General features: G+C 31.6%; 7 protein-coding genes, 1 long non-coding RNA gene and 1 pseudogene across 13 annotated transcripts in view; 6 read left to right on the top strand and 3 right to left on the bottom strand.

The window, feature by feature from the left end:
- Positions 1-1,435: 1,435 nt before the first annotated feature.
- Positions 1,436-4,221, top strand: LOC18107066 (metacaspase-1). Of its 3 annotated transcripts, XM_024588831.2 has the most exons (6): positions 2,127-2,276; positions 2,362-2,501; positions 2,607-2,937; positions 3,056-3,167; positions 3,357-3,545; positions 3,955-4,221. In XM_024588831.2, exons 2-6 carry the CDS (start codon positions 2,456-2,458, stop codon positions 4,015-4,017), a joined length of 741 nt encoding a protein of 246 aa, XP_024444599.2. In that variant the 5' UTR covers positions 2,127-2,276; positions 2,362-2,455; the 3' UTR covers positions 4,018-4,221. The 3 variants fall into 3 exon arrangements, with proteins under 3 accessions (XP_024444598.2, XP_024444597.2, XP_024444599.2); XM_024588830.2 differs by having other exon boundaries at positions 1,436-2,501; positions 3,357-3,444; XM_024588829.2 differs by having other exon boundaries at positions 1,483-2,501.
- Positions 4,222-14,491: 10,270 nt separating this feature from the next.
- On the bottom strand, positions 14,492-15,321 carry LOC127904519 (uncharacterized). Its single transcript, XR_008057798.1, has 2 exons — positions 15,216-15,321; positions 14,492-15,125 (listed from the first exon to the last, which is right to left on the bottom strand). It is a non-coding gene; the product is annotated as an uncharacterized LOC127904519 (long non-coding RNA).
- Positions 15,119-23,466, top strand: LOC7461277 (metacaspase-1). 2 transcript variants are annotated; one of them, XM_024589313.2, is made up of 6 exons: positions 15,119-15,286; positions 21,407-21,863; positions 22,104-22,434; positions 22,541-22,661; positions 22,829-23,029; positions 23,161-23,466. In XM_024589313.2, exons 1-6 carry the CDS (start codon positions 15,173-15,175, stop codon positions 23,218-23,220), a joined length of 1,284 nt encoding a protein of 427 aa, XP_024445081.2. In that variant the 5' UTR covers positions 15,119-15,172; the 3' UTR covers positions 23,221-23,466. The 2 variants fall into 2 exon arrangements, with proteins under 2 accessions (XP_024445081.2, XP_024445082.2); XM_024589314.2 differs by lacking the exon at positions 23,161-23,466 and having other exon boundaries at positions 22,815-22,961.
- LOC7461278 (uncharacterized) lies at positions 22,700-26,161 on the bottom strand. Of its 3 annotated transcripts, none has more exons than XR_008057796.1 (4): positions 25,265-26,161; positions 24,192-24,543; positions 23,719-23,887; positions 22,700-22,990 (listed from the first exon to the last, which is right to left on the bottom strand). XR_008057796.1 is itself a non-coding variant. In XM_024589315.2 (2 exons), the coding sequence occupies exons 1-2, from the start codon at positions 26,076-26,078 to the stop codon at positions 24,197-24,199; spliced, it is 1,161 nt and encodes a 386-aa protein (XP_024445083.2). In that variant the 5' UTR covers positions 26,079-26,161; the 3' UTR covers positions 24,098-24,196. The 3 variants fall into 3 exon arrangements, 1 of the variants encoding a protein (XP_024445083.2); XR_008057797.1 differs by having other exon boundaries at positions 22,700-23,015; XM_024589315.2 differs by lacking the exons at positions 22,700-22,990; positions 23,719-23,887 and having other exon boundaries at positions 24,098-24,543.
- A 2,319-nt stretch (positions 26,162-28,480) lies between these two features.
- Positions 28,481-30,730, bottom strand: LOC18107067 (uncharacterized; annotated as a pseudogene).
- Positions 30,731-37,098: 6,368 nt separating this feature from the next.
- LOC7496623 (F-box/LRR-repeat protein 14) lies at positions 37,099-39,612 on the top strand. Its single transcript, XM_002323729.4, has 2 exons — positions 37,099-37,271; positions 37,876-39,612. The coding sequence occupies exon 2, from the start codon at positions 37,925-37,927 to the stop codon at positions 39,326-39,328; it is 1,404 nt and encodes a 467-aa protein (XP_002323765.2). The 5' UTR covers positions 37,099-37,271; positions 37,876-37,924; the 3' UTR covers positions 39,329-39,612.
- Positions 39,613-45,070: 5,458 nt separating this feature from the next.
- Positions 45,071-47,897, top strand: LOC7461279 (acetylornithine aminotransferase, mitochondrial). The gene is made up of 3 exons (XM_002323730.4): positions 45,071-45,757; positions 46,234-46,668; positions 47,157-47,897. Exons 1-3 carry the CDS (start codon positions 45,368-45,370, stop codon positions 47,688-47,690), a joined length of 1,359 nt encoding a protein of 452 aa, XP_002323766.3. The 5' UTR covers positions 45,071-45,367; the 3' UTR covers positions 47,691-47,897.
- Positions 47,898-50,328: 2,431 nt separating this feature from the next.
- Positions 50,329-52,893, top strand: LOC18107068 (SNF1-related protein kinase regulatory subunit gamma-1-like). Its single transcript, XM_052448305.1, has 6 exons — positions 50,329-50,495; positions 50,973-51,150; positions 51,242-51,684; positions 51,849-52,115; positions 52,199-52,371; positions 52,454-52,893. Exons 2-6 carry the CDS (start codon positions 50,982-50,984, stop codon positions 52,731-52,733), a joined length of 1,332 nt encoding a protein of 443 aa, XP_052304265.1. The 5' UTR covers positions 50,329-50,495; positions 50,973-50,981; the 3' UTR covers positions 52,734-52,893.
- An 18,563-nt stretch (positions 52,894-71,456) lies between these two features.
- LOC7461281 (ethylene-responsive transcription factor ERF084) overlaps positions 71,457-71,654 on the top strand; it is a 1,193-nt gene continuing 995 nt past the window's right edge. Inside the window, exon 1 of the mRNA XM_002323732.4 lies at positions 71,457-71,654. This exon is cut by the window's right edge and continues 995 nt beyond it. Coding sequence (XP_002323768.4) covers positions 71,495-71,654 — 160 coding nt within the window. The 5' untranslated portion in view covers positions 71,457-71,494.

A 71,654-nucleotide genomic window follows, 5' to 3' on the forward strand; every position in this document is an offset into this window, starting at 1 on the left:
AAAGCTTTTCTCACCCTAATAGTCCTGCACAGAATAAGCATGAGAGATGCATTTATTTCTCATTCGAATTGGCGGAAATGGTCCTAGTTTTGAAAAGGTATAAACATGTACAATTTTTTATCTAGGACAAATCTGGATTCCTTCTTTGCTAGGGTAGTTGAAGAAGGTAAGCATTAAGACTTTAAGGTTTCGAAAATAAAACATGGGCTGTTGTTTAAAAAAAAAACTGTTCTGCAGCTTAGTACTCTACAAAAAAATTGAGGAAATAGAGCAATAGAGTACCAGACAGTGAAATCAAAGTTTCATAAGGAAATGGTAGTACAGGAAGGCTTTCCACATATTTGTAGAAAGAAGTTCTTCTCATACTTATCAATTTAGTTTTTGATGCAAATTTTACATCCAAACATGAAAATTAAAAAGATGAGGCAAATCATTTTTACAGGAGCTCACAAGTGAAAACTCGATGTAGTCGGGTTTGCGATAACGAGTGATTTTGAGCAGTTGGGTGTGGGTCTATCATAAATAGATAAGGATCCACCCCATATTACTAATATAGATGGTCTAACAAATATATTTATAGAATAGTAAGATAGATTTAGGCTGAGGAAGAGAACTAATCACACCAGATAGAATAACAACTTAAAAATATCATAATTTTCCAGTCGACTGTTGAATCACACTTAAATTTTAACGAGTTTTTATAGGCTATTTTTCTTAAAGTAGAATGGAATTACTACCATAATTATAGAATTTTTAGATTTTAAAAATCTCACCCTGAGATCCTGTTTCTAACTGTTTTTATGAATTTTAGATTTCATACTTTATTTTGATTTTGATAGGATTTTTAACTTATTTAAGGGTATATAAACCTTCTAAGAAGGTAGAATTCAGTATTATTATTATTTTAGAGAGCATAAACCTATAAATTTAAAGTTTATATCTGTAACTTTTTTTTCTAATAAAAAATTTTTATTTTTTATTTGTTATTGTATTTAGTTTTTGTATGTATTAAAATAAAAAAAAAAAAAAACAAAAAACCTCTACCAAATTAAAGTAATCATAACATTCAACCAATTTGAAAGTCGGATCATTGTTCTAGATACTTCAGAATAGGACAGTTGGTATGTAGTTGTTGACTTTCCGCCATGGAAAGCATATATTTGGATCTTAGATTATAAGTTAAGAAATACCCTTTTGATACGATTAATCTTTCGGCAAAAAGATGTTTACATGGCTGCCTCTTCTTCTATGGTGGAGTAGGAATCAACCATGATAAAGCAATATTCAAGTCACCTTTCATAGGCCTCGAATAAAGTTAACTGCATCTAGTTCCTTCTCCTTTATGAGGTGGCATGTTAAAGAAATGAATCAGGTAACAGGAAGACATACTGATAAGAATTGTAGGGATTGGACTTCTGGGTTTGAATGTGTTCATAGACAAATAGCATATTTATCTTTATACGTTTAGGATAACCAGCATGACTCTTGGCATCCTCGACAAGAAAAGTCTTTGATTCTTAGCCTAGTATGTAAGAAATTCATGAAGTGAGTGGACTCTTCGGACCAACTTATAAGACATTAATTTCTCAGAAAGGAATTCAATTTTCCTAAAAAAACAATGGAAAGAAAGACTGGGTTTCATGAATTTTATTGCAACCTATTATTATTATCAGGTTTCTGCTACTACTAAGAGCTCTCAGAAAATCTAATAAGCTGTGCTTTTCATATTATGTGATTTTGTCTATTCACAATCTGATATATTTCTCGGGAGTATCAAATCTTAGTAATGATTATGCTCACACAGTTTAACATGCTAAATCACATCCACTGCTTTCTTATATCCAATTCTTTATAAGTTGATAATGTTCTTATACCCCAATCAGGATAATATGTCTCTGTTAATTGACAGAAATTAAAGATAAGTAGACACTTTTGTAATGAATGTACCTAAATATAGGTGAAAAACATCCAGAATATTGATAAGGTAGAGCCTCCACTTCTTTATGCTTTCATGTCATGAAATTTCCTTTTAAGGTTATCCACACGTAGCCTCCTGACTCAGAGTTATCAGAAGATGATGGATACTAGAAGCCAGTGCTATAGATGCGGGCAACGGTTCTCAGTACCACCAAATACTGCAACAATTATGTGCCCCAGTTGTAAGTTTGAAACTAAAACCCAGTCATTTGAACGATTGAAGAGCCAAGATGGAGGTCAGATTTCCTTCAGAAGTTTCATTGAAACAGCAAGGACTAAGTTATCTCGCAGTGGCACTGGTAGCTCAAAATCTAACAAGTCATTGAATTGTAAACCCTCCACTTTGCTTTTCTCCGAATCTTTATCTGGCTTAAGACCATGCAGGAAGCGTGCACTACTTATCGGAGTGACTTATAAGAACTCGAAGCAAAAGCTCAAGGGAACTATCATTGATGTGAAGGGTTTCAGAGGTTTGTTGATGGATACTTTTACGTTCCCGGAAGAGGACATTCGTGTTCTCACAGGTATTGTAGCTGCTCTATTTTTTTATTTAACTTTTATTTTTGTTCTGGTTATGATTTGGTGTGGAAATTTATATGCTCCAATAACGAAAACCAAACTTAAAATAGAGGAGGAGCCGGAGCCAGATTTTGTCCCAACAAAGAAGAATATACAGAATTCCTTCAAATGGCTCGTGGAGGACTGCATGGCTGGTGATTCCTTGGTGTTCTACTTCTCAGGACACGGCGTAAGACAATTTGATTTTGATAGCGATGAGAGCGATGGGTTCGATGAAACTATCTGCCCTGTTGATTTTGTGGAAGTAGGCACGATCACAGATGATGAAATTAAGTCTGCCATTGTTAGGCCGCTCAAAAAGGGTGTTACGCTTAACGCAATTGTGGATGCTTGTCATAGTGGAACTGTTCTTGATCTGCCATATGTGTATAACAGAAAAGCGTAAGTATCTCCGTTATCTTTGACTACTTTAAATGGTAACATAATAATACCTGAGGCAAATGAGTGCCTTCATAAATATGACATAGAATTTTGAAAAAAGAAATGTGGATTGAAACAGGAAAAAATGGGAAATCAGCAAGCGTCTATCTGAAGATGAGAAACATACAGATCGTGGACTGGCAATTTCAATCGCTGCATGTGAAGATAGACAAGTTGCTGCAGATACTTCTGTAAGAGATTCTTTTACCTTACGTTACTTGTGTCTTTTCTTGTTAATGGATACTGAGGTGGAATTGATCCCACCTACTCTATATTTCAATATCTTAGATACGATCTACATGATTATTCAACAATTTTCAGTTGAAGTCAAGATTCCAGAAATTGTTTAGTGCTCAATCCTGACATTTATGAATATGCAGTCTTGCATTGGAAAGTCATCGATAAATGGTGGTGCCATGACCAGCGTTTTGATACAAATTGTGAAGAAGAACCCTACAATAACATATGGTAAACTGCTAGACTCCATTCATGAGGACATTGAAAAGGCTAACAAAGAAGGATGTCTTCCTGGGATCTTAAAAAGAATGTTAAATAACTTTTTATCACAGGTCAGTAGTCTTATTTATATATATTTATCCTCCATTTTGCACAAGAAATGTTTTCATGAACATGGTAAACAGCGAGAAACAACATGCAAATAATAGCCTCTTTTCTTTCTATTTAAATCATAAGAGGTATTCTTTACACCGCTATTTAAAAATAAATAAATTATGCTAAATGTTCATTTCAAGAAGGTATGAATCTAGAAAGTGGATACAAATTACCTCTCCACCAACCCTCAAAATTATACTAGTTATAAACCTTTTGATTTAGCTTACCATGTAAAAATTTCTCATACAGGTATAACATTGAAATTTATCATTTCTCATTAAAAAGATTATCTTAAAATAATATCACTATCGTATTGTTCCATGTTTGAACTTTTTTTTTCTTTTTTGTGATTCAATATTTGTGCAGAAGCCTCAACTTTCTGCTTCCAAGGAGTTCAACGTTAACAGCAGATTTCTTATTTTGCAATAATACGCCACAGATATATATAGACACACACATACATGTATGTATATATTTTATGGCCGAAGCCTGAAGATCATTTTGTACCAAGCGCCCTCGGATCAAGTGTAGTAGAGGACAAGGAAAAGTAGTCATGGGCGTGTTAATGGGTTTGATGATTAATCATAATATGGGATGAAGTTTAACTGTCTCCCTTAGTATTTTGGTTTTCAATCAAGCCCCTGGAGTTTGATAAATATTTCAACGTGAGATTTCAACTCTGTTCGGTTAAAAAAGGGTGTTAATACAGCTTAAACAGGATAGCTGCGTAGCTAAAGATAATTGAAACACCTATAAAACTACAAACTTGTTTGTTTTTATATTTTAAAAAAAATAAAAAAATTAATTTTTTTTTTAAAATTAATATTATTTTTATATTTTTATATTATTTTAATACATTAATATCAAAAATATTATTTAAAAAATATTATTTTAATATTTATTCAGGTAAAATACATTTTAAAAAGCAACTACAACCATATTCTCAAATATTATCTGAATATATGATACATGAACGAAGCTATATATGAGGATTCCAGCTGTTAATTTCTTCAACGGATTTCAAATATAGATAACTTTAAAAACAAATTCTATAATCTATGAGGACTGTATGAGAAATGGTAAGCAGCCGAAAACATTTATCATCCATTAAAAAAAAAATTAAACGACTTTATATAAACAGTGTTGAATATACGGTTGAACAAGATTATGTCACCGTGAAAATGTCCTTGCTTACCCATGAAATTTACAGACGGTAATGATAGATAAGATAAACGCTAGGATTGTGGTAATAATAAGCGGCTTGGAGTATAGAATTATTATTTAAAGTGTTTTTTATATTAAAATATATTAAAATAATATTTTTTTTATTTTAAAAAAATTATTTTTAAAATCAGTGAATCAAAACATCTAAAATATATAAAAATTTAATTTTTAATTAAAAAAATTTAACACTTTTTAAAAAACGGGATAGCTAACATTTCTAAACGCCCAAAATATCCAAAGCATTAATTGTGTTTTTGGTTTTTTTACTCCCAAAATTACTCTTACCCAAGAAAATCATAACGGCTGCACACTTATTAAACTACGCATGGCCTAGCGGGAGCCGACCTGCTAGGCCATGTCTAACTTTTTTTTTAATATATATATAAAAAAAAAAAAAAAAACAAATCCTTGAAATCTGACACAACAAGAAAATAACTATGGAATATTAGTGTCCAAAAAATAAAATTCACCCATTATTTTTTACTTTTCACTTTATCGGTAAATAAATTGCTAATAAAATATTTTATTGCCTATTTCATCAATAAAACTTTTGAACTATTCTATAATTTTCTGATGAAATGATGCCTGTATTACTGATGAAATCACCCACAAACAAAAAAACTTTCATTGGTGATTCTACTTGAAGTTAAGTAATTTATTATTATTATTATTATTATTATTATTATTATTATAGTTATGATTTTTGTTAATTAAAAAAATAACAAAAATCACAATAAAACCAAAAACTATCAATTATATTGAACATGAAGATTTTATTAATTTCAATATTCATTCAAAAAATAGTTTTACAATAATAAATATATCATTACATAGATGAAGGTGGAGGTGAAGGGATGATAAGTGCAAAATATACATATGTTTTTATTCTTTTATACTATGCTTTTAATGTGTTTTAAGCTTATTGGAAGTTATTTTTATGAGTTTGGCATGCTTAAGAGACTTTGTGAATTAATTGCTAAAAGATACGAATTTCTGCATTTTATGTTTCGGACCTTACTTCTTGTGATAGGTTTTTCACCGAGTTATAATTTCAGAATGTGAACGTGGACTGAATCACCGTTAAAGAACACATATCAAGCTTTCCAAGAAGGTATTATGGGCAAAAATCCAAGTTTGTTTAGACCTCTAATCAAACCTACAAAATCGGGCTAAAATCCTACTTGCAGCAGGATTCTCTATTTTTACACTACAGATTCAAATAGGCATATTTTGAGTCTCAGATATCAAAATCATACAATTCAAAAGCAAAACATCATCTACACATCTAGGACTACAACTTTTATAAAGGATGTCAGGTTAGATAAAATCTTTTTGAAGGCAAAACTCTAGACGCTAGCTGAAAGACAAGATTGGTCTCTTGATCTGATAAGGAAACTAACTATGTCGAGCATTCCACTACAGCTGAGAGTCTGACATAGAAATGGTGGGCCTTAGGATCCAAAAAAAGTGTTAATCAAGTCTCTAACATTGCATGAATGAAATAATATAGTTGGAATGGCTAGATGTTGCAAGAAACCAAGTCAAATATTACAAAGTTTAAGTTATAACAAAGTCTAAATTATAACAAAGTTGTGATAGCAGCAAAGTCAGTTTTCAACACAAATTCTGAGAGATTTAACCAACTTTAATGACCAAATAAAGAAGAAGGAATTAAGTAACATTAAGGACTCCTAATCAGGAGAATAATCCTAATGAAAGACATCAACTTAGGTAGGGAGTAAACGGAGCAAATTACGGCAAAAACAGCTCTTCCTCTTCTTCTCTACAGCATTATTTTCTCTCTGTTTTTGTTAATTTTCCAGTAACTATGAACTAAACTTTAGCTTTCGGTTCAGAAGAGTTTTGTTCCATTATTGTTTTAGATTGTGAGAAGGGATGTTTATAACTTTATTTCTAGACATTCAAGTACTTATTTTGCCTGAATTTGGTACATAAGTTATTGTTTTCATTCAAGCTTTTTGAATGGTTTTTGTGGTAAGCATGCTTTTTTTATGAATTTTCAATCCGTAATTGTTAATTTGTATCAAGAAGGAAGCAAAATAAACGAATTTGTCTGATTTAACTTTCAGGTTAAAAGAATAAGACAAGTAAAAATTGTTAAGCTTTTTAACGATAGCTTGGAGTACTTGATCATTTTTTTCATTCTTAAAGCTTTCTTCATTGAATATAAAAATTGCTTTTCAATCTTTAATTTGATTGACATCAATCAATTAATTAGGAGCTTTTTATAATAAATTTTATCTTTTTTTATCTTCCTTGCTTAAAGGAATTTTTGTATTTGTTTGAATTAAAAGAATATTTATTTTACTTTGATAATCAATTTAATTCATTGAATGGACAAATCCCTTTTGAACTGAGCATATAACTCTGAATTATCTTGTACATTTTCTTTTCAGAATTTGAATTTTCCTTAAATTTTTTATTAAATCCTCAATCTTTATTTCAGTTTCTTGTAAGAAGAATTAGAACAATTTCTCTTGGGTTCGACCTGGCTTTCACTACAGTGCTACAAAAATCAAGTCTTTAAAAAGAGAGAAAAGATAGAATTAATTGTGGTTGTTTCGATAGCAACCATGGGGGGAAATCCTAAGCCAAAAGAACCGGAATGAGGACCGGGATAATGTAAAGCCATATTTTCCATCATTTTCACCCAGTTCTCTATTTTCTTCTTCTAATCTGGCTTTTATTTCTTCTTCTAATTTGGTTAGTTGCTCCTCAACCTGTTTTAGGACCCTCGCTTTAAATTTTGACGTTGAATGGCTTGTACCTTACTATTGTGTGCCTAGAGTTGAAGTAGTACTATGGCCTGACCTAATTTCTTTAGTTAATGTAATAGATATCACAGAAACCCGATTTCTATCTGATCCATTAGTTGTTTTAGCTTCCAAGCACAACTGAGAATTGCAAAGAGGATGGGTGTTCATGTTTTTCAACCATTGTAATGTTATATGTTTTCTACAAAAACAAGTCATTTATAATTAAAAGAATTATAAAAATTACAAGAATTTAAAAAAAAAACTTACAACGAATATTTCCCTTCTAATATAAACTCCATCATCATTTCCTCTTATTCGCCTTCCTTATTATATGAATTTCTTTATATAACTCCATCAAAATAGACTCATTCCCAAATTGTTGTTCCTACAAAATAAATAAGTTGTAAAAAAATCTAAAAAATAAACAATAAATTAAAAATTGAAGAAAAAATAATTTAAAAATTCTTATAAGGCGTTTTGCATGGTTGACAAAAGAAAGTGATCAACTAGTGTGCTTACTTACAGAACCATGTGTTTCTTTGTTTTGATTATATTACCTAGATTATGGGCATGTTTTAAAATATTCCAACACCATAAATTCTTGAAACTTTTACTAATTATCCTCTATGACGTGATTCGGTCTATACTTTTTCTATACCAAGATGTCATCAAAATCAGCTATTTTTTGCATACTAATGAGCATCATACCATAAATCACACAACCTGATATAAAGAAAATTGTTAAGCATACATAAGATTAGGAAATTTGAAATTACAATTTTAAACATAAAATTTATTAAATGCTTGATGCTTACCTAATTGCATTGTGGTTTTTCCACACTTTCCTTTCTCACCAAAATTAGTTTTTTGAGATTTAATATATATATATATATATATATATATATATATATATATATATATATATATATCTTACCTTAAACATTCCTCACCAAGCATATATCATATTTATCTATTCAGGATGATCTTAAAGCTAACTCCATTGAAACAATAGTTTCTTGAACGATGATTTCATCACACTTTTGACAAAAGGCACAACTTTATCATTTGTAAACCTAAAAATAAATTCATACAAAGTTAGTCATTTTCATTTAATTTAAATCTAATCAAAATAATAACTTCAGTACATAACTTATATAGAGTGGTTTCCCTTCCATTCTACAATAATTTTATTAAGAAATGGCTCCGTTGAAGAAGGAATTCCATTTTTGCTACCCAAAATGGATGAGCGTCGATTGGTATCGTGTACATTAGTGGCTCTTCATGATCGGCACCTAAAATTAATAGCTCGATCACTAACATCACCAATACTGCTATTGGTTGAACTACTAATTGTCCTAATAACTTTATTTCACCCACTTCATCCTAACACCATGAAGTATGATATTTCCTTTCATTTAAAGCTTTAGATGGAGGCATAACTATGGTTGCTTGATAATTGTTATTATATGTGAATTCCACCAACAATAGTTGGTCTTTCCAGCTTCCTCCAAACACTAATACATATGATCTCAATAATTCTTCCAATATTTGTATAGTCATCACTGACTGAGCCAAGAAGTCTTCTAACATCTATATATGTGAATTTCATTCCTAGAGCTCGTTGTATACACGACTATAATCAATAAGTAAATTAATAGTCTTTGTTAGAAATAATAGATATTGGGACTCCATGAAGTCTAACTACATCATTAATAAATAATTTGGCTAATTTATCCACCAGGTCTGTCATTTTCATCAACAAAAACAAAGCAGACTCGATCAACCGATCAACAATCACCCAAATTGCATCACTCATCTTTTGCCCTTTGGAGGTCCTGATACAAAATTTATTGTAATGTCTTTCAACTTTCTAGAATCGAAAAAGGTTGCAATCATCTCGTTTGCTTATAGTGTTCTACCTTTATTTGTTGACAAACAACACACCTTGCTACAAATTCTACCATCTCTCTCTTTATATTCGATCACCAGTAAAAATTCTGTAATTTATGTTTGATATTAACGGATGAATTAATACTCGGTAATTGAGCGGATGAATTAGTACCGGTAATTGGGCGGATGAGTTAATGCCCAATAATTGGGCGGATGAATTAGTACCGGTAATTAGGCGGATGAATTAGTACCGGTAATTGAGTGAGTGAATTAATGCCCAGTAATTGGGCGGATAAATTATTACCGGTAATTGGGCGAGTGAATCAATGTCTGGTAATTTAACGGATGAATTAGTACCGGTATTTGGGCGAATAAATTAGTACCGGTAATTGGGCGAGTGAATTAATGCCCGGTAATTTAACGGATAAATTAGTACCGGTAATTGAGTGAGTGAATTAATGCCCGGTAATTGGGTGAATAAATTAGTACCAGTTAGTACCGGTAATTGAGTGAGTGAATTAATGCCCGGTAATTTGGCGAATAAATTAGCACCGGTAATTGGGCGAGTGAATCAATGCCCGGTAATTTAGCGGATGAAGTAGTATCGGTAATTTAGCGGATTAATTAGTACCAATAATTTTACGGATGAACTAGTACCGGTAATTAAGCGGATGAATTAGTACCGGTAATTGAGCGGATGAATTAGTACCAGTAATTGTAGTGTCCCTAATGAGGGAGCAATACCCCGTGAAACGGCTAAGATTGGAATTTAATTGGATGAATATGGAGGTGTAAGATATTAATGATTCATAATAAAATATATAGAAAAAATATATATATTTATATGGGTATAGTGAAATGATACATTGCATTTATTGATAATTATGTTGATAAAATATTAATCTTATTTTCAAGACTCTCGCAACAGTAGAATAGATCCTGCTTGAATATATGCTACTTTTTGTGTATTTATTTTGATTAACATGTATTTTGAGAATTATGAACGATGTAAATGAGTTTGAATGAACCTTTATATTTGTAGAACAAAACTTTTATATGTAATTAATGTGTATGCCATACTTAAGAATATCTTTATGTTAAATTAAGTATTTGTATTCTATCATGATTGTTCATATGATTAGAAATGTAGGAATGATAAAATAATGGGGGTGTTACATTCATAATATAAGTTTTTAATGTTTTTTTATGTAAGTTAAGTAAACCTTAGAATTGTTTAATTTATTTTGTTTTTAATTATTTTATTATTGATTGCATCTTGATTACTGGACAATACCTGTTTTTTTTTGTGATGCGTTGTTTGGGAAAGCGGTCCAAGATGATTGGATCATGATTATGATATGAGTTGTGTCAGGAATGAAGATGTCGATAACTTGGTATAGTCCCGTTACAAGGGAAACTTTGTCGAATTTTTAGAAGAAAAAAAATTACACCGCATAAAATTTTACACTTTTAAATAATTATGTTTTTTTTTTTTTGGGTTGTGACAAGTAGTTAGGTGAACCTAAAAACAATATGCATGTTGGGATTTGGTTGTGCATTATCGATGCCCTTATGATAGAATTTGAATATATTTGTTGTCGATATATGTCCAAGTCTCGGCTAGGAAGTGTTACAAAAGAGAAAAACATAGTGTAAATCTTATGCGTAGTCTAGGGAGAAAGCAAAGCCAGAGTTGACTCGAATTATTGCTGACGATTTCTGAATCGGTAGTGACTTATAAATCGTCAACAACTCAATTTTCGTTAACGTTTTCGGTATCAACAATAGGATATGTGCGCTGATGAATTCAGCATCAGCCATGGAACTGGATAGCGCTAATGATTCTGAGTCGACAGCGCCAATGAATCCAGCATCGGTCGTAGAATTGGATCGCGATGAAGATTTCTCGGTCAACAACGACTTAGTTTTCGTCAATGATTTTCAAGTCCAACAATAGATTATACGCGCTGATGATTTTTGTGTTAACCGTAGTACTAAACCACGTCAACGATTTCTGAGTCAACAATAGACTAAGTGCACTGACGATTTCATGCATTAGTCGTAGCACTAAATTGCGCTGATGAGTCTGTGTCACCAGTGAACCTGCTTCACTGACGATTCTGTGTTCCAGCGAACCAGTTTTTGCTGAAAAGTTTGTGTCCCAACAACTAGTTTCGCTGACGATTCTGTGTTCCAATAAACCAGTTTTTGCTAACGAGTTTGCGTTACCAGCGAACCAATTTTGCTGATGATTTTGTGTTCCAACGAACCAATTTTGCTGATGATTTTGTGTTCCAACAAACCAGTTTTCACTGATGAGTTTGCGTCACCAGCGAATTAGTTTCGCTGATGATTCTGTGTTCCAATGAACCAATTTTCGCTAGCATGTTTGCATCACTAGCGAACTAGTTTTCACTAACGAGTTTACGTCACCAGCGAATCAGTTTCGTTGATGATTTTGTGTTCTGGTGAATTAGTTTTCGCTGATGAGTTTGCTCACAAGTGAACCAGTTTTCACTAATGATTTTCTGCGGCAGACTTACATATCAGAATTCTGTGTTCAATGATTATATCAATTGCATTTTGAAATATGTATGATGGTAAGTCATGTAATTGTCGAATGTAAATGTGCTAATTTATGACTATGTGATGTATCAGGTGGTGTGACGGGGATCGAACAAGGATACCCCGTAAAAGGAACATGTAGGTGGGTTCCACTTTCTTCTCACATAATGTTAAATTCTGAAATGTTTTCATTACGAATGATATAATACTGCATTATAATGAATACCAAGCCGTCTGAATTGATTGTTTGTGTTTGATGATTAGCTTAGGCTAATGACATCCTAAATGGATGGTCGGGATGGATTGATGATTAGCTCCAGCTAATGGCATCCTAAGTGGATGGTCGGGATGCTTTGATGATTAGTTTTGACTAATGGCATTCTAAGTGGATGGCCAAGATGAATTAATGATTAGCTCCGGCTAATTAATGACATCCTAAATGGATGGCCAGTTATGTGTAATGATTAGCTTCGGCTAATGGCATCCGAGGTGGATGGCCGGTTGTGTTTGATGACTAGCTTTGGCTAGTGGCCTTTAATATGGATGGCCGGTTATGTTTGAAGGTTAGCTTCGGCTTATGACATCCATAGTGGATGGCCAGATTTGAAAGTTATATTTTAGTTTCGGAAATTGATGTGTTCATGCATACCAAATTATGTATGTATCAAGTATATGAAAGAACTATGATTATTACACTATAAACGAGAAGTAACGATAATGTTTCCTTTTAACTATTTATTTTCTTATCATAAATTGTTTATAATTCTTGTAAATATTTGTACATCAGCAGGGACGTCACACCAACGAAATGCCTAGGAATTCCATTTTACGGGACCATACTTTTGCAAAGAACCATGTAGTCGCATGCTAGATTACGATGTATTTTGTATGAATTTTGTATGAACAAATGTATTAAATGTGTAAATTGTCGCTCAACACTTTTATTTAAACTCGTAATGATAGTATTATTAGAATAGGAATGAAAACTTATGAATATGTATATATAATATAATGTAGACTTGTGAATATGTAAATATGATGTTATGAGTACATGTAATAACCACTCTATATGAATTGTTGATTTACATTACTCTACGTGGATTGTGCCTTGTTAATGAGTAGGGCCAATTTATCAAATTCTGGAATGATATTGTGATGAATGTCAAGAACCTAACCCAAAAAAAAATTGTTGTTGTTTTTTACTACAAAAAGGCGAGCTACGACATATATGATGAAACTTTGTATTCTTACACTTTACACACAGACATCTAATTTTTCCTTAACTAATATGTTATGGAATAGAAAGTATGAAATTAATATAATCCTCAACCACTTGAAGATAATCTTGCATATACAACTCTTTGAATGAATCTCGATACATCCAAGAATAATCATCCATTACTTATCAAACCTATATAGAATAATATCGATTTTATCAATTCTGCCAAAAATCAATTTCCCCTTAGTTTTTAACTTAACAATAAAATTAACAAAAAATGATTGGTACATATTAAAATAGCTTATCTTTATTCAATTATAACACATTTAAGTTACAAAATCAAACTTGATATCATCAAATAACAACAAAATTCAATTTCCTTCAAATCCTAAATAAACCCTAACATACAAGTCATACATTAATACATCAAATTTATTTAGGGAAAAGTTGTAAAACACTTAAATATCCAAGCAAACTATAAATACTAGAAAAATATTCAATAAATTAACCTAGAACATAAATGGGTTACATATAAAATAGATGGGTTTGCTTACTTTGTGTATTGAAGCATCATAAAAAAAATCCAATGATGGATGCCAACACTACTAATAGATATGGATCTATGTTAGCAAGTTGGGGAGGCTAAATTTGTGAGAAAATGGAGTGGGGGCTACTAGTACATTTTATTTTACTTTTTGTAAGAAGAAGAAAAATGGAGGGAGGGAATTTTCAACTTTTAACTTATTTACATTTATTGATTGAATAATTCCATCAATAATTTTGTTGATAAATAATGACGTGTCAACATTTCGATGAAATTACTAACTAATTTTTTTTAGTCCGTCAGCAATTCTGTCAGAAATTACCAATGGAACATGTCATAACCTAATTTTTGAACAAATAATAAAAATTAAATATAGTTGACAATGGAGTTAAGACAACACAAGATTTGAAGTTTAGGGATATAATTATGAAATTTGAGGGGTAATTGATCAATTTTGAAAGAATTAAAAGTTAAAGATTTAATGAAAGGCCAAATTGAACAATCCATAAATTAAGGACTGTTTTGTAAACAGTGTTATAATTTAGGGATTTAATTGAAATTAATCCAAAAGGGAAAAATTAAAAGAATTAATTAAGGACCAAATTGAACAATCCAAGAATTAAGGACTGTTTTGTAAACAGTATTATAATTTAGGGATTTAATTGAAATTAATCCAAAAGGGCAAAATTAAAAGAAAATTTTAATTGCTTAGAGGTCCAATTGCCGAATTTCCAAAGAAGCAGGGGTCAAAATGAAAATGTGTCTTTTGGCCGAAACGTCGTCGTTGCTGGTGGAACAGTCGTGTGATCTTCTTCATCCCGATTTAACCGGAGACCTGAAAATCTGCAACAGATCCAATCATGGACCACGTCTCTTGCCCATGATCTCGTTCGTGGAAGATAACAGTCCTGCAAAGGTAGGACTGGTTAGAGGCAAGCTGCTGGGTCTCTATAAAAGGGGAAGAAAAACCCAAAGTAGAGGACGAAGAAAACTCAAGTAAAACCCAGAGGAAAAACCCAGAAAACAGAGAGGGACGAACAGGCCAAGAACCGAGGGGTGAAAGACGAAAACAGGGAGGGGCAGAACTGAAGCTAAACCCAGACAAAAAACCCAAAAACAGAGCAAATCACAGAAAAGAAACAGAGCATAAACCCAAAAAATATATATACACAGAGAAGGAGAGAAAGGCAGAGGAGAGTCACAGATCAGCCCTGCCATTGTCTTCGTCCCTGCAAGAAAAAAAAGAAAACCAGTGATGAACAACCCAGAACACTGAGAAGAGGAGAGAAAATCAGAGGAAAAACCATTGTCTTCGTTCCTGCAGAAAAAGAACAACCCAGAAATCAGTCAAAATAAATCCAGCAGATGGTGGGCACAAGAGCAAAAGGGAAAGTAGAAGGAGGTATACAGCAGACGAAAGTCACCACCAGCGTTCCAGCCAGAGCTTCGCCATCGTCTCCGTCGCCTCTAACAAAGCAGGTACGCGACTTCTTCCTCTTGCATTTGTTTTAGAGTGTGTTCGGTATTGCGGTAGCTGTTGTGGTTGTGGTTTGAAAAAAGTTGTTTTATAAAAAGTATTTTTAGTTGATGTTGGTATGAAAAAATAGGTGTTTGGTTAAAATTATGGTTGAAATTGAGGTTCAAGAAAAAGTAGTTTAATGTGTTTGGTTAAGAATGCTTTTGAAATTGAGGTTATAAAATAATTTTAAAAAATATATATTAATATTGATGGTTTTTAATTTAAATATTGTAGATTTAACTATTACTATTATATCATGAGTTCCATTAAATTTTTTAAGAGCGCAACAACATAGGTAAAATATAATCAGAAATAAAATTGGTATTGCGATCAAATTCTGCAAATATTAAGTCATCAAGCGAGCTCCGTCTAATTTATGTAGTGTCATTGAATAATGTTTAACACTATTTTTTCGAATAAAACACAATTAAAAATAAAAAATATATTTTTTATTTTGTTAGATCGGACCCGGTTCAATGTATTTTTAGCGATGAACCGGACCGGTCCGGCCGGAACAGTGGAGCATGCTCCACTGTCCATGGAAAAAACCCATGAACAGTAGAGCATGCTCCACTGTTCATGGAAGAAAACCATGAACAATGGAGCATGCTCCACTGTTCATTAAAGGAAACCCATGAACAATGGAGCATGCTCCACTGTTCATTAAAGGAAACCCATGAACAGTGGAGCTAGCTCCACTGTTCATGAGTTTTCCAGCTCAAGAAGCAGCAAATTGCTGCTTCTTGCAAACTTGTGGTCGTGCCACAATTAACGGTAGGCCCCACCAGTAGAAATCTGTTGTGGGAGCATTACCAAACGGGTGAGTTGTTGTGGTTGCTTCAAACGCAGAAGCAACCACGCAACCAAACACCCTCTTAGTTAATTGGCATTTACACTGTGCAAGTGAATTTTAATTCACTTGCACAGTGTAGCAACACGCGTGCGTTAGCGCACGCGTGTTGCTTAGCCCAGCCAGGCCACTGGCTTGGGCCAGTGGCCGGGCTGGGCTGAGCTAGGCCCAGCCCCAAAAAAATAGAAAAATAAAAATAAAATAAAAATAAAAAAGGTAGAAAAAAATATAAAAAATATAAAAAATGTGTATGCATGAATAAAAATAATGTAATTTATTGGTTTATTCACTGACGCCAGAGTCAGGAATAAAAATACCGGTTTAAATTTATATTATTTTTATTCGTTATTAGAAAAAATAAAAAAATAAAAAATATGTATGCATGAATAAAAATAATGTAAATTTATTGGTTTATTCACTGACGTCAGAGTCAGGAATAAAAATACCGGTTTAAATTTATATTATTTTTATTCGTTATATTTATTTTATTTAGCTAGAAAAATAAAAAATATGTGCATGCTTAAAAATAAATTTATTTTTATTTATTTATTCACTGGCGCTAGAGTAGGGAATAAAAAAATATTGATCTAATTTATTTTATAGCTACGTAATATTTACCAACGCCAGAGTTGGAGATATTCGTAGTTGAATATTCACTGACACCAGAGTCAAGAATATTATAAACAAATTATCATAGCGTAAACTAATAAACATTTAGCAATTTAAGACAAAACCAGCAATGCAGTCTGCCTCCGGCAGAATGTTTAAGGGGTGATAATATCTTCTCTTTTACGTAACCAGTCTCATACCATAGAATCTCTGTTGGCCAGTTAGGGTTTCTAATGACCATAATATTAGGTGACGACTTCTTAAACAAGACCGTTCTCCATCAAAGAATAGGATGCCAGAAATCCATTCTTTCCATGATATACTTTTATTTTTAAGGTCGTCGCGATGTCGGGTGCGACAAAACATATTCCATCACTATTTCCATTGAAAAGTAGCAATGAAATATTATATATTATTTGTCATTTTTTTAGTAGTGAGGTCAACCTGCCTAGTCCTTGACTCGAGGCTTGAGCTTGGTCATGAGTCAAACCATGTTTAATAACTTTGAACCCAAGCATAAAATCATGTTTCATGTGCTAATAATTTTCCTAATATCATATATATAAAATAAGACTTAGCTTATCACTAGAAAGATTGCCCATGTTGCATCAAGAACTATATATTATTTGTCATTTTTTTTAGTAGTGAGGTCAACCTGCCTAGTCCTTGACTCGAGGCTTGAGCTTGGTCATGAGTCAAACCATGTTTAATAACTTTGAACCCAAGCATAAAATCATGTTTCATGTGCTAATAATTTTCCTAATATCATATATATAAAATAAGACTTAGCTTATCACTAGAAAGATTGCCCATGTTGCATCAATAACTACCTTTTAACACGCAAGAGAAGTTTCATCAAGCTAGTCGTTGAAAATGCAGATAAAAAAATATATGCAAAGTTGTTAATGCATTTTCTAATAGTAAAAGAATATAAAAACCAAAATTAAAGGGCACTCATCTAAAAAAATTAGAACAACATATGAGATTGACTCGGGTCAACTTATGCCATGGATTCTATTAGGTTTTTAACAACTTTTTTAAAGACTTATTTTTATTTAACCATATGATAACAAAGATGTTTATAAAATCAATCACTAACCTAATGTTAGGATATATGAGACTATGATAACCTTATAGAAAGCAAGTTGAAATAAATTACGAGGTTCAGTTCTCAATCAACAAAATGTTCAAAGATGAAGTTAAACAAAAAAGTCAATAACAAAAACCCAATGTTAAATGATGAAATTGAAAAAAAAATTAAAAAACAAAGAAAAAAATAACCTTGTTTAAACATTTTAAGAAACTTTCGCTAAGTTAGAGGGGACAAATCATCAACCCTAACCTTATGTGGAAGGATCATATTATATATATATATATATACCCATAAAAAAAAGGAGCAAATGAACAAGTAATAATAATAATAAAAAGTTAGGTGAGGTGTGCAGACCTTAAAATAAAAAAATAAAAAACCCAAGCTAGGGGCTTGAGCTTTTTTTTTTTTAAGGGGCAGACAACATGTCGCGTACTTGTCTGGAATCTGACTGCTATAGAGGTAGTTGGAAAACCGAGGGAGTTTTTTTTGTCTTGAAATTCATTTTCAACCTATTTTCACTTTAGTTAATTGAAATTTTTTAATGGCTAATTCTATATTCAATTGAGTTTTTATTTTTCATGTCAATAATTTTATTATTTGGATTGTCAATCTTCAACTATTAAATATGGAAACACCTCTAAATATCCAAAAAAAAAAAAACAATTTATAAACCCTGGAAATCCAAAATAACAACCTAAAAATAAAAACTCAAACCAGTGAAAAACTCTCTCTCCATCGTGATCTACGTTTTGAAGTCATATGGAAGCCCATAAATACCTCAATGGTACTCTTCTCGTCAAGAGAAATACTTTGACGCCAAGTTTTTCAATTTTCTCAATCGGAATTGGACTAATAGACCCTTTTTTTAACTGTTTTTTTTCCAACTTTGTCTCTCTCTTCTGTCTTCTCTCTTAAGCTTAGGGACCAAAATATGAAAAAAATAAAATCTTGGACCAACATGTAAAAACATTATAAAAAAGGGTTTAAAAATATTGAAAACAAATGAAAGAAAGTAAATCTAGGGACCAATAATGCTAAAAATGCCCTAGCTACAGTAACCCCAAGAAAAAAGAGAATGGAATCTGCTCTAATGTCCATTTAAGTCCTTACAGTTTTAATTATATTTAATTAATGAAATTGATTTTGGTAAATTGAGCAATAATTTAATCTTGTGAGAAACCTTTTAAAAAAATATTGTGAGAAACTCTTGAGAATCTAACCTCAAATCAATTAAAGTTTGACGGATAATTTTTTTAAAAAAAAAAAGTGATTTCAAAAAGAAAAACAAAAAAAAAACATTATTGTGACCCACAGTGTGCAATGAAAATGGCATGAACATTAGGTTATTTTTATTTTTATTTTTATTTTAATGTTACTTTTGTCCTCCAAGCAAAAATGTCAAAACTTGTGCCATGCTCGAACATATAAATAACATATATATTCCATTCTTGATGAAGAAGTGGTTCAAAATCCTAAATCTAAAAGCAATTTTCTTAATATTCCCTTCTTTTTTTATATTATTTATCTTTCATCACCATTGTTAACGTGGTCTGCTCATGAATTCTGAAGGTGGAGTAGGAATCTCCTCTTCTTCGTCTTCGTCTTCTTTTTGAAAAATTAATAAAAGTGTTGGAATCAAACAAAAGCAATTTTGAGGAAAAATAAATAAATAAATATACAAAAGTCATCTGGTTCTGATCCCTACTGTTATACGATGGTTGTATCGCAGAAGTAAGAAATATCAAACTATCAAATAAACACGCACGTGTAAATTACCTGGTTCTTTGATTTTTATTTATTCCAATTTAATTAATTATTTATTCAACTAAATCATGTTTATTAAATTTCAAATCAGTATATATATATATATAAAAAAAAAACTGGCCTTTTACTTAATATAATTATGCATGGTACTTTAAAATTTAGATAAATTTCTTTCAGAAATATTGGTTAATTTGCATCATCTAGCTATATGAATATATAACTAAATTTGTTGTATCAAGATTAAAATTTAAATAGAAAAAAAAATTATAAAACTCCGAAATAATTTGTACAGATTATATATGTACAAGTGGATTTATTCACTATATATTGTAATAACACAAATAATAATTATGGTCATGCAAAGCTAAAACTATTATAATTATACCTAAAAAAATACTTTTATATTTTTATTTGTTCACGAATATAATAAGATAGATAAAATAAATCATATTGAAACTTTGGTGATCTAAAAGGAGAACAATAATTGCAAAAATAAAATAAGATATGAAGTATATCACATATTTATTTATTTATTATTAATGTGGATATCCAGACTAGTTTGCGCGCACCTCGATTAATCTCACGGACCCTGAAGTTAACGATCATGTAAACCTTCAGTGGCCCTGAGATTTGTAGAACTCGAACTGATGACCTCTAAAAAACAAACTCAAGATCTAACCAATTGAGTTGCAACTCTCATGGTTATATCACATATTTATTAATTTATTTTATTTTATTTTATTTTATTTATCAAGTTTCCAACCAAAATCATATGACTCAGAACTTGCAATCGGTAGGTCCATCAAACAATGAGGCCCACTATTTGTCTTAATCTTTAAATTACATGGTTGGTTTTTCGTTTTTTTTTTTCATGGTCTACCATTGTAGTGATACTTGCTTTTAAAATTATTTGTACTTGAAAAGCTATCAAATTATTGTTTTTTTATATAAATTTAATGTTAAAAATAAAAATATATATCATGTGTTTCGCAGTAAGAAAAATATCGTGTTTTTCTATATTAGAGACTGCCATAACATAAATGATATTATAAATTAGGATATATTTTTTTATAAATAAGATTAATCATATTATATAAATATGTTACTGAAAACATTAATGACAGCATTGGAATATAAATTTTTCAAGGTAGACAAGTCTTTTCTTTATCGATAAATGAGATAGAGACACGTTACCTTTTAAACTAATAACGATACTCGAACATAAAACTTCTAAATTCGATGAATTCTTTGTAAGTCACCAAAGTTAACATGTTGGAGACTTGATTAGGATAAACTAGGAGAAGAAAAATGTACAATTAGATGTTGGATGGTCCAGCAATTAGACTGCAAATCATTATTGCAGGATTGGAGAATCTAAGGTTCAAATTCCACCATTCCCAGAATACTCTTGAAAGCTTGTCAGAAAAAAAGTAGAATTGACAGATATATGATAGCTACAGTAGGTGGTTGCTTGTAATTGAGCATGCCAGCAAATCCAAATTTGAGTTAAATCTTCAAATGGCAGCCCAAGATCTTGTCCAAGTTATGGCCTAGCTAGCTGATTTGGCATCAAATTAGCTATACAGAATCTACTACACCCACTACAAGTACTAATCGAATCTGGTTCTCGAGGGCTGCCACATGTGATCAAACAAAGCTAGATTTGACTTAACAATGCCATATATCTAGGACATGGTAGCCTCTAGCTATTTTGTTCAAGTGCAAAAATCCTCTTCTTATTGCCTTCATTTCCCACCCTCTCAGCCTCAGGGAAAGGAAATGGCAATAGAAAAATGTAGCCGGTGTGGTGTGCAACTAGTTGTGCCCCCAGACGCTCAAGCGATTCGATGTGCTGTGTGTCAAGCCGTCACCAGGGTTCATTCCTACTACCCTCTGGCTCAAGCCCGCGAGTCAGCTAGCAGGATTACTTCTGGTCTTATTAGCATGGTTTCTGGCAACATTACCACCATGACTAGTTCGGTTAGTAGCAGTAGCTATCCTGTGCCGGGTTATGGTGGTTATTATGCTCAGCCACCAATTAGGCCCGTACTGCAGTTGCCTCTTCCTTCAATGCATGGGAGGAAACGGGCTCTGCTTTGTGGAGTAAGCTATCGAGGCAAGAGTTATAAGATCAAAGGAAGTATTAATGATGTTAAGTGCATGAGATATTTTCTTGTCGAGAAGTTTGGGTTTCCCAATGACTCCATACTCATGCTCACAGGTAATTGTACTTTCATTGATAATAACCAACCATGTTTTATGTCTGTTTTTCTTGTGATTTCTTCTTAACGTCTTGAGATCATGAAATTATCAAGTCATTCAACTGGCTCAGAGATATGGAAATTGAGACCTGATAATGAGATTTGGCCCGTCACTGTATATCTAATTAGCAGTACTGGCTGGAAATTGGCGATACATTCTTTCTTTGGGCTATAACCATGTAAGGTAAATCTACTTGCAGAAGATGAGACAAACCCATTACAGATACCAACAAAAGAGAACATAAGGCTGGCTTTAAGGTGGCTTGTTCAAGGCTGCCAGCCAGGGGACTCGTTAGTGTTTCACTTCTCTGGCCATGGTTCAAAGCAACTTGATTATGACATGGATGAGGTTGATGGGTTTGATGAAACTTTATGCCCCCTTGACTATGAAACTCAAGGGATGATAGTTGATGATGAAATCAATGAGACCATTGTAAGGCCATTGCCACAAGGAGTCACACTTCATGCCATTATTGATGCCTGCTATAGTCAAACTATGCTTGATCTTCCATTTGTGTGCAGGATGAATAGGTAATTAAAAGTAGTAAATTTTGCACCTTTCAGTCCTACAGCATAGCATAGTTTCAGGATGAGTGGAAGAACCATTTTATTTTATTTTACATTTTGCTTCTGACAGGGAAGGATACTATACATGGGAGGACCAAACTCTTTCACCATATGCTTGTAAAGGCACGAGTGGAGGGCTGGCACTTTGTATCAGTGCTTGCGATGATAATCAAACCAGTGTTGATACGACAGTGAGTTAATCCCCCATTTACTTGGTTGTCAGAAGAAATAATTTAGAAAATATTCCTAATCCTGTTGTGGTTAAGCTCCAATGCAAATTGAACAAGACAAGAACTTGTAGGTTTGAACATATCACACCATATTTTGTTTACACTTTAGTGTAGTTTCAATTTTGCAGGCATTGGCAGGCAATGTTTCGACTGGTGCCTTGACGTATTGCTTCATCCAAGCAGTGCAAAATGAACCTGGATTAACATATGGACGCCTGCTTAATTCTATGCGCCAGGTGATTCGTGGGGCGAAAACTGGTGGATTACGCCTAAATGGTCCCATCGCATCCCTAGTAAATAAAGCTCTGTTCAACACTGAGATAACACAGGTATATGCTAACTTTACTATCAGGAATTTTTGCCATCATTTTGAATTGAAATAAAACATCAATGGTAAATCCAAGATAGGAACGATCTTAGCCTAATCCTGTTAACTCTTTTGCTTGTTAATTAATTTCAGGAGCCTCAGCTTTCCTCGTCCGAGACATTTGACATCTACGCGAAGCAGTTTATACTGTAAATTGAATTGGGTCACAGTTGCTATCCAGTCTTGCAATGGAAATTGTTATATATTAAATGAATGATTATTCATCCATCATAATCTGTCAAAAACACTATACTGTGATACTCACAGTTTGTACAGCTTCAAGGAGCATGGTTTAGACCAATAGATATTAGAGAACATCCTCTTCATCTCTGTAAATTACATGGCTTGAATTTGTGGTAATTGTAATTTCAATAAATTTGATGTTTTCTCAGTTCAAAATCGTTTTTTTTTTTCCTATTGTTTACACAAGCAAGTGACCTAAGAAAAAATTGCATGTTCGCATTTGTAACTGCGTTTGAGTGTAATTTAATTATGTATTTTTACATGAAAAAAATATTAAATTAATATATTTTCAGTGTTTTTTAATGGTTTTAATGTGATAATATAAAAATTAAAAAAAAAATCAAAAAAATATTTTAATACATTTACATAAGACAAGTTTAATATACTAATTAATCATTTGCAGCATACCTGAAGAGTGCCATTCCAAGGATGAAGATGGGCCATATTTGTACATGTTTGCCTCAAATAGTGGAATGCAGAAGAAAAATCCTTAGGAACTGGGAAAGTCATGCAAATAGTAGACGTACGTCTATTTTTAAGCCGCAAACATCCCTTTCACGTTGAAAGACGATACTGTCTGATCATAGATTCATAGCCCACAATTCAGAAAGAAATAGATAGCCGAGCCATAGTATATTATTGATGCTTAATCATCAATCATTCATGGTCAATTTCTTCTTGAGATCGTATTGGAGGCAGACAAATTTGACTATTCCCAGATGACTATTTTTTTCTTATGCTTGTTTAACAGCTATTTTGATGGAGGCTGGTCTAGCAGGGAACCAGATTTGTACTAAATAATACTGCAAATAATTTTATTCATCTGTACAATATTTGTTAATTTTACACAGACGAAAATCTAAATAATATTACCTGCTTACCAATTTCAATTGAGAAGTAAGAGCTGACGAGAAGCAGTGCACCATCTAGCATAAGAGGCACGGAGGTTAGGCCAGTCAGAAGATGGAGTATATGTGAAGTGGTGCAGCCACAAAGACAAGACCTGCTCCTGCTCTTCTTCGTGCTCCAGCATGTCTATCATCTCTTCCAACACTATCTCTAGCTCAGCCCTTTCCCTCATGCTGAGGACAGGTGCATCAGTGCCATTGCTTGCTCTGCATAGCAATGGCAGCCAGGACAATAGCATCTTCATCTTTGTTTGTCGCTGTGGCTCCCTCTGGCCTTCTCCTGCTTCATCAAGTCCCAATTCTCTGGCTTGTTTCAACAGGAAGGCTGAACAAAATTTTAAGCAGTCAAGACATTACTGATTTATGGAAAAAAAAAAAAGAATTATACAAATTAAACACTATGAGAATTAACAAGCTAATTTCTTTTCTTGAATATCATTTGCAGCTTGCAAACTAAATTATTTGAGCTTGTAGCAAAATGAAGGCAAGTAATCATGGTGATTCTTTGGGGTCTATGACCCTCACATCATCTCTTGTTTTTTCTGGACAGATTTCTTTATTTAATATTGGACAAGAAACAAGCAAGAAAATTCAAATAAAAACAAACCCGCATCTTCAAAATGAGATTCTACGTACCACTATTATTAAAAACTTTTGGATTAACTCACCAACTCATAAACCGAGTTTTATATTGAGTTAACTCTTAAATCAGGATTAATAATTTTGAACTCGCTGGTATTATTGATTATAATTTAATTGTTGACCGATTAAAAAACGTGTCCGTTGCAATTAATTATTATTAAAACTGTAAGTGAGACGTGCGTAAGAATGTTTTTCCTTGAATTGCAGCATTCTACGTACGCAACTCAATTTCTAAGAAACACAGCACACCGTTATATTTTATTATATTTAATATAAAAAAATCATATTTTATAGAAAGGATTATTATATTTTTAAAACAAGAATTATTATATTTAAATAAATAAATTAGTTTAGTAAATTAAAACAATGATTGTACAACTACGGCCTGAAAAAAATTAACTTACCTGAGACTTTCACCAACGAACCTTGTAGGCGAGCCTCTGCTGAGAGAGCAAGCCTAGCCAAGTTTGAAGCCGAAGCCCACCTCCGAACAGCTTCCTCCCCACATCCACAAGCTGACAATTTCTGACCCAACCAAAGCAGCTCAGCCGCCAACTTCTCCTCGGACCGGTCCACTCCTTCTCTACCTCTACCAGACCGGGCCCAACTCCCATCCCCAACAGCCCTAGCAGCCTTTAAAATCTGGTTCAAGCGACGCTTAACCGGTCCAGTCCTTGAGCCGCCATTTTCACTCCCGTCATGCGCTATCTCCATCATGGCGGCTTCAAGCTGGCTAAGTGTCCTTGAAAAAGCCGCTGATAAAACCCCACGGTTGACCTCACGTAAGGCCTCATTATTTTCTCCATGGTTATCATCTACAACCTTCTCAGCTAATGATCTGACTATTTCATACTTTCTTGAGCTAACCGGAATATCATTAACGATTGACAGTAGCTGTGTGAGTGCTCGAGCAATACCTGAATCTCCATAACCTGATGAAGGCAAGTAGTTTGCAGTCTTGAGTGGCTTAAGATGATGGTACTGAATATTATCATGATCTTGGAGATCAGAACTAGGGCTTAAAGAAGGGAATAGAGAAGGAAGTAAACGTAGAAAGAAGAGAAATGAAGTGACAAGAAGATAACGAATATGTTCAAGAAGTTTGTGCTTCTGGGCCAAGGCAACAAGGGATTTATCAGCAAAGATAAACATGGCGGTTGCTATGTTTCTTATTAGCATAGGAGCTATGGTGATGGGAGAGGTTTCCATCATGCCCATGCTTCGATTGATGGAGTATATGTTTTTCGTTTTTCTACGGTTTTCAATCTTTTGGTTGGATGTGGTTGTGCTTCGAATTGTTTGTGTGTTATATTTATATATGGTCAGGAAAGGATACAAGAAAAAGAAAATTAAGGGTATTAGTTTATTTTTGTATTTTAAAAGTGTTTTGTAAAAAAAATTATTTTTTGTTTTTATTTATGTTTTTTTGATAACTTTAATGAACTAATTTAAAATATAAAAATTTTAATTTTAATTTATTTTTAAATAAAAATACATATTAAAAAACAATCATAATCACATAAACAAAGCTATTAAAAAAAGTCGGAAATGAAGAGATTGCAGTTGTATACGGTTTATGAGCAATGAATTTTAGGACAGTTGATCGGAATTTGCGGTGATTGGGAACCACTTGTGGTGTGTCACACGGGACTTTCTGCATGCTTAGAGATAAATTCACGTTTCAGATCAGCCTAGGCTCTGTGGACGAAATTCGTAGCCTGTGCCAAACAAGGACAGAGCTTGGACTAAACTTGCTTGTATTTTGCTTTATATCATGAAATTCTGTCCACCCACTTTGACACGTGGCTTATCCATGTACATCAATTTAAAAGACTGTTTGGTCTCAATATCAATTTTTTGTTTATGTTTTTTAAGAATTGTTTTCCAAAAAGATATTACTGTTCATTATTTTTTATTTTCAAAATCATACTTTTGATTATGTTTAGTGTCCCGCGATGAAACAAAAAAATATATATATTTAGCTAGAAACAACAACAAAAATATAAAATAAACAGTTTTAAAATTAACTTATATAATTTTTAAAAAAATATATAAAGAAATTTGTCCCATGTCTTTTTTTTTCTTGTCCCGAGACATTAATCAATACATGTCAATTTAGAGAGTGTTTGGAAATATAGGCCAACTCCCATTTCTAAAAAATTCAAAAAGAAAATTTTTTTTACTAAAAATTAATTTTTTTATGTTTTGAATCGTTTTGATGTACTGATCTCAAAAATCATTTTAAAAAAAAACATCATTCTGATACATTTCAGAATGAAAAGTACTTTAAAAAACAACCGCAAATATACTCGCAAATAATCCTTACTCATGAGGGCCAACAACAAAAATATAAAATAAACAGTTTTAAAATTAATTTATATAATTTTAAAACAAAAAATATAAAGAAATTTGTCCTAATGTCTTTTAATCAATACATGTCAATTTAGAGAGCATTTGCTAAAAATTAATATTTTTTTAAGTTTTGAATCGTTCTAATGATCTGATCTCAAAAATTATTTTAAAAAAATAAAAAAAATATTATTTTAATATATTTTATAATAAAAAATATTTTAAAAAACAACTACAATCACATTTTAAAACAGTCCCTTACAAGGGAGAGCCAACAACGTTTTTCAAATATAATAACATGCAAATATATTATTCTAAACCACAAAAACTAGGGTTTTATATTTTGAAATTACGAAGTTGTATGAAAACTCAAGTTAAATATTCAAGCTAGCTACCTCTATTTTTTCATTTTCTAAACATAATTGCGAGAATATGTGGTGGCCAGCCAACCATATGGACCAATGACGACCCTTCTAGCTAGACCAATTTCTTACCGTTGATAGTCTCTGACCAATTTTATTAACAATAGCCAGATTGATGGGATTTTCTTCTTCTTCTTCTTCTTCTTCTTCTTCTCGAGGAATTGAATTCAATCCAGCTGATCAGCAACTTCCAAAACCATCAAACTGTATCGGAGAAGTACAAATAACTCTCAGTTAGGACAATTCTATGTAAGTACGATGATCAACAATTTCTGCTCTATTACCATCCACGGCCTGTTGAAAACAGTCTCTAACAGGTATTTTCTTTTTACAAGCAATGGATATGCTCAAAACAATCCATGTCAAATCACACTAGCACTTGATGAACACGAAATCTACCATATTTATTTTTTAATAGAGCAAGAATTAGATATGCACAAGCTATGCAAGAGCAGTACTTTGATTTATATTATATTTAGTTGGGGTAATGATTATTTTTTAAAGTATTTTTTATTTTAAAATATATTAAAATAATATTTTTAAAATTTATTTTAAACATTAACATATCAAAATAATTTTAAATTATATAAAAATAATATTTTTAAATAAAAAAATATTTTTTTATGAAACACCGTGTTTAGAGTACACCCACTCCCAAACAACATGTTAGTTTAAAATTTATTTGGGTAGTGTTTGGTGTTGTGGTAGTGGTTGTTTTTTAAAGTATTTTTCACTAAAAAATATATCAAGATAATATTTTTTAAAAAATTTATTTTTGATATCTACACATCTAAATAATATAAAATATATATATAAACATAATTTTTTTAAAAAAAATATTCCTTTGCGTTAAACGCCCGTTTGGGGGGCTTACCAAACTGACCAAACTTAGCCATTTTTTCAAAGTATAAGCTTTCGGTGTCTAACACAAGCCAACTATTTTCATTCTGTTTGAATCTAATGTTGATCCTTCGTGGATAAAAATCATTCTAAGATTCTGGATATGGAGGAGCAACTGAGTCAGTGAGGAATGATTTCAAGTGCTTAGCAAACTCGTTGGCCTTTTCTAAAGTAACTGCGTGTCCCGCATTCTTGATTAATCATCACTAACTGAGAAGTTTCTCCCACATGCGTACAAAGAATGTAAGCTGTCAGGGAATAGTTACTACAGACAAAATACACTCAAATTTTCAGAGCATCAGAAGCCAGAATCAACAGAGGATTTCAAGTTGACCTTTTCAATCTGTGCCCCAATTCCAGTGGGAAAATTTGATCTTGCTCTCACCATGTCGTTAATGTTGGCTGCTTTTCCAAAAAAAAAAAAAACATTAAGACCAGGAGTACTCTATCATGAACTGACTGCTTTTTCAAAGATTCCTTAGCACCAATGCCTCCTACGATGTCAAAGTCTCATAGGCTAAAAGAATGGCACGAAATAAACGATTTGAACTAGATGTGCCAAGAACAGTAAGGAACCTGTGTGATCTTTGGTAGATCAGAAAGATTTCGATCTTGAAGTATAGCCTGGATCAATTCCCTCTTCTCCTTGACATAATCTGTGCACATAACCTGTCAGAACAGAAACATTACAGAGAGAATATCTGGGACTTTTTTTGTGTCTATATTCAGCCTAGCCTGAGAAAAATTCCATGAACTTCAATCATCCACAGAAGGTCAACAATATGGAATTCCAGTAAATGTTAGAAATTAACTCTTACATTGATGAGATCTGTGAGAAAGAACGAGGGCACGCCCTTGGCAGGTTTGACAAACGATAATTAACCGCATCAACTCCCTCAATTTTTATGGTGTCTGTGGCAACAATATGGTGGCTGCTTCATCTAAATTCGAAACCACAAACAAACCATTGTTCGTATCCTTTTCTTCCAAGCTAACCCCAGCACAGCACAGCACAGCACAACTCTTTCTATTTTTTCTTGAAATTGTGCAGCCATACTATACCCCACAAACCTTCCATAGCTGATCCCAACAAGATTCATTCTATGCACACCATGTGCCTCCATTAGCCTCATAACGCATTGAGCCTGGAAAGATCCGTTCTTTCAGGCCTAGATGTGTAGGACTCACCGAAGAAAAGAAGGTCCGGAACATAGACATTGAAACGTGATGTGAACATCTGGAGATGCTTACCATATTGCCGCATTGCATTGGCTCCAAAGCCATGGAGAAGCAGATCGACTGTGTTTTGATGGTTTGCTGATTCTTGGTACCCAACAATGAATAATTGTGCCATCTCCAAGATTAGATGAGAGGGAACGAAGACCAGCGTTGGCAAATGAGTAGCGGTAGAACCAATCCCGGTATGCAGTAAAGCTCAAACATCTGGCCATCTTGAGAAATAGTGATTCTCAGATATATACACACATAAATCAGAATTCATGGTTCTTGAATTCCTGACCTTTTGTTATAGAAATGTACGGAGATGTTACTATATCATTGCGGAAATTCAAGATTAATCTACAGAAACTACCCTTTGATTTCAGAAACAGTATCGAGATCCGTTATACTTTGTTTGAATGGCCAAGTGGAATAATGACAGCATAAAAAAGAAGCATAGAGCGCAAACACAGATAGAATAGATAAAAGGACTTTCTGTCTTCCCTAAGAAAGATTCGGAGCTTTTTTCTATTTTTCTTTTGGTTATTAGTAAATTCCATCTCACCATTACATTGGTTTTATCAAATTCTTCAACAGTTTATTTTATATAAGTTTATTCGCTAACGTTTCATGCATTTATCAATAATGTAGAAAATACATTTTTATTTTGTGAACTTTAATGTGCTCTGAAGAATTATAGATAATTCATCCATTATATTCATAAATAGTTTTTTTTCATATTTTTTTTTAAATATAGATAATTCATTCGCTCCCTCTTGCCAATGACACAGCTCTATATCCAGGGGCGGAACCAGAAAGAGACAAGCAGGGACCAGCCCTGTAAAATATTTTAATTTTTTTATTTAGTATTTAAATATAAAATAGTATGATTTTTTTATTTTAAATAAATAAACTTTTTAATAATATATCTTGTTATATTAATTTTAACATTTTCTATAAAATGCTACCAGCTCCGTCCATGCCTAAATCTTCGTAATTGTTGTTTGAAATTGACTTGATCAAATCTTTCTTTTAAATGTTTTTTATGTGAATTTTTTTTTTCTCTTGTTTATTTCTTATTCTCTGCTCTTTTTAGTTCATATCAAAAGTGAAATACCTTGAAGAAACCTCGAATGTTTTAGTTTTTTTTTTTAAAAAAATAATAATAATACTAGCTTAAAACCACAGTTCATCTTTACTTATTTGTAATTTGATACATGAAAATGGCTTTCATTTACTCTTCCCCTTTGGACTATTTTAAACCGTCATCTCATCTTTGTGGGCTTGATTATCCAATTTCCCCCTTTCTCAAAAAAAAAAAACAATTGTCGAATTTCCTAAGCGATATATATGATCTGATTTCAAGACTCACCTAATCAACATGAACACCTATTAATAAGTAAAAAAAAAACTGAAGTGGAATGGTATGTTTGAATAGTGAAAAATATTATTCACACACTTACAATACACTATGTTATTTGTATTTTTTTCACTTTGATCTCTTAACTTTTTTTTTAATGTGTTCTTTGATTGCAAGGTTAGCATCCAATTGCTTCAAATTTATCGGTTATGGATAAAATTAAAAGAAAGAGAACCAACATAGTAAAAGCACCGAAAATGAGTGGCGTGTATAAAATCAGCGTAACAAATACACTTTAATCCCCCAATTTATAAAGTTAGACCTTTTCGGTCTTTTATATTTTTATAAATCTAATTTTGATACACAACTTCAATTTTATTATTTTTAAGTTTCTGATTTTTGAAGGAGAGATAGAGTTTCACTAAATTCCAATATAAATAAAGAAAGTTGTTATTTTCACATATTTCAGCCACCAAATTGGTTGTTATTGGTGTCTATGAATTTCATTTGATGAAAGGAGTTGAATTATGATCGTTTGAAACCTAAATATTACCTAAAAAGTAGACCAAAGTTAAGAAAGAAAAATCTAACCTAGTTTGATTTCATGTTTTTTTACTTTTTTTAGAGTTTCTAAGGTTGATAAATTGGTTTTTGGGTGTTGTGTGGGTAATTATGAGGGTTTTTTTTTGTTAAAATAGGTTTAGAAAAAAAGATTTTTTAGAAAAAAATACATCTTCCTGATTTTTCGACCATCACTATAGTGGTCAGATTCTAGGCATATAGTAGACCTGTCACCTGATTTATTTTTTTAAAATAAAAAGGGTGGACGAATTAAAAAATATAAGGCCCAGATATGCTAACCTAGGCTCTTTTTTTATTAGGCCTGCGCACTTGGGCTTTTTTGTAGGGCTTTTTATTTGCAATTCTTTTTATGGGCAATATAAATTTAATAAAAAGAATTATTAGGCCAATTAAGTCCTTGGCGTGGTTTATTGATTCGATGAATTATGACATAACATCTAAGGTTTTTTATACATTTTTTAGTTTGACCCTTTGTTATCATTGGTTTTTTTACTTAACTTAAAATTAAAAAAAAAAAAAGCAATTTCATCATTTTGTATCACTTACCTTGAAAAATTATGCCTAATTGGGATCATCTTTTGATTTAGGTTCTAACTTTTATTTGTTAATTAAAGTTGACTGAGATCAATATAGTATCAATATAGTATGATATATTTGTTAAGTTTTAGCATAAATTCTTTTATAATCTTTTATTTACTTCTAGATCTAATATGATTTGTGGTCAATTAAGATCTAATAAAGGTCCAGTCAGAAAGAGAATAAATGAAGGAAAAATAAAGACAAACTATCTAGTCAGGTTAACTTATTATTGTCGTTTCCATTACCCGGGTTATAAATTTTACAACTTAACTCGGGTCAATATAGTTTGTCATCGTTTATCATTTTATTCCCTCATTTTTTTTCCTGATTTAGTCATTTGGTAGTTTTTTTCACATTTAAGTTAGGGTTAGACAAAACTAAAATGGTGGAGGTGTTTCTTTCTAACTAGATCATCATTTAAGTGAAACAGTTAGTTTGTTGCTTGCCTGATTTGTCGAACAAGTCACACCAACTTTGTTTTTCATTTATTAATACTTATGATGGTTGATTAATTTATTCTAATATATTAATCGAGGTTTTAATCATCATTTCAAATATTTCATCACATGCAAGCAAAAAAAAAAACAACATTTTTTTTTAATGCAGTTATATATTTTTTACCAAACACCTGCAGCCAAGGCCTAGTCATTTTCTATTTTACCCCATGAGAATCCAAAACAAAAGTACAACTATCTCAAATTTCTTTAATTATAAAAGATATATTTAAACTAACTTGCACACTACTGGTCAAGTTTTTAAAGATATTTTATCTCATAATTAATTTTATTACGATATATTGGTAGAGTTTTTAATTATCATTTCAAATATTTCATTGCATGTAAGAAAAAAACAATGTTTATATTTTTTTTAATGCAATTATATACTTTTTACCCTACCTGTAGCGAAGCAAGGGCCTAAGCCTAGTTATTTTTTATTTTACCCCATGAAAATCCAAAACAAAAAGGTAGAAGTATCTCAAATTTCTTTAATTATAAAAGATATTTTTAAACTAACTTCTACTTCAAATAAAATCACAACTCTCATTGTAGGTTGATATATTATTATTATTATTATTATTATTATTATTATTATTATTATTATATAAATTCTTCTAAATACTAGTCACCTCAATCTATTAGTATCAAATAAGGTTAATATTCTAATTAATAAGTGTTTGATCTAGTAATACTCCAATTCAAAAAGAAAAGGATTGGTTCGAAAGATCAATTCCTGTTCTTGCAAGAACTGGATAGCTTATACCCATGAGATATAATATTTTCAAATATTTGTTTATGTTTTTTTAATATTTTTTTATCTTATTTTTTACATCAATACAACAAATAATTTGAAAACATAAAATTAATTTCAATCCATCTTGAAAGCTTATACCCAGCTTGCTTGTGTCAATTACAAACCATTTATGGGGTTTTGTTGGTAAAATGTCTAAACTAATTTGGAGGATGGTGTTCACATTGCATTCTTTTTTTCACAATATAAATTGTCAATAGTTTTCACATGAGATATGTGAAACAACGGTATGCCACGGGTCAGAGTAATTTTTTTTAATATTAAAAAATATATGAGTAATGTAAGCATGTTATAAAGAAGAAAAAAATCCATTGATCCGATGGAATTAAATAAGTTGATATCATTTAATTAGAAAAAAAAGACAACAATAATAAATGAACCAAATTAAATAAAAAAAAAGTTTTCACAAGAACATAAAGAAAAGATTCCAATGAAAAGTAAAAAAGTGACACAACTAAGTTCTAAGCTAATCCAAAGTGGGAAGAACAAAATTTTCAACAAAAAAAAGAATAAAAAACGACCGAGTCAACCAGAGAAGCCAAGGGAAAGTATGTCAAATCTGCAACCTGGTTTATTAGATCGAAATAAACCAAGAGAAAGAAAACAAAAAAAAATGGTAAGCCTAATTTCCCAACAAATTCAATGTAAAAGGATAAAATTAGAAAAAAAATCAATTAAAAAGAACAAAAAAAATATTAACAAACCAGGTAAGTCTGTCATACCCTATGACCCAGATCATAAGAATAAGATACTCTGGTGGAAGGCAAATAAAAAAAAATATGAAGCTCAATTATAAAACAATTCAATGTTTAAGAATGAAATAAAAAATATATTAAATTAAAAAAATACCCAAGTCAACTTGGGTTAGCTCGCTAAACTCGCAATCGAGGTGATGAAATCGGGATTATTGAATAGAAAGGAAAAAATCGATGTAAGAAAAATAAACCCTAAAAAAAACAATGTTAACTTAGGTGAAGTTTTTAAATTTGCAACTCGAATCATGAAGTCAAAATCACCCCATCAAGAAAAAGCACAGACTCCAATCCCCAAATAATTTCATGTCAAATGATGAAATTAAAAAAAAATTACAAAAAGACCCATAATAAAAAAAATAGCAATCAAAAGAATGAGAACCATATTAGAAATTAAAACAAATAAGAGGATATTTTATATTTGTAAATTGAAAAAAAAGTTCAATTTCATAATAGGATAAAAAAATAAAAATAAAAGAATAAGAACTAAATTTGAAAAATAATTAAGAGGACAACCTACAATTTTTTAATTAAATGATAAAATGATTTTAGATTTTAGAAAATGATCAAGAACAAAAATTTAGCAATCAAAAAAATAAATACCTTATAATAAAATTAAGAGGACAACCTACATTTTAATTTTTTTTATTTAGTATTTAAATATGAAATGGTATGATATTTTTATTTTTAAAAAATAAATTTTTTAATAATATATCTTGTTATATTAATTTTAACCTCTCTGCTTTGTCCATGCCTGAATTCTTCTTTGTTGATGTTTGAAATTGACTTGATCTTCATCTTTTTTAAAAAGGTTTTTTATGTGAATTTTTTTTTCTTTTGATTTGTTTCTCTTGTTTATTTCTTATTCTCTGCTCTTTTTAGTTCATATCATAAGTGAAATACCTTGAAGAAACCTCGAATGTTTTAGTTTTTTTTTAAAAAAAAATAATAATAATACTAGCTTAAAACCACAGTTCATCTTTACTTATTTGTAATTTGATACATGAAAATGGCTTTCATTTATATACTCTTCCCCTTTGGACTATTTTAAACCGTCATCTCATCTTTGTGGGTTTGATTAAAAGCAGTTAATTTTGACTTAAATAAATAGCGTAATCACACCACATCTATACTTTGTATTAGAATGAAACAATCATTAATTAAATCTTTAAAATTTAATTTAAACTAAATCCTCATTCTCCTTAAAAATATTATCCTCCCCAATTAATATGTTAAGTTGGGCAAAAGAAACATTAAACATAATAAAATTTAAACAAAAGCTAGATGAATCTTCATAAAAACACAAACAAAACAAAAAAAAATAATCGAAACACCCAACTATAGTTATCCAATTTCCCCCTTTCTCCAAAAAAAAAAAAAATATATGTCGAATTTCCTAAGCGAGATATATGATCTGATTTCTAGACCCACCTAATCAACACGAACACCTATTAATAAGTAAAAAAAACTGAAGTGGAAGGGTATGTTTGAATAGTAAAAAATATTGTTCACACACTTACAATACACTATGTTATTTGTATTTTTTTTATTTTGATCCCTTAATTTTTTTTAAAGTGTTCTTTGATTATAAGATTAGCACCCAGTTGCTTCAAATTTATCGATTATGAACAAAATTGAAAGAAAGAAGACCAACATAGTAAAAGCGCTAAAAATAAGTGGTGTGTTTAAAATTGACATAATAAATACACTTTAATCCCTTAATTTATAAAATTAGACCTTTTCGGTCGCTTATATTTTTATAAATCTAATTTTGATACACAACTTCAATTTTATTATTTTTAAGTTCTTGGTTTTTTAAGGAGAGATAGGTTTTCACTAGATTCCAACATAGAGAGAGAGAGAGAGAGAGAGAATCGTTGTTTTTGCATATTCCAACCATCAAATTGGTTGTTATTGGCGTCCATGAATTTTGTTTGATGAAGGAGTTGAATGGTGGTTATTTCAAATCTAAATATTATCTAAAAAGTATATCAAAGTCGAGAAAGAAAAATTTCATCTGACACCTTGAGGTCTATATTCATAGGTGGTTAAACAACTAGTGAAGTCCAAACCTAAAATATTGTAATGTCAAAGCACCAAAAAAAAATCAAAAATCAAAGATAAATTTTTTTTGAAAAAGAAACCATATTACTATGAATTATTATTATAATTCACAATAATTTGTCTCATAATAAATTCACTGTGAGACTTAGTTTTTTTATTTATTTCTTTTGTAATTTATGATTAAATCAATCATACTTGTCCTTAATTTATAATGCCCTTGCTAAAGCAGAAATTACAAACCATATTGTCCTTTTCCTTAATTTATAATACTCTTTTTATATAATACTAATAAAAAAAATCAAAATATATTTGAGTTTTACTATGTTATTTTTTTTCTTTTATTATAATATCTTCTGAATGAATCTATTCATAAATCATATTGAAACCATATTGAAAACAAAAAGAATAGAACAAATATTTAATGAAAAAATCAAAATAATAATAAAGAGATAAATAACTAATGGATAATTTAGTAAAAGAACATCTTTGCTTTTAAATTCAGTTGATTTAACAATTTAATCAATAACTTAGTTGACATAATTAAATCTAATAAAAAAATAAAAAGTAAAATAATATTATTTTAATAAAAAAATATTTTACGTTAATCCACCAATTCAATAATGAAAGGTAATGTTTCAAGAAAGATCCAACGAGGACGGCAAATATCCTTACGGCAAGGCAATGCTATGAATCATGATTGGAGTAATAAAGACATGGATGCATCTCTATAAAGAAAAGAACAAAACAAAACAAAAATACAAGGAAACTTGAATTGTACAGATGTAGATGAAACAACTGCTCCAACAAGCACCCGCAGATTATCTAAGAAAAATTTACCATCATCATCAAAATCTCTCCACAGTCTTTCCCTTGTGAGGTAATAAAGTTTCATTCTTTGTGGTCATCACTACATAATTATAGCATTCATGTATAACATGTGCTTTTGATTCCAATTTCCAATCAAATCTTTTTTAATGAATTTCACTTGATTTGACTAGATATTCTCTCGTTTTTCTCTATCAATTATTTGAGGGGATTCCGCATCTGGGTTTTGTGTGTTTGATTGTGGGTTGGATTTTTTTGGGTTAATAATGTTCTGAAATGATTGGATTTATATAGTCTTAGAGGATAGATATCATCTGGGTTTGGTTAAGTTTTTCTTTCTTTGTTTCACGAAATATTAAAATTTGGGATTATTTTATCAATAGGTTCTTTCGTTTGGTGCAAACAAATCAATGTCAAAGTAACCTTTTTTCCCTTCTTGGTTGCTTATATCATTTTTTTTTTTCCTCCAATGCTGCTTCTTAGCTTCAATTATTCAATTTTGGATTCATGATGTGAGTTTGTCCGTGTGTTGTGACTTATGAGAGCTTGTATGTGGATTTTTCCAAACATTCATGCAAATAGCACACAATGGTTTTTGTTTGAATCTTCCTCTACTATATATTAACGTTTCATGCTGGTTCTGTTATAAATTTCAGGTTGTTGCTAATGTTCATTTTTTGACGGAAGAAGAAAAAACTAGTTTCGATGGACGATTTGCCAGACCAATTGGTGTGGGATATCTTGAGCAGGGTCAAGAAAACTGTAGATAAAAACTCTGCTTCACTTGCATGTAAACGTATCTACGAACTGGATAATGAACAAAGACAATCTATGAGGGTTGGTTGTGGACTAGACCCTGCAAATCAAGCCCTGACATCGCTCTGCAATAGGTTTCCTAACTTGGCAAAAGTAGAAATAACATATTCTGGTTGGATGTCTAAGTTGGGAAAGCAATTAGATGACCAAGGGCTTGTCATTCTTGCCAATAATTGTCCTTCTCTGACTGATCTGACACTGAGCTACTGTACATTCATAACTGATGTAGGTCTTCGGCACTTGGCTTCTTGTTCCAAGCTTTCTGCCTTGAAGTTGAATTTCACTCCAAGAATCACTGGTTGTGGCATTTTATCTCTTGTTGTGGGCTGCAAGAATCTTACAATTCTTCACCTTATTCGATGTCTTAATGTTACCAGCGTTGAATGGCTTGAATACATTGGAAAGCTTGAAACACTGGAAGACCTTTCAATTAAGAATTGCAGAGCACTTGGTGAGGGTGATTTGATTAAGCTAGGATCTAGCTGGCGAAAACTAAAAAGGTTGCAGTTTGAGGTGGATGCTAATTACAGATATATGAAGGTTTATGATAGGCTAGCTGTTGATCGATGGCAAAAACAGTGGATCCCGTGTGAGTCCATGTTGGAGCTTAGCCTGGTGAATTGTATCATCAGTCCTGGGAGAGGGCTTGCTTGTATGTTGGGGAAGTGCAAGAACCTGGAGAAGATTCATTTGGACATGTGTGTTGGAGTCAGAGATTGTGACATCATAGGCTTAGCTAAAAAATCAAGTAACCTTCGCTCAATTTCACTCCGAGTTCCTTCTGATTTCTCTCTGCCACTTCTGATGAACAATCCACTGAGATTAACAGATGAGAGTCTTAAAGCCCTAGCTCAGAACTGTTCAATGCTTGAATCTGTCCGGATATCTTTTTCTGATGGGGAATTTCCTTCCTTTTCATCATTTACACAAAACGGAATCCTTAATTTGATTCAGATGTGCCCAATTCGGGAACTTGCTCTTGACCATGTGTATTCCTTCAATGACGTTGGTATGGAAGCTCTTTGTTCAGCTCACTATCTTGAAACCTTAGAGCTTGTCAGATGCCAAGAAATCAGTGACGAGGGGCTACAGCTTGTGGGGCAGTTTCCTCGTCTGTGCATTTTACGATTAAAAAAATGTTTAGGGGTTACTGATGATGGATTGTACCCTCTTGCTGGGACAGACAAATTGGATTTCTTAGCTGTTGAAGATTGCCCTCAAATTTCTGAAAGGGGCGTTCAAGGAGCTGCAAGATCCGTGTCATTCCGGCAAGACTTATCATGGATGTATTGAGATCCGTGTCATTCCGGCAAGACTTATCATGGATGTATTGAACTTGTATTGGACTAAAAAAGGGGGTCTACAAATTTAATTTGTGCAGTCTTCAATGGATTTCTGTAAGTAAGTGATCATTATTTGCGATTTGATCAAAATCCTGTCTTCTGGATCCGTTGCTTGTTGTATGATTGTTACTTATAGCAGTCAGATTATTTGGCTGTGATTGCAAAATATGTAATGCTGTAATTAACCATAAATTTGTTAAATAATACCATGGTCCTTGTGGATTTATTATGAAATAGCATTTTGAAACTTCAATTTTGCCATTTTTATCACTCGAAAGTTTTAGAAACATTCTTGTAAGCATTTACGTTTTGAATTGATAGAACATATTTGCGGAACTGGTCAGCTGAGAATTCCTAAACTAATGAAATGCCTGATTAAACTCCTATGTGCTTTTTTTTAAAATAAAAAACTCAAAAATATATTTTTTTGTTTGATAAATTTTGGCTTTACCAAACATCATCTTAAGCCTTAAAGGTTCATCTTCATCATGTGGACTAGGCTTCCCAACCTAGCCAAGACTCATAAACACAACCCATAATCAAAATAAAATTTTTAAAGATCAAATGGTGGTTTTTGGTTGAATATTCTTAAAAACACAAAGAACATCATAAGAACTCATAAATCAAATCTAAAGATCAAGTTGCATCAAATCACACATTTAGAGAGCTACATTATGTTAAATTAAAGTTTAAAAACTTATTTAAAGGAAATAAAATGCCAAATATTTCAAGAATCGAACTGATAACCTTAAAAGAAAACCTAGATCTTCAAAGGGATTAAATATCAATTGTTCCAAACCAGTACTCAAATGAATTAATTGGGAGGAGAAAATAGAAATTTAGAAAATGCCATAAACCTAGAAAATAGCCAAAATCCTAAAATAAATAGCCTAAACTTAACAACTTTAGCTCAAGCACACTCAAACTGATTTGCTTGAACTATTAAAACCTCAAGAAACAAACAAAAAATATAATGCAATAGTTAAACCAATAAATACCACAAAACTTCAAAATGGATTTCTTCAACACATTACACCGTTACGTTGATTTTAACACTTGTTTTAATTCAAAAGTATCATGAATATAGCTTGAGTAAACACATCATTCCATCTATAACAATCAATAGCTATAACTTTGACAAATCATGCTTATCAACACATATTTTTAATCAAACCAAGTTTCAATGACTAACCTAACTATCAAAAGTGACTTGGTTGTTATTTAAACAAACTATTAACCTTACATTAATAGTCTATCATATCTTCAAATCACAAGCTATGCATTCATTACTACATTGAGCATATATTCATCAAAACATGCATATTACTTCAAAATATGATTAAACACATCAAAACACACACATCGTTCATCAAACTAACTAATAATGGTGGATGAACTTTGAGCATTCAAGTAAAGACTTAAAAGAAATGAAAGAGGGTGTGTCCATTGATCTATATCATCTTATAAAGGGTAAATGGTATACCTTCCGGTCAAAACACAACCTTCTCTTCTAGATGTTCTTTCTCATTATCTTCTTATTTCCATCTCTTATCACCCTTTGCTCCTCTGTTCTTCTTTTTTACTCTTATTTCCTTTCACTTTTTCTTACTTCTTTTTCTTTTTTTTCTTCTCTGGAATTTTTTCCCTTCTTGATTCCTTTTTTTTTCTTTATGAAAAGTCACTCCTTTTATAAGCTGAAACAAAACTAGGAAGTTATAAAACCACCTAAAATTTCTATGATGGTTTTTCAAAGATAGGTTGTTATGGAAGATTCTACCTTAATCTGTATCTTATATAACCTTCCTTGTAAGTTATGATGTATGGTTTTCTTTTTTCTTTCGTGCAATGAACCTTACCAAAAGAAAACAACCTCAAAGTTGGTTCTTTGATGGGTGACTCTTTTTTTTAGTCAAGGCTAACCGAGTAGGGTACTTTGATGAATTAATTGTGAAGATTGGAGTGTAAACGTGCCATCAAATGACCTGAAACATGCAGAGGAGATGCAGATCTATCATTGGGAATAGACCACGCTTCATTTCTAGGTTTAGAACTCCATATTTATTTATTGGAAGATTGACTTTCGAACAGCTTGAATCTGTCAAGGCATGAGAGGATGACTAGAGACAAGATGTTGTCGAGTCCTTCAAGACAAATAATGTATAAATGTTGTATGAGGATGGCTGATCCTTATAGAAAAAGTGTTTCATAGATGTTTGGTATTAATTAAAGCTAATGGGGTGGTCAGAGACACCATATTCATTTACCTAAAGGTGACTTTTTGATCAACCTTCTTGGTTAAAGAAGAAGAAAAACAATGGCCAAATGACATGTTATCCTTTCCTTTCATTGAAGCCCAAACAACATGTCACCTATTTTAAATTCCTAAAAAAAGGGTTTCAATTAGGTTTTTTTTGTGAACTTTCATGCAATCACATCTCTAACAATGTCTAATAGAATCCTCTCATTCATGCGCCTTTTATATATTGGTTATTGGTTTCCAGATTATGCAATTTAACTTCCAATTAATCATTAAACTTTTAATTTATTTTAATTTGACCTCTCATTCAGTCAATTTAGGTCCCTAAATGTATGTGCATTTTGCTACTTGGTTTTTTGTTTTGAATTTCTACAATTAAACCTCAATTGGCCTTTAAACTTTTTTTCTTTGAAATTAAGCCCTTGAATTGACCAATTAATTTATTAAAATTCAAAATTGGTCCCCGAAACTCTTAGTTCTTGCAATTTGGTCTGGATTAGGCTTCTAAACATAATTTTTCTTCAATTAAGTCCTTAATTAACTTAATAAAACCTATTAAAAGTTTAATTAAGTCCTTAAACTTAATTAATTTATCTAATTTTTGCCAAATTGACTTTCAAACTTAATTTTGCTTTCAACTAAACTTTGATTAGATCAATTAAGCCCATCAAAAAATCAATTAAATCCCTGAACTTAATTATTTTATGTGTTCACCCCAATCTTCAATATCTTTCTTCAATTTGGTTCCAAAATCTCATTGTTTTCTTCTATTAGTCATCCATTGCTGCAATTGAGTTCCCAAATTACCATTTGGTCCTCCAACTTCCTGTTTATGCAATCATGTCCCTTTTCAACCCATTTTTTCCATCTTCAAATCGCTTGTCCATTTGTGACCATAAAATATTTTGAAATTTGAAATTTGAATTTTTTTTATTTTGTTTGGATTTTTTAGTACTTCAAAAAGAGAAAATATTTTTTATAGAAAATAATTCCGTGAGCCCTAAAATTGATTTATGATATTGATTAGGCTTGTGAGACCACAAGTTTGGCCAAGTAAAATTGCTTGAGAACAATGATTAGTTCATCTAATACCTTTGTTATATAAAAATAATAATAAACAAGCAATAGTTTAGTTTTATATTAAAGAAGAAGAAGAAGAAGAATAAAAACAAATAACATGAATGGTACCGAATGGCCCTGGTTAAAGAAATTTTTTTTTTTTTTTTTTTTTTTTTTTTTTTGTGTTTTTTAGGACAACTACCAAGAATAAACTTTGCATAACCAAGTCACCAACTAGAGAATTTGTCGCTTTACCAGACAAACCATTTGCAGGCTTTAGCAAATGGTGAAAATCTTGCCAATGGGTATAGTAATTTCCCTGACTTGGATCCTCTGGAGGTGAAGGCTGAGGAATGTCAATGGAGTTTCGAGTCCTCATACGATCAACACTCTTTTATGCCTCAAAGTTATAGTGGCTTAGATAATGTGGCAAAGGAAGCTACAGCAGCATTCCTTTTGAAGGCAAGCCTGGCTTTCTCTTTCAACCTCGCTTTGATAGTCTCTTAGAGTCTCCAAATTATCAAAGTCAAGGCGTAATCTTACCTCAGAACAACTTTCCTGCTGGTCAATTGAGGAGGGTTTGAAGCACTGGTTATTTACAAGTTTCAAACCACCCACTGATCTAGTTTAGTCCCCTGTTTTACTCTGTTTTTGTCCTGTTTTTCTCCATCAATAATGGCTACTTGAATACTGTTTTGTCTTTGTCTTATGATATTAATAGAACAACGCAGACAACACACAGAGGTCCTTTCCAAGTCCTGGAGCTACAGAGAGCTGGTTGAACGAAGAATCAAACTTCAAAGATGGACGTTATAATGCTGAAGAAAGGAAGGAGAGAATCTCACTCAAAGTATAGAGCCAAACGTTACCAAGGAAGCCTCATCGCTAATCTCTTCTGATCCGAGGAACTTGTTAATTAGTCAGGTTTAAAATGTTAATTTATGTTCTAGCTATAATCATGCAGAAAAGATATATATATATATATATATATATATATATATATATATATATATATAAACCACAATCAACCGCATTATTTTTATTATATTTATCTTTGTTTAATATTATAAATATTAATAAGGTAAAATTACTTTATCATCCTATAATTTAATTATTTTTTTATATTATTTTTATTTAAAAAAAAACAGTTTATATTTTGAATCAACTAAATTTTTAAATTTAGACGAAAAAATGAATCCATCCGCTTCTTTCAATTAATTTATTTTATAATATAACAAAAATATCTTGTTATTTATTTATTATATCAAATTTGGACCTTAATTTTTTTATTATTATATATTTTAGTGATTTTTAGGGAGCAAATCTAGAACTTGATCAGTTGAATTACACTCATCAAGGTTATACATTTCAAATCTTAATTACGTATGAAGATGCATGCAACCGCAAGCAGCATTAGTATTCAACTCACTCATTTTAGACAGTGATTTTTTACTTATCCGTGTTTTTTAAAATTTTAATTTTTTTAAAAATTAATTTTTTTATATTTTCATTTTATTTTGATGTGTTAATATCAATAATAGTTTTTTAAAAATACAAAAATATTATTTGATATATTTTTAAACAAAAAATATTTTAAACTACAACTATTACCACACTTTCAAATACTTCTTCTTTAATTGATCATCAATAAATAGCAAGCAACTATTCTTTTGTCAATCGGGGAGGCAGAAAAGCCCTCAACAACATTGAAAAAATATATTAAAATAATATTTTTATATTTTTAAAATTTATATTTAATATTAATACATTAAAATAATATAAAAATACTAAAAATATTACTTTTAAAATAAAATTTTAAAATTATTTAAATATACAATTCGACCATATTTTCAAACACATCATTAAAAGAATAGAAGGAACGTGTATCTAAAGTTTCTTTCTTTTCTTTTCTTTTTTTTTCCTTCGTTGCCATCAGCTAGCTAGGATTTCAAATCCAAGAATTGTTTTCCCAGTCAAACGGCTCAACTACAACATATTCAATTTTTGGGTCAGGGGAGAAACGTGTTCCAATTTTCTTATAATTTATAAATTAAAACCAAATGTAAAATTAACCAAAAAATTGTATATAATTCACCCATTTTGTCTTTTTTTTTTGTTTGTTATTTTCTAATTTTAATTTATGTTGTCCTTTTCTTTCTTTAAAAGTATAGTGAAGAAAACAGAAGCATGCAAGATAGGGATTAGGGAGACTCGATTAGGAAATAAGGGCATATTTGAAAAGAAATAAACTACTAATTGAGCATAATCAAGGGGTCATTTAATAAATTTATATAATAAAGGGACTAATTAATTAATTTAGATACCTTATAGGTACTAGACTGTACTGTATTTAACCTCCATCATCAACTTCTTCTCAAGAACAGAGCCTTAAACCCTAGCCTCCCTTTATAAAAAAAAACACCCTCCTCTCAAATCTCAATAAATAAATAAATAAAAATTCTATACTCCAATAATTCTCTCGACTTGCAACAAATTGAATCGTTCCATTTTTCTCCCACAATTATCACGCAGAAATCAAATCAAATCAAATCATTCCACCACGACCACCTCTAAAAAAAAAGAGAGAATAATAAGAATAATTCAAAACCCTCCTATTTAAACCCTATAAGCAGTTAATTTGATTCAAATTAAGCAAAACCAAAGAGAAAACAAATGGGTTCTCTCCAGCACTTCCTCAACAGTCCGATCTCGGTCCCCTTTTCTCCAAATCTCAATCATCGCCGTTCTTTTTTCTTACGAGCATGCCTTAACCTGGACGTGCATGCACCGGATTCAGTGAAACCCAAAACCCATTTGAAAAGTCGAGAGGTTATGGAGATGGAAGGGAAGGTGTTAGTTGGGACATATGCAAGAAACCCAGTTGTGATTTCGAGTGGAAAAGGTTGTAAATTGTATGATCCCGAAGGGAGAGAGTACTTGGATTGTACTTCTGGTATTGCTGTTAATGCTCTTGGTCATGGGGATCCTGATTGGGTCAAAGCTGTTGTTGAGCAAGCTAATTTGCTCACTCATGTCAGCAATGTTTTCTATTCAGTTCCTCAGGTAATGGGTTTTTTTACTGTCAATATTTTTTTTTATATATAATGAGGGTTTATTCACATATTAATTTAATTTTGATTGTATTAGAAAAGTTTTTTTTATATTATTTAATGCATATATTTTTGTGTTGTCTTCATTTGTTTACAATCTGAAACGTGAATTTTTAGATTTTTCGATTTGAAATTATTATTATTATTATTATTTAGACTGGCTATAGGAAAAAGAATTAACTGTGAAATGCTATGGACAGGGGAATTATTATCTGTTCATTTTGCAAGTTTTAATAGACCAATTTTGCATATAATAATGAAATGAATTGCAAGAATATTATGATTTTGTCTGCTTTGTGATTGATATGAACTGTGAACATGTATCTGGTGATTTTGATGCTGGTATATGGTAAGTTTTTCCTTCATAGTTTTGTTTCTCTCGTAATTTTAGAGCAAGTTCGTTAAAATGAAAGCATGCATCTCTTGTAGGTAGAGCTTGCTAGACGTCTTGTGGCTTGTTCATTTGCCGATCGTGTATTTTTCACGAACTCTGGTACGGAAGCAAATGAAGCTGCTATAAAGTTTGCACGGAAGTATCAACGATTTACAAATCCTGATGAGAAGCAGCAAGTGACAGAGTTTATTTCATTTAGTAATAGCTTCCATGGGAGGACAATGGGGGCTCTGGCATTGACAAGCAAGGAGCAGTATCGATTTCCTTTTGAGCCTGTCATGCCTGGAGTTAATTTCCTGGAATATGGTGACGTACAGGCTGCAACAGAACTGATTAAGTCTGGCAGGATTGCTGCTGTATTTGTAGAACCAATACAGGGTGAAGGTGGTATTTATAGTGCAACAAAGGAATTCTTACAGTCCTTACGTAGTGCTTGTGATGATGCTGGGTCTCTCCTGGTTTTTGACGAGGTGAACTGCTTTTCATTTTGAAATCGTGTTTTCTCATATAAATTGTGGATTCTAAGGTTATAGGTACTTCTTAAATGCATGTTATTCTCTCCCTCATTTCCACCCATGACACACTACCTGAACCAAAAATGTTTTCTTCTAATCATAGAAAAGTATCCGAATAGCAAGTTGTACACATGTTTTTAGGCTCTTCACAAATTAGCATCACCCTGGATAGAGCACCATAGCTCCAAAAGTGCAATTTCAATGAAAATTCATTCTCTTTTTATTTGGAAGATAACATTTTTCAGATTCAGGGTCAGGGTCAGGGTCAGGCAACCTTTTAAAAGGGAAAGGGCAGAAAATGGGATACTATTCTTCATTCCTAATTGCAATAGTTTTGCTGTGTAATTACTTCATATCATGTTTAGCACTGGAAGGTGTTCTGATGTATGCTACAATGATCACAGTTCAACTGAGAAGTATTTTTTGAAACATTCTGTTCTCAGGTCCAATGTGGCTTAGGTCGAACTGGTTATCTTTGGGCACACGAGGCATATGGTGTGGTCCCAGATATAATGACACTTGCCAAGCCTCTCGCAGGAGGTCTACCTATAGGAGCTGCATTGGTGAGTGAAAAAGTTGCAGCTGCCATAAAATATGGAGACCACGGGAGCACTTTTGCTGGTGGGCCTCTTGTCTGTAACGCTGCCATTGCTGTTTTAGATAAAATATCAAAGCCAGGTTTCTTGGCCAGTGTCTCTGAGAAAGGTCAATACTTCAAAGAACTTTTAATTCACAAACTAGGAGGAAATTCACATGTGAGAGAAGTACGAGGTTTGGGACTTATAATTGGGATAGAGCTGGATGTATCCGCTTCACCCCTCGTAGATGCCTGCCGAGATTCCAGTCTTCTAATATTAACTGCTGGAAAAGGAAATGTTGTCAGGCTGGTCCCCCCGTTGATCATCTCAGAACAAGAACTGGAGCGTGCTGCTGAGATTATACTGGAATGTCTTCCAGCACTTGACAAGACTAGTTGAAGCAAGGTTTGGTAGCATGTAATTTTATCAGAAATTCAGGATATATGTATTCATTATCAAATCCTGTTATCAGCCTGTCCAAAGTTTTCTCTATATCTTGCACTCATGGTATGCACAGTAGCCCTCGAATTACATGAAAGTACTAATTATTTAAAACAATATGCATATGTGGTTGAGCAGAGCTGTGAGCTCGGTTAGTTTATTTTACTCTCGATTTGTCTGCCATTAGCTTTGAGAGTTTAGGCCCCGGTTGTCTATTTTAGGCTTGGAAATTCTATTTTGTTTGTAATTAGAAAAGTTGGTAAATGAAAAATATTTTTCAGTTAAAGGAAAATTTAGTTTGTTTTTTAAGAAAGTATTTTTCTTTTATTTTGGATAGAAAACACTGTCTAGAAGTTGTGAAAAATTTAGAAATGTTATTATTTGCTAATTATATCAACTTTGGTCTTCATATTTTTAATTATTATATATTTTGTTTTGATTTTTTTTAATTTTATCTCTTAAAATTTAATTTAATTTGAATCAACTTTCGTCATTATTTTTATGATTGTTATTTGTTTTTCTCTTATCATCTTTTTAATTGAAATTTTTTATCTATCAGATTTCATTCTCATTTTTTTATTGTTATTTATTTTATTTAAAATAATTTATAAAATTGTATTTTTTTTAATTTCATTATCTTTCAACTATTTTATCTATTAAATTTGATTTTTAATATTTTGATTGTTATTTATTTTATTTGAAATAATTTATAAAATTAGATTTTTTTTAATTTTTTAATTTGTAAGATTTGTTTCTTATTAATTTAATAAACTTGAAAAAAAATATTAATAAGTTATTTTTCAGTTTATTTTTCATGACATAGCTAAATACTTGAAAGTATTTTTCAATTTAATTTTTATGATGTTGCTAAACATATAAAAATAATTTATTTTTTATAAATTGATATTTTTTAAAAAATTACTTTTTTACAAACAAATATGTCCTTGTTGAAAACAAGTAATGACAAAAGAAGAGATTTGATGGTTCCATGACAAAGGATGAAATTAAAACCTAATGTTTAGCAACTGAGGAATCAAAATGGTATGAAAAGCCCAAAACAAGAGCAGAACATAGACATCAGCCATACTGAGATTGTCACTTACAGCACTAATTTCATTCGTGCTCTTCACAAGCCAACTAGCCATCTCCAAAATGTATCAAATCACGATAGGTGGAGAAGGGGAAACGGCACAAACAGATAACGCTGAATATTTTCTTAATAGCTACCGGAGGATGTCAATCCGAATTATTATTATTATTATTAAATTTGAAAGAAATATTATTAATATTAAAAAAACTATAAATTTAAAAAATTATTATTATTATTATCATCATTAATAAATTTTAAAAAAAATTTATTACTATTAAAAAAAACTATAAATTTGATTTGAACGGATTAAAAACTATAAAAACTTGAGTTAAGCAAGTTTATTATTATTATTATTATTATTAGGGGAGCTAGACTCCAGAAACTTGGGTCTGACAACGGAGCCAGATCTAAGTCCCGCGCGCCTAGTCTGCAGACCCGTTCGCGGGGGTCTGGCATCACACATGGTTGCCAGACCTAAGCAAATATATATCTTCATTATTATATATATAAAAAAAACTATCATAAAAATCTAATTTAACGTTTTAGATCTAAAAATTCAAATAATATCTTCGCATTGAAATAATTCTATCTTCTATTATTAGTATGATTATTGTTGTTGTTGTTCTTATTATTATTATGATAATTCATTATTATTGTTATTTTTATGATTATTCAAGTAAACTTGGGTCAGACATGCTTGTCAGACCCAAGTAACGTGGGTAAAAAAATATTTATTAGCGAAATATAAATAATTTATTAATAACAAACCTTCACAAAAATTTAATTTAATGTTTTAGATCTAAAAATTTAAATCATGTCTTCCCATTGAATAATTCATTTTTTATGTTTATGAATTTGTTATTCCTTCAATAGAAATTCTATTTTATGATTGTTACCGATATAGTTTTTGTTCAAAAGTATTTTTATTTAAAAATATATTAAAATAATATTTTTTATTTTTTAAATTTATTGTTAATATTAATAAATTAAAATAATTTGAAAATATAAAAAAAATCAAACTAAAGAAAAAATTAAAATTAAAATTAATTTTTTTCAAAAATATTTTTGAAATGCAATAACAAACATGCTATAGTAATCATGTTTTTTCTTATAAATCTATAATTAATAAAAAAAACTTTATAAATTATCATAATTAACAAAATCAAAAAAATAACACAACTTGATGTTGCAACCAAGTTGTGCTACTCCGATTGAAGCATTTTGACCCGAGTATTTTGGGTTTGGCATGACTGTTAGACACAAATATTTGAGGTAATCCAAGGCTTTTGGATCTATTTTGGTTGTCAGATCTAAGGCTTTTGGGTCTGGTATTACCGACTCAAGACTTTTTTTAAAATATTTTTTAAAATATAAAATAATTTTTTTATATTTATAAAACATTATTATTAACCCGCTATCAAACGAGTGGGCCGGTACACTAATATGCAACTAGTTGCCTAAGTCGGGCTAGTGAATATGCATTCCAGTTCCAAAAAGGTATTTAAGCAAAAATAATTTACACGTGCTCAGCTCTAACTCTTCCAGCTTCGTAATGCCAACACATGGCAGTGCCACGTAGAATCAGTGAATTGAGGAATGGGTAGGCATAAGCTTTTGCCAAAGAATGGACCCCAATCCAACTTCTTAACACAGAATTTTTTTAAAGCTTGCAGGTATGTTTCTGTGGAATTGATCTTTTTATACAAGATCCATCTTTAGCATATATTTTTTTTTATGATCATGGTTGCATCGACCACTGAATGTTCCTTTTCTTTTAATGATATGATAATAGTTTTTGTTTTTGGTTTTTGTTTCTGAATCTAAACGAGGAGAGCTTAATTTCCATGCTGAGCATTCATGACTGAATAAGTCTTGACATCCTTTCTACTAAATTGTCGAACTTAATTATAGGAGGAAACAAAATTGTAGCCTTTTCAGGTATAACATTGGAAAATTGTTATAATATGTCAGAATCCAAGCAGATTAAGGTTATGAGATCTGGGTCTTCATTTTTGTGAAGACAATTCAGTGGGTGCAATGTTCAATGGGGTGATTGAATTGTTTTAACCCATGATTTCTTATGGGCTAGGAACTTAAACCACCTATTAGGCCTACCATCCCTTTCATTGCCCAAGTTGTTCTATGCGCAGGGTGTGGATATGGCAGGAAAACAACAGGTTACAAAAAGTTCAGAACTTTCAATCTGTGATTCATATTTTGAGAACATACAGTCCAGAAAGAAGTTGCCGTTTTCATTACAGGAGACCTTAACTGCTGCATTTGCAGAGATTCCAGCTTCATCATTCCCACCAGTTCCAGGTGGCAAAGGTGATTGCAAAATTTTCTTACCTTTACAGTTAGTCTGACAAACAATATTTCTTAATTAATTAAAAGGTGTTTCACAACTCAATCTTTGCAGTCATTGAAATTTTAGCGGATTCGTCGGTTGCTGATGCTGTTAGAATTTTATCTGAATGCAACATTATGGCTGCCCCTGTAAAAAAAGTAGATGCTGGGGACAGTTTGGATTGGAGAGATAGGTACCTCGGAATCATAGATTACTCAGCAATTGTCCTCTGGGTATTAGAGAGTGCTGAGCTCGCGGCTGTTGCTTTAGCAGCCACTTCTGCAGCAGCTGCTGGCATAGGTACTGGAGCTGTCGGTGCTCTTGGAGCAGTAGCATTGGGTTTAACAGGTCCTGTTGCGGTTGCTGGGCTAACTGCTGCTGCAGTAGGTGCTGCTGTAGTTGGTGGTGTTGCTGCAGAAAAAGGAGCTGGAAAAGACGCCTCGACAGCTGCTGACAACTTGGGGCAGGATTTCTACAAAGTTCTTCTTCAAGAAGAACCCTTCAAGTCAACCACTGTAAGTTCAATTTCAGAATGCTGTGTTCAAGATACCTTTTCATAACTTACATATACATTTTGAGGACTACCTTGACAGGGAATAGAAAGAAGCTTCAGTCTTTTTCTAGCCATCTGGGAAAGGCTAACTGTATTTTATGTTTTATTTTTTCTGGTTGGCTAAAGGTGGGATCGATTATTACTTCATACCGCTGGTCTCCTTTTCTTCCAGTCACAACAAACAGTTCAATGTTGAGCATCTTACTTCTACTTTCAAAATATCGGCTGCGAAATGTACCTGTGATCGAGCCAGGGAAACCTGATATTCAGAACTTCATAACTCAATCTGCAATTGTTCAAGGTCTGGAGGGATGCAAGGGAAGAGACTGGTTTGATTGCATTGCTGCACAACCTATTTCAAATGTAGGCCTTCCTTTTGTGTCTGCTAACGAGGTACATGTTCTCCTGATTAGTTTTCTCGTGGCCGACTTCTCAATTTGGACTTCTTCAAGTGTGTTATTCTGCTTCCTGGCCAGGTTGTTAGTGTCCAGAGTGGTGAACTGATCTTGGAAGCTTTCAAGAAAATGAAAGATAACAAAATTGGTGGTCTTCCTGTAGTAGAGGGACCGAATAAGAAGATTATTGGAAATCTCAGCATACGGGACATCAGACACTTGCTGCTCAAGCCTGAGCTTTTCTCCAATTTCAGGTAGTGTAGAGGATATTAAGCATGTTACTGGTGAAGTCTGCTTTATCCAAGTTCACTTCTTCCAATTTTTCTCTCTTTTCAGGCAGCATACCGTTATGGATTTCATGAACGCCATCGTCTCAACAACCAAAGGAACAGGAAGCGTCATCCCACCAATTACCTGCAAGCCTGATGCAACTCTTGGTAGCTTGATCCATGCTCTTTCTTCCAGGTCAGGTCACAGGATTCATGTGGTTAACCAATCTGAAGAAGTTGTGGGCGTGATTACGCTCAGAGATGTGATCTCTTGTTTCGTGTACGAGCCCCCGAACCATTTCGATAGCTACTTTTCTTTTTCAACTAAAGAAATGCTGGATGAGTGATGATTCTGCCAAAAACATTTACAACTTCAGGAGATGAAATTATCCAAAATGTAATAAACCAGACCTGTTTTTAGACAAGAAAGTGGTGAGGGCAAGGTTTTTTCATCGATTAGTATGATCATAATTGGAGTTCATGTTTTATGCAGCTCTAATTGAACCACATCAAGCAGATTTTCCTAATCTTTTATTATCTCTGATTCTTTCCATGTCCTATGATTTTATTAGACAGAATAAAGGTGGAAAACTCCGTACGTTAAAGCTACCCTGAGAATATCAACTACTATAGGGGAAAAAAGAGAGCACACAACACAACCCCTCCATTAACTAATAAAAACGTAGGCAAAAAAGGTTGCAGAAAATTTAAATTTCTGAAAATTACAGAAATTTATGTGCAGATGGCAAAGGAATATGACAGAACACAATAACCTTGGGAGACCTCTGGTTTTCTACTTGTACTTCTTTATAACGTTAGAAAACACCCTTCAGAGATATGGTAGCACAAAACCAATAGAAAATACGTCCATTTACCAGTGTGTCGGCAGAGATGAAGAAGCCATAGGCGATCTTGTTAACAAAAACTAATACTCCTTGTAAAAACTTTGTTCATTGGACACTTAATGATGGTTTTGTTCTTCTCGTAAAAAAAATATTAAACTAGAAAAAACGTGGCATTATAGCATTGTTAGGAAAAAATGCGTGTTTAATCTTTGTTCATAATTCAAAACGTTCAAAAATATGTTTTGAATATACGAAGAACACGTCAATACAAACACAATAGTGAAAAATATGTAAAAAAAAGAGATCAAAATAGTCCTCAACGTCTCTGACTTGGTCTCTCCACACACTACACATTCTAGATCGTCTTCTTTACCCGTCAACCCACGATGTTAGCCGGGTCAACCCGAAACTCAGATCTCATCACCAAACACGTAAGCAGCACTTCCGTATCCACATAACCGGTCCAGTCATCGGCAACGTAGCCATACTATCAGCAGTCTACATATCATCAGCCACGTCAGCTATGTGGGTCCATGCTGGACAATACAGGAGAAAAAAGGCTATTAACAATTCCAACCTGACGTGGCCTAACCTAAAGCTAAAACACATCAAGACTTTTTTAAGTATCCGACCCGAAACCCAACTGCTTCAGGAACGGGATGGAAGGTATATAAGGCCAGAACTGCGTGGAGACCAAACATTAAAATTATAATTATGGAAGTTTAATAGCGATTATTTTTAAAATAATTTTTATTTAAAAATATATTAAAATAATATTTTATATATCGATTTAAAATGTGAATATTTGCCTGTAGCTGACCTCCTATCACGGCTTCTTTATCTAGCTCAATTCATATTAGCGTTCTACCTCTTGTAAATCTTAGAGCACAAACTCTCTTTTCTAACACAAAAAAAAAAAAAGGAAAAAAGAAAAAGCAAGCCTTTCGACAATAACATAATGTTCATCTCCACACCTTACTTTCTCCAATTTTATGTAAGAGTGGAACTCCATCTTAAATTATATTTTGAATTTCTGAAAACAAACATAATATCATATTATCTAAGAGTGGAACTCCATCTTAAATTATATTTTGAATATATAAAAACAAACATAATATCATATTAATTAATGTAGCATCTTCAAGTCAAATCCTTTTTTTTTTTAGATTAACATGGATGTCTGTGCCAGCTTATACGTATCTCGATTAATCTTACGGATCCTGAAGTTAACAATTACATAAATTTCCAGTTGCTCTTTAAGATAACTCGAACTTGTGGTCATTGAAAAGCAAATCCAAAACCTAAACTTTAAATGACAACACTTTGAGTTATTCGCCAGCTTTCTCTGTAACCATTGTTCATATTTCCTTCAATACTAACCTTGCGAAGAGGGAGCAAAACCATGGAAGTATATTCAAGAGAGGCTCTATCAATTGACTCGAAAGAGAAACACGTATAAAAATATGTAGTGGTGTTTATGCACTTTACACTTTTCGACAAGTCATGAAACTAGCAATTTAAATAGAGATCACTTACTCGAATATAAACACCATCAAAGTACAAAAATCATAAAGATATCATCATGGCACACCTTCTTTGTCTGGTTTCTTCTTGGGATTTTGTCACACTCAACTCTCTCTTCCCTGCCCTCTCAAAACGCCAAGGTAAATGGTCAATTTCACTCCTTGCAAAGAGGAAAATGCGAGTCCCGAGAGTTAAAAACACGAACATTCGCGTGCTTCACTAAGCATTCTTGGGAGCACAATCCCTCTCTTTCTATCTATCTCTCATGCAGTCTGCTTTGAGTAATCTAGACCGACATTCTTTTTTGTTCCTAGTGAATGTTTCTTCAAATATCATGGTAACATGCAAGGAGGAGATGATATTAATTAATTTCCTCTAGCACATTGAAATATGCCCTATATAAAGACAAGCAAAACCAGTCAATGCAGCAATATATATATACTCGTGATTGTGTGCAAGAGGGATTCTGCTTGAGGGTTTTTGCGTGGGAGTAGTAAGCAAAGCACAAGAATAGAAGATTGACTTCAAGATTTGGACAGATCGATTTGATTTGGACCACTTATTATTTTCAGTATAAATCCGATGTTGTGTTTGCGGCCGTTCCGACTCATTTTCTGCCTAGCTTTATGCATGAATATGAGAGTACCGAAAAATCATGAATTCCTTGTTTATGAATATAAATCAATATTTACATGTTCGCTTGGGTACATGCATGGCATTGTATTCATTCAGACCGGATTAGTTTTTTTTTTTTTAAGTTAGAGGTAATATATGTATTAATTATATTTGTGAAATTTGAACTATATATGAATTTTGAAACCAATAGGTTGGATTTCTTTATAAGGAAAAATTAATTATCAATTTTTTAAAAAAATATTCTAACCATCTACTTATTTTAAGAGTAAAATATTAACTAGCATTGGTTTGGATTTTATCAATATTATACATCATGTTAGCAATAACTTGAGAGTAAAGTTCAATCTGTTCATTCTACAAGCTCGTGTCCAAATTAGTGCCCAGATTTGATATTTTTTGGGACAAGCTTAAACTTGGCCTAGGTCACAGATGGGGTCCTTGGAAAGAAGAAGAAGAAGAAGAAGAAGAAGAGATCTTTGAATCCCTAACATTAATAAAATCAGTACGTAATCAAGACCTTCCATCTAACAGACCTTGAACATGTGTAGCATGAAAATGTAAGATATATGTAAGATATAGTAAAACTATAACATTTTCCTTGAATGTATAAAAAATGGGCATCTGATCTATTTTTTTTAAAAAAATTAAATGTTTAGTTTTTTTATCCTCCTTCGTTTTCTTATATAAGATTCTAAAGAATAATGCAATTCAAAATGGTGTTATGATTATTGATATATGGATTGCTTATGTGTCAATATACTTAAGTTCTAACCAATAAAATTTTGACATCCACTACAAAAAATTAAACATGTATATCATCATGTTTGATGGACTAGGATTAAATTGGGTCTTAGACCCTGGCCTGCCACATTAACGGTCTTAATTAAGGGTAAGTAAAAAAAATCAAAAAATTGAATAGTTAAATTGAGAAAACCGAAAAAAAATAATAAAAAAAACTAAATTGTAAAAAAAAATAATTAAACCGATTAAAATATTTAAATAACCGACCGGTTCGATTCTATATCAGTTTAATAAGCCTCGAACCGAACCGAATCGAGCCAAACCTAACAAAACCGAGTCAAACCGAAAAAAACCAAGTCAAACTGAAACCAAACCCATTGGAAATTACAAAAAAAAAAACCCAAAAAACAATATAGTTTTTTTTTTGTTTTTAATGTAAAATAACTGAACCAAACCAAACCGAATCGAAAATGAGTCGATTAGGTTACGGTTTTTGTCCTAAAATAACCGATCAAAACCGAAACTGGTCGGTTCGAACCGGTTTCAGTTTGATTTTGGTTTTGTTTTTAAATTCTGTTTGGTTATTTTTTAGGTAAAAACCGAACCGAACCAAAAATGATCACCTCTAGTCTTAACCCTCATAGATCTGGCACCCTACCAAGCCTAAACACCATGTGTCTGACACCCTATCAAATTCAATCCTCATGGGTCTGCCACGTTACTAAGTTGAAACACCATAGGTCTACCACCGTACCAGGCCTAACCCATATAGGCCTTGCACCCTAACCAGACCTAAGCACTATGGAACCAACACCTTACTAAGCCTAGCCTTTATGGGCCTTGCACCTTAACCAGATCCAAGCACAATGCGCCTAGCACCCTATCAAGACCAAGCACCATGGATTGGGCATTTTACTGGGCTCAAATATCATAGGCCGGGCACTCTATCAGACCCAAACACCCATGGGCTCGACACCCATACCAGGCTCAATCCCCATGGGCCCTATACCCCTATCAGGCCCAAATACCATGGGCATGACACTCTATCAGGCACGACCTTTATGGGCATGACACCCAACCAAACCCAAATATTATGGGCATGCCACCTTACTAAACATGACCTCCAGTAGGCCTTGCCCCGCGCACCACTAGGCTAGACCCTTCTTGGTCCTGGTGCTTTGTTAAACCCAAAGTTAGGTATTGTTTGGGCTTGGACTTATAGCTTAAGGCCAACACCTAACCCTTGTGATTTTACTAGGCCGTGGCTCCGCGTCTGAAGCTCCTCACATCGCGCGCCACCCTCGCCTCTCATGCTAGGTGTGATTTTTCACTATCCCAAGCCATTTTAGCTTGGATCCTCCTCCACCTATATCCCTAGATATACAAAAGTTTCTCATGGCCTACCACATCTTCATATCTTAGCTGGAAAATTTCAGTGAAAAACATGTGTGGTTATGGTGTCTTGGGTAGGCTAAGTGAAATATTGTTCATGATTCAAGATTAATTTAAAAAGATGAAATGACTCTCTAGCCATTTCACTCCACAAAATGATAAGGTTCAAGGGTTATAAATAACCCTATAAACCACCAAGATAAAGAGTTTACAATCTCTATTCTCAATTGCATCTATATTTTCAGAGCATCTCTCTCTAAAATATCATCACACACTTTCTCTCACTACAAATATACTTACCTAAGCATATGAGCGTCTCATATCCACCAGTTGAGACCTTTTGTAGATACCATGCATCACTCACCTCAATTTACCAACCATCAACCACCTTTACTTATCAAGTGCCATTTACCAATTACCAGTCATATTGGTTTACCACACACCAGCTACCAGCCACTTTGCCTTTTCATATCATGCTACCAACCACTTTGACTTTTCACATAATGATACTAGCCACCTTGACTTCCCACATCATGCTACCAGCCATTATTGATAAGGAAAAATGGATTAAATTGTTAGAACTAAATGATTAATTAATTATCCAACACATAAACCTTGTTTCTAAGCTTAATAGATTTTTTAGGAGATCATCAAGGTTCATCTCACCATTTATGTAAATAAAAAAAATATTTATACCAAGTTGAAAAAAGAACAAATATGAAAAAATATTTTCAACTAAATACTTTGAATCATGATTTTTTATATATAGGTTTATTGTAAACTTTTTTCTTAAACAATAGAAAGATCATGCTTTAATTTAAAATGCATACTTCATTTTCTGATAAGATGTAAAGGCAAAAAAAATCAAGAAATCAATTTCTTATGCTAGATCAACTCATATCAAGATTTTTCACGTTGTTCAAAAGTTTATGATAGAACAAGATTTCTCTTATATATTATTGGATTTCATATTATTTTTAATTTAGCCTTTTTCTTAATAAAGTTATAAAATCAAATAATACAATAGTTTTTCTTTACAAATCAAGAATAATAAAAAAAATCCCATATATATTGAAAAAACAAAATGTATTATATATTTTTAAAAAAATATTGTTAACTAGTTTCAAGATATAAATTCTTTAAATTCTATTTTAATTAGTAAAAATATATAAAAATTGATATCAAGTTGGGAAAAAAATGAAACGCTATAAAATTATACAAAATATAGGTTAAACATTTTTTGGGTAAAATATTTGTCAGATACATATAATTATAAAAATTATAATAACACATAAAGAAAGTTAATAGAACTACTAAACAATTGAATAATCAAATAACTAAAATTATAATTTCATCGTAACGTGTAACATACAACTAGTGTACATGAAAGACATAGGTGTCTCCATCACTTAAAGACTAGCAGGTATTTTGTGTCATAAAAGCCAATAAAACATTATAATCACCAAACTTAATATACATATTGGCCTTTAATCTAAGAAATATAATTAAAAAAAAGTATTCATTTTCTTTTTATTGTGTACCTTTTCATGGTAGGAGAATATCTTGGTTTTTTTTTCTGATTTGATGCAATATTGATTGAAATTACTTTTACCATTTACTTTCAGATCACGTCCCACAAATTCAAGATACTTAGAAATAAGGCTTTTAAGTTGAATAATCGGTTAATAAAATAGTTCTAATAATTCCATCGATTCTTTATAGCCAATATAATTAATAGCTTATACTTGATGTTTAGCAGATCAAAGAGGCTTGTGGCTAGTACATGTAAAGGATCCCTTTTGATGGATGTGGAGATTCTCAAATGCTTAAGTAAATTTTTTTTAGAAAGATAAAATACAATAATATTATAGAGAGAGATACTCTCAAATCTGTATGTAGTAAAGAATGAAGATTGTGAATCTTTGTTTCGAAAGACTCATAGTTATAATCCATGAGTCTTCTTTTTTGTGGAGAGGAAGAGCTGGTGTGTAAAACAATTCACCTTTGTAATATTTTGAGTTGTATTGTGAGTTGTAATTCTTTCATTTTATCAAACTAAAAGATCAAGACATGACGGGTCATAAGAGACTTTAATACATCTAATCGTATTGGTGGAGTATAAACTTGTTTAATTAAGTTTATTTGTTGATAAATAATTCATTTATGATTTATATAAAAATTTATAGAATTGATGGCATTAGATTCAAGTATTATGTTTGAATCCATGAGTGTAACGAATCTGGCCATGCCTGAGGTGTGATGATAAAAATCCATGGGCTTAGTATCCTCAAAATTTGAGCGCCAAGCCCATTTTATTGGTCTGACAGCTCTAAGCCAAGTTGTTGGACACCCTAATAGCAACAACTGCCAAGCTAGCAACGATTGCCAAGATTTGGGTCTGGCGTTGGCCAAACCCAGCACGTTTCCACTACGACATGTTTGGTGTTGGCGCATGCCAACCTAACATACTCAATAATTTTAAAATATTATACTCATGTTTTTTCTTGATCTGTAATTTTTTAGAAAATATATATATTTGATAAAATTTTGGTTCATCACTTTCACATCTCCTTGGATTGAAAGCCAAATTGTAACATGTATTTTCTCATGTAATGCACAACCACACTGCGCTCTTAACATTATGTGTTATTAATTTTTAATGGTAATTAACTGAAAGAGTTTATAGCAAAGGACATATTTATCCTCCAATTATCATCTACTTTGCAATTAGATCCCCAACCAAAAGAATTTGGGTCCTCGTCTATCAGGCATTACCCTAGCAACCCTCTTTTAAAGTTTTTACTTCAGAAACTTCAAGAAAACAACTTATTTTCCTTGCGATATCACTATTTTGTTGTATTGCATGAGCTAACGGCATAAAACTAGTATGAATAATGTTCGATAATTCACGTTTATGCTCTTAAAACTATTTTATATTATTTTAAAAATCATTGGTAGCTGTTATTTTATAAAGGGATATATAATAATGAGAGAATAAAAAGATTATAGCTTGGATGGAGATATTCTTATATTTTCAATATGATTAAATGTGGTTTTATCTTGTATATTTTTCTTCAAAATATATTCATAAAATAACTAATGATATTTGTATAAAAATAATATAATTTTTTTATTGTCAATAACAAAAATTCAAAAAAAAATAATAATTCAAAACCTCTTATGTGATTGACATGATGAAAGACCATTTGTATGTCATCATACGCCTATGACTCTCACTCAGACGTAAATTTCCAAGACTGAATCGTACACAGATCCCACTTTATTCCTGGTTTTCAACAAGCTCTGCTTAGTTACTTTGGTGGACTTTGTGGTAGTAATTGGAAATTTATATAAAATTGGTATTTGTTTGTGAATATAGTGTCAAATCTTATATGTATTATAAAATTTTATTTTTTAAAATATTTTTTATTTAAAAAAAAATTATTTTTAATATCAACATATAAAACAATCTAAAAATATATAAATTAAATTAAATTAAAATTCAAAAAAAAAAAAATTGACCTCGCTGACAAACTCACCATTACTGTCTCTGAAGGTAAGCACGAATTGCAGTCAAACAATCTAGTCTTTGACGACAACATGACGCTAAAAAAGATTTACGTAATCCAACGGTTACCAAAGAAAACACCCTAGCTAGCTTCCTCGATATTATACATCGACGTCCCTTAATCCCCCCATCAAATCATGAGGTTTTGTGCCAAACGCTACTGATCTTTTCCTACTGAAGCTTCTGTCCTCTTCCCCCATCCTTTTCTCTGTTTCTTTCTTTCTTTATATATATATATATATATAAACTGGTGGTAGAATTCATTGCCAGCTATAATTGAGTTTTACAAATCAATCCAGTCCCAGTTTACAGCTACAATTAGCAGTAGATAAGCAGCTTTGGTTTTGAATCCGACTATTTTTTACATTGACTCAGAATGCAGCCTCTAATAATTTATGTTATTAACAAAAATATGATATGAACTTACATTACAATGGAATTAATTATATTTTTTCACAATTAATTAATCTACTTAATGTGTTTAGAACAAATAAATGTTGATAGTATCATGAAACATATAATAATTCCTTGTACGGCTAATGTGCAGCGTTATAATGATTGTTCTCTTGAATCGGGATTTTTTATATGTGGAAATAACAAGGAATTGTTATTATTTTTATAATTTAAAAAGTTTGGAGTCACTACCTAATATTTTGATTATTAAAAACCTCAATTGATCTTCAGAGTCTAAGTAATAGATCGATTGTATATGGAAAAGACAGTATCATTCATAATACATTTTACATAAAGTAAATTGTATTATTTATTTGTCTGATTATTTTTTAAGCCTCATTGTGTTTTACTATTCATTGCTTTGTCTATTGGTCAAACCGGATCCACCTCAATAAGGTGAATCGTGGCTTTATAGGACAAGTTTAGCCATTAAAAATCAAATAAAATTTCATTGTACTTTTGTTTTTGTCTTATTTAATACCAGGAATAGATCTTCTATATAAGTTTGTAATTCATGAATATTAAAAATAAACAAAAAGAGAAGAGAGATAAAGAGATTCATCTATTATGTACTTCAATAAACAAAATTGGTTTTTTTTGTATTTTTAAAATTTGGGTCATGTCCTCCTTTGGCTTCATAAGTTTTTTATTAAATCCAAGATGCATGTAAAATATAAAAAACTATTGTTTTTTGAATTTTTGATATTTTTAGGAAATGTTTAATCATGCAATATGTTTTTTTTGTTTTCTATTTCTTTTCATATTTTTTTTAAATTTTTATTAAAAATACAAACATGATTTTTAAAAAAAACTTGATTGGATGAAGTTTAAAACATAAATATGTTATTTGTTTTTGAAAGAAGAATTTTATTTTTGATAAAAAAAAAATGGTTTATTTAATATTGAAAAAGTGTTTTACATATAAGTTCACAATCTCAGATATTAAATAAAAAAATATTAAAATAGTATAAAAACCCAATATTAATTATAAAATAGTCCTTTAAAAATCTAAAAATCAATTCAAAATTAAACTAAGGCATGTTTGGCAAAACACCAAAACAAAAAGGTTGTGAAAAAAAACACTGGGCATGTTTTCCAAACACGCCTTAAAGACCCAAATATTTTTTTTTTCTTTGGTGGATTTTTGCCTTGCTAAAAAAAGCCTTAAACCACCAAAAAGGCTCAACCCAGTCACGTGAACTAGGCTTCCCTGCCTAACCCAAATCCCAAAAACAAGACCCATAATCAGAACAAATTTCTTGAAGATCAAAATGTTGATTTTTGGTTGAATAACTCAAAAACACGAAAAACACCATATGAACCTAGAAATCAAATTAAAGATAAAGACCAAATCACATCACACTAAAGACACAAAAAAAGAGAACATGTAAAAATATAGCTAAAAGACACATCGAGTGAGAATAAAAAAGGTCAAATATTCCTTGAATCAAGCAAAACGGCTTAAACTTAAACCCAAGTCTTCATTAGGTTTAAATGATCTATTGATCCAAACCAGACGCTAAAATGACTGATTGTGGACAAGGAACACTTGTATATGGGTATAGATTTAGATCAAAACACACAAGACAAGCCAAAAACATCAATTTGCAAGATAATCAAAATGACAACCTATAAACACTAACCTAGAAACTTGGAAAACCCAAAAACAACTTTAAACCCATAAAATGACCAATATCCTAAAATAATAGCCTAAACCCGACAACTTTAATTCAAACATAATCATAATGACTTGCTTGAACCATAAAAACACTCAAGAAAAAAAAAACAATGCAATAATTAAACCAAATTAACCACGAAACTTTAAAAGTGTATTTCTTCGACTCTAAACACTGTTATATTGATTCTAACATTTGTTTTTAACCAACATTATCATAAACATAGCTTGATTAAACTTAGCTTCTCACCAAAAATAACTTATGACTATAATTTTGGTAAATCACTTATCAACACATGAAATCAAAACAGATCCAGTGACCAGCCTAAACATCAAAACATATTTGGCTATCATTTAAACAAACTAATATCATTACAATAATAGTCCTAAAAAAATCAAGTTATGCATCCAATACTATTTTGAACATACATGTCAAAACATGCATATTACTTCAAGACATTATTAGATATATTAAAACACATATGTTTTCCATTAAACAACAACTAATTACAATAGATAAATAATAAACATTCAAGTAAGGATTTAAAAGGCATTGAGAAGGGGTGTGCTCATTGAGCTACACCCTCTCATAAAAGGGCAAGTAGTATATTCTTACTCTTTTTCTTCTTGTTTCTTTCTCCTTCTCAACCCTTTGTTCCTCTACTCCTTTTCTTATCTTCTTTTTTCTCACTTATGCTTACTGTTTTCCTCTTTTTCTTTTTCTGGAATTTCTCTTTTGTTCTCTTCCCCTTATTTCTCTCGAAAGACACTCTTTTTTATAGGCCATAACAAAACTAGAAAGTTACAAAACCACTCACCATTTTCTTGGTAGCTTTCCAAATATAGGTGGTAATGAAAGATTTCACCCCTGTTTTTTATAAGCTTCCCAAAAAGTTACGATGTATGATTTCCTTTTGTTCTTTATACAATAAACCTTATCAAAAGAATGCAGCCTCAAAGCTTACTCTTCTATGCGTGACTTTATTTTTCAGTCAAGATTATTTGGGTAAGGTGCTATGATGAATTAATCATGGAAATTATGTAAACGTTCCAATAAAGGACCTGAGACATCTATCATCGGGAACAAGTCACACTCAATTTAGAGGTCCATAACTTCATATTTATTAATTGGAAGATTAGCTTTTGATCAGCTTGAATTTTTCAAGGAAAGGGAGGCTGGCTAAGGATAAGATATTAGCAAGTTTTTTTAGATAAATAGTTTATAAAGCATAGTTTTAAAACTCGGCCTGGCGGGTTGACCCGGGACCGAGGGCTGGAACTGGGCCGGATTTAAGAAAAAATAGAAAAAGGCAAAACCTGGGGTGACTCGGCAAGACCCGGTCAAAAACCTGGTTGCACCCTGTTGATTTTTGTTTTTTTTTTTTACTAAAACGACGTCATTTTGATTTTTTTTTTTAAAAGAATTGACCGGGGCGACCTGGTGACCTGGTCAACACCCGGAACCCGGGCCTTGGACCGAGACGACCACTAGGCTGGGTCTGAAAACTATGGTATAATATTTTTATGAGGATGACTAATCCTTATTGATAAAGTGTTTCTTAGATGTTCGGTTCCAATTAGAGCTTTTAAAATGTTCAAAGACACCACATTTATTCGCCTGAAGGTGGCTCTCAATTAGTCTTTTATGCTGAAAAAAAAGAACAATGACTAAATAAAGTGTCATCCTATTTTTCATTAAAACTCAAATGACATGTCGCCTTGCCTAAATCATAAAAATTAGGTTTTTAATTTGGGCTTCAAAAATTTCCATCATAGTCTTTGTACTTTGAATTTTGGCACATGCATCCTTTATTAACATGAAAACCTTTTCGTTCATGCAATTGCATCCCTAAAAATGTTGATTGGAATCCTTTTATTCGCGTGCCTTTTATAAATGGATCCTTGATTTCTAGATTATGCAATTTGGTCCTCAATTAACCATTAAACTCTTAATTTCTCTCAATTTGACTCCTGATTTAGTTAAATTTGATCCTTTTGTAAACCCCAGGATAGATTAAAAGTAATAATATAATAGAAATTATGGTGTAATTAAATGAAATAAGTAAATAAATAGAATAAATTAGGGAAAGAGAGTTAAAAAGGTAAAAAGGTAAGTTTATATGCAAAAATTGTATTTTTCCAGAATCAGAAATTGTCTAACTATTTTAAGAAAAGACTATTGTCCCTGTTCTAACCTGACGGTGTCCAGCAAGAGAGAAAATAACATTTTCAATTCTTCTTCATTCCTTTCACCTTGAAGGACTAGGTAGTAAGGTTTAAGAGTGAAAAAAGAGGGTTTTGAAATAGAAAAACACATTTATACTAGAAATTAATATTGTCTATTAATTTTGTTATAAATGTGTGTATGATCATGTGAATAATGTTTTTTCATTGAGTTGAATTAATGAAATGATGAAATATTGAATAATTGATTGGTTGGGCCTAAAAGGATGAAATTTGTAAAATGTTAGATTTGCTTTTATATATCAATTTCTTTTTTTAATTATGTTAATTTTGCTTTAATATGTCAGTATGGTTTACATGTAAAAATTTATTTTTGGTTCTGATTATTGCTTCAACATATCGTTATTTGTATTTATTTTTAAAATAGAAAACAATAAAAATTTATGATGTTTTGATTTTAGGTTGAAAGATGAACAAAATAAGAACAATTGATTTCTTTTTTGAGAAAAAGAGAAACAATATTAATAACTAACAACCTAGTGAACCAACTCTAATGTGTAATGTTGAAGTTATGGTTGAGCAGCCCCAATGTGCTTCAGTTTACGAAGAACCTGCATTGATTAGTGAGCAGCCTCTTACTAGAATCGACATTGCTCATTTAATTAGAGGGGTTACTGTTTTATCAAATTTGACAACCATATCTATTTAAAAAAATTTATTAAATAAATAAATAACATTAGTGATTTTATTTAAATATGCAATTTCTTCAATAAATAATTATTTTCCCTTGTATATATAAACCCGTAGGAGGTTCCTTTCACACTAACAAATGACTTGTTATGCTTCATCAAATCAGCTAAACCCCACGATGAACCACCAGAAATTGATTCCCATTCCGTTCTTCCCTCAGCCCGAAACATATCAAATGTTTCGGCTCCTAACTGAAAATCCATCGTTTCGTGCCTCTTTTTTAGATTTGTCGAATTGACTGGTTTTCATTAAGGAGTATCAAATGATTGCCTTCCATATAAGAATGCTAGATTGATTGGCAACCAAGATTATGTTATGAATATTGTAAGATTTGTTTTAGGCTGAATAAATTTATGTAAAAATAATTTTGGAATTATTATATAAAATGGTTTTAAATATTGTCTAGATGAAAATTTTGGATATTTTCTTAAAGTTTCAAACAAACTATTTATCTTGAAACTTAATAAATATTATTGATTTTCTTTACAGGTACCTCACGGACTCACCATGGTTGATCAATAGTTTATTGCTTTTGTGTATATATAGGAAAATATGAACTATTATATTGTAATATCAATTTTATAGATTGTAATTTTAGACACTTTATTTTGTTATGTAACTAAGACATTATCGGATTAAATTAACAATTATCGATAACTAATTATGGTGATGTAAATGTGTATGTTATTTAAACTTTGGTATAGTTTAAGTCTTACATGTTTGTTATACATGTCATTGTATTTATTGTAGTAACCATATAATTAGATTTCATATTGACTATAATACTAGGTGATGACTCTTGAACCCTATTAATCATATTTTTATGATTAATCCCAACACATTTAAAACCTCTTTAATCCAAGAATCCTATCCGCCAGGGGCAGAATTAAAGGGGGGCAGGCAGGGGCCCGAGCCCCTACAAAACATTTTTTTTTATTTAGTGTTTAAATGCATGGATAGTGTAATCTTTAAATAGATGGGCTCTTCTAATAATAAATCATTATTTACTTACCTATTAAACTCTCCACTTTAAAATTCTCTATTTTATGCTTTGCTTACTAACGTGGAAGTGGGAAAGAAAAGGCAAATAACTTTTTCAGTTTAATTATCTTTTCGTTTCTTTCTCTGCAGCCCTCTGCAGCCCTAACCCAAAAGTATAAGAATATAAAGCGACGCGGAAGGCTAAAGCAAAGCTACCAGGTAATTAGTCAGTGGTGACCCAAATTTAAAATCTTTTCTTTATATATTTGTTAAGAATATAATGAGGTTTATTTTATATAATTCTGTTACATTTACTTTTTTTTCCAGATCTGCTAGTTTTACTATTTTTTAAATTCTTGTTATATTAACTGTCGTTTTTCTAATTAATTTGATATATTTTATGGGTTTGTTTCTATTACGCTTGGATTTTTTTATGTTTTGTTTTTAACATAGCCACTAAAATTATTAATTTTTTCTCATGTGTACCTTACTATCACCAGGTCCAATATACAATTAGACACAGTCTTTCTAGCCAAATTGAGTTCTTTGAAGAACATATACCCAGCTTTGATTTAGTGTAAGTTTTCTTATTTAGGAACCAATAATCCCATTTTTTATGTTAGATTTGCTTTTATATATCAGTTTCTTTTTTTAATATGTTAATTTTTCTTTTATATGTCAGTGTGGTTTACATGTAAAAATTTATTTTTGGTTCTGATTATTTGCTTCAACACATTGTTATTTGTATTTATTTTTAAAATAGAAAACAATAAAAATTTATGATGTTTTGATTTTAGGTTGAAAGATGAACAAAATAAGAAGAATTGATTTCTTTTTTGAGAAAAAGAGAAAAAATATTAATAACTCACAGCCTAGTGAACCAACTCTAATGTGTAATGTTGAAGTTATGGTTGAGCAGCCCTAATGTGCTTCAGTTTACGAAGAACCTGCATTGATTAGTGAGCAGCCTCCTACTAGAATTAACATTGCTCATTTAATTAGAGATCCAAGCAATAGTCCTCAAATTTGATTTTACCCGGTTAATCAACAAGATGAAATTCGAAGGGCATACATTAATTTGGGGCTATATCAACCTTTGATGTCTGAATATCCGCTGGCAGGTGAAAAATATCCTCGTCGATTTCAATCTCATTGGTTCAAAAGTTATCCATGCCTTGAATATTCAGAGAAAAATACTGCATTTTGTTTCCCTTGCTATCTATTTTTTGGTAAGTCATCTAGAAAGCCAAGATCAAACATATTTACTGTTAAAGGATTCAATTGTTGGAAGAAAGTTAATGATGGGGAACGATGTGTTTTTTTTACTCATATGAGAAAAGGTCTGAATTCAGCTCATAGATTTGTTATCAGGTGCTTAGAAAATTTGAAAAATCAGTCATGTCATATTAAAAAGGTAGTTAAGAGGCAAACTACTCAAGAAATTCTAAATAATCAATTGCATATTAAAGCTTCAATAGATATTATTCGTTGGCTTACATTTCAAGCATGTGCTTTTAGAGGGCATGATGAACGTCCAGAATAAAAAAACCGAGGTAATTTTCTTGAAATGTTGGAGCTTTTAGCATCATACAATGAACAAGTAGGTGCTTTTATTTTGGATAATGCTCCACAAAATGCTAAATACACCTCACATCAAATTCAAAAAGAAATTCTGCATGTCTTTGCTAGAAATGTTCAGTCTTCAATTCGTCATGAGATTGGTGATGCAAGATTTTGTTTAATTGTTGATGAAACTCAAGATGAATCTAGAAGAGAGCAAATGGCCCTTGTTGTTAGGTTTGTTAATAGAAGTAGATTTATACGAGAACAATTTTTGGATATAGTTCATGTCAAAGATACAACTGCTTCAACTCTTAAGAAAGAGATTTCCTTTGTTTTATCTCATCACAATATTGATGTTCAAAATATAAAGGGCCAAGGGTATGCTAATGATAGTAATATGCGTGGAGAGTGGAATGGATTGCAAGCTTTATTCATTAATGATTACCCTTATGCATATTATGTACACTGCTTAGCTCATCAATTACAATTGGCTCTTATTGCTGCAGCTAGAGAAATATATGATGTTCACACTTTCTTTCAGAATTTGATTTTTGTTGTTAACATTGTTAGTACTTCTTGTAAGCGTAATGATGAATTACGAGCTTTTCAAGTAGATACAATTGAACATTTAGTTGATATTGGTGAGATTGAAACGAGTAAAGAAGTTAATCAAGTAGGTGGTTTGCAACGACCTGGAGATAGCAGATGCAGTTCGCACTTCAAATCAATTTGCAGTTTGATAAAAATGTATGGGGCAACTTGCTTGGTTCTTGAAAACATCGCTTTAGATGGATCTACTTATTCTCAATGTGGTGATGCGGTTTTTTCATTTAAGTTGCTAATGTCATTTGATTTTACATTTATCCTACATATAACGAAGAATGTTATGGGAATTACCGATGTGCTTTGTCAAGCTTTGCAACAGAAATCTCAAGACATTTTAAATGCTATGCATTTTGTGACTACCACAAAGACTTTAATTCAGAAGTTAAGAGATGATGGTTGGGAAACTCTTTTAGAAGAAGTGATATCATTTTGTAAGCATCAAGACATTGAAGTTCCTAATATGGATGCTTGTTTTTCTAGTATGGGACGATCTCGTCGTAAAACAAAATCAATAATAATTGAGCATCACTACCGAATTGATATATTTACAGCTATCATTGATCAACAATTCCAAGAGCTAAATAATAGATTCAATGAGCAGACAATCGAGATTCTTAAGTTGAGCACAACTTTAGATCCTAAAAATAACTATAAATTATTCGGTGTTAAAGATATATGTTTACTTGTTGACAAGTTCTATCATGAAGACTTTTCTTATCAAGAAAAAACTCATTTAAGATTTCAGTTGCAACATTATAAGCTTGATGTACCCAATCATCCAAAGTTAAAGAATATGTCATCGATTGCTGATTTATGTCAAGGATTGGTAGAAACAGAAAAATCAACAATTTATCCACTCATTGACAGGTTGATTCAGCTTATTTTGACTCTTTCTATTTCGCCAGCAATTACTGAGCGAGCTTTTTCAGCGATGAAGATTGTTAAAACAAGATTTCACAATCGGATGGAGGATGATTTTCTTGCAAATTATTTGATTGTCTATATAGAAAAAAAAATTGCTGAAAGATTCACAATTGATATGATAATCAATGATTTCTATTTTATGAAAGAACGACGAGCACAATTAAAATAAATATGTAAGGATCATTCTTTATTATTTTTTACTTTATTTCAAAGTTTTACCAAACATAAATAATGCATTGCTTTAGCTAATGTTTCTTATATATTTTGTATATTTATATTTGATAGGTACAAAGACCAACAAAATTAAAGTGATGAATACATTATGAAGATGAAATTAACTCCATAGCTTTGACTCAATTTAGTATTGCTTTAAACCTCTTACCTTATATAAAAATTATCATATGTTTGTAGTAAGTTCTTTGAATAAAACTAAATCATGCAGTTTTTTTTTTACAATTTATTTACAGTAAATTAAAAAAAAAATTATATTTTTTTATATTAGTTTTGGCCTCTCCTATCAAATAATCTTAGTATCCGCTATCTGATATCATGCATGTAACGATAATGTTTTTCATTATAGCTTGAATGAATGATATTGAGTTATGAAGTAGCTTGAAAACATATCAAATTATAGTCTTTACTTATAGTTATTAAAATCAATTTAAAATTAACTCGATACAAGATACAGATCAAATAATTTAATCTGGATTTATTTAGATTAATTAAGAGAGAAAAAACAAAACCAAAGTAATATTATTTTTAAAAAATCAATTTAGATTTTTATAGAGTTGACTGGTTGAAACAAAGTCATTTTTTTAAAACACTTGACACGGGCAGAGATGAATCGGCCGGGATTTAAGTCAGATCCGTAGGGGCCGCGCTCAATGACCACGCATTCACTTTGTAAGAGTTTAAAAAATAAATAAATAAACGGTATTTTATTTCCTAAAAAATGTACCTATAATTTGTAGATACCTTCTACAAACTGTAGGGTTATTTCTGACATTAGAATTGATTTAAATGAGGATATCCCCGCTGCCAAGGAAAGACAAGCATGTCAATTTGAGGGGTTACTGTCTCATCAAATTTGACAGCCATATCTATTTAAAAAAAAATTTAAATAAATAAATAATATTAGTGATTTTATTTAAATATGCAATTTCTTCAATAAATAATTATTTTGCCTCGTATATATAAACCCCTAGGAGGTTCCTTTCACACTAACAAATGACTTGTTATGCTTCATCAAATCAGCTAAACCCCACGATGAACCACCAGAAATTGCTCCCTGTTCCGTTCTTCCCTCAGCCCGAAACATATCAAATGTTTCGGCTCCTAACTGAAAATCCATCGTTTCGTGGCTCTTTTTTAGAACCCCAAAATTCATTTTCTTCACCTTTAACCTTTAACCACTACAACCCCACAA

Source organism: Populus trichocarpa, chromosome 17, assembly GCF_000002775.5.
Source record: "Populus trichocarpa isolate Nisqually-1 chromosome 17, P.trichocarpa_v4.1, whole genome shotgun sequence".
Lineage (NCBI taxonomy): Eukaryota > Viridiplantae > Streptophyta > Magnoliopsida > Malpighiales > Salicaceae > Populus > Populus trichocarpa.

Excerpts from the sequence above, each read along its gene's own strand:
- LOC18107066 (XM_024588829.2), top strand. The coding sequence starts at position 2,075 with ATGATGGATACTAGAAGCCAGTGCTATAGATGCGGGCAACGGTTCTCA. Across the intron at positions 2,938-3,055 it reads TATGTGTATAACAGAAAAGC|GAAAAAATGGGAAATCAGCA; the intron begins GTAAGTATCTCC and ends GGATTGAAACAG. Across the intron at positions 3,546-3,954 it reads TAAATAACTTTTTATCACAG|AAGCCTCAACTTTCTGCTTC; the intron begins GTCAGTAGTCTT and ends ATATTTGTGCAG.
- LOC7461277 (XM_024589313.2), top strand. The coding sequence starts at position 15,173 with ATGGTGGGCACAAGAGCAAAAGGGAAAGTAGAAGGAGGTATACAGCAG. Across the intron at positions 22,662-22,828 it reads AAACCAGTGTTGATACGACA|GCATTGGCAGGCAATGTTTC; the intron begins GTGAGTTAATCC and ends TCAATTTTGCAG. Across the intron at positions 23,030-23,160 it reads TCAACACTGAGATAACACAG|GAGCCTCAGCTTTCCTCGTC; the intron begins GTATATGCTAAC and ends AATTAATTTCAG.
- LOC7461278 (XM_024589315.2), bottom strand. The coding sequence starts at position 26,078 with ATGGGCATGATGGAAACCTCTCCCATCACCATAGCTCCTATGCTAATA. Across the intron at positions 24,544-25,264 it reads TTCGTTGGTGAAAGTCTCAG|CCTTCCTGTTGAAACAAGCC; the intron begins GTAAGTTAATTT and ends AATTTTGTTCAG.
- LOC7496623 (XM_002323729.4), top strand. The coding sequence starts at position 37,925 with ATGGACGATTTGCCAGACCAATTGGTGTGGGATATCTTGAGCAGGGTC.
- LOC7461279 (XM_002323730.4), top strand. The coding sequence starts at position 45,368 with ATGGGTTCTCTCCAGCACTTCCTCAACAGTCCGATCTCGGTCCCCTTT. Across the intron at positions 45,758-46,233 it reads TTTTCTATTCAGTTCCTCAG|GTAGAGCTTGCTAGACGTCT; the intron begins GTAATGGGTTTT and ends CATCTCTTGTAG. Across the intron at positions 46,669-47,156 it reads CTCTCCTGGTTTTTGACGAG|GTCCAATGTGGCTTAGGTCG; the intron begins GTGAACTGCTTT and ends TTCTGTTCTCAG.
- LOC18107068 (XM_052448305.1), top strand. The coding sequence starts at position 50,982 with ATGGCAGGAAAACAACAGGTTACAAAAAGTTCAGAACTTTCAATCTGT. Across the intron at positions 51,685-51,848 it reads AACCCTTCAAGTCAACCACT|GTGGGATCGATTATTACTTC; the intron begins GTAAGTTCAATT and ends GGTTGGCTAAAG. Across the intron at positions 52,372-52,453 it reads GAGCTTTTCTCCAATTTCAG|GCAGCATACCGTTATGGATT; the intron begins GTAGTGTAGAGG and ends CTCTCTTTTCAG.